The 68,678-nt window shown below is 36.7% G+C and overlaps 8 protein-coding genes and 1 pseudogene across 17 annotated transcripts; 6 read left to right on the top strand and 3 right to left on the bottom strand.

Annotated features, from left to right (window-relative positions):
• Nucleotides 1–3,665: 3,665 nt before the first annotated feature.
• On the top strand, nucleotides 3,666–11,010 carry LOC103985162 (V-type proton ATPase subunit F). Of its 2 annotated transcripts, none has more exons than XM_009402793.3 (5): nucleotides 3,666–3,823; nucleotides 4,527–4,622; nucleotides 5,943–6,024; nucleotides 8,950–9,032; nucleotides 10,572–11,010. In XM_009402793.3, the coding sequence occupies exons 2-5, from the start codon at nucleotides 4,560–4,562 to the stop codon at nucleotides 10,734–10,736; spliced, it is 393 nt and encodes a 130-aa protein (XP_009401068.1). In that variant the 5' UTR covers nucleotides 3,666–3,823; nucleotides 4,527–4,559; the 3' UTR covers nucleotides 10,737–11,010. The 2 variants fall into 2 exon arrangements, with proteins under 2 accessions (XP_009401068.1, XP_018677487.1); XM_018821942.2 differs by having other exon boundaries at nucleotides 3,682–3,823; nucleotides 4,533–4,622.
• A 1,818-nt stretch (nucleotides 11,011–12,828) lies between these two features.
• LOC103985172 (uncharacterized) lies at nucleotides 12,829–20,268 on the top strand. 4 transcript variants are annotated; one of them, XR_010481573.1, is made up of 19 exons: nucleotides 12,829–13,142; nucleotides 13,632–13,751; nucleotides 13,868–13,990; nucleotides 14,064–14,126; nucleotides 15,699–15,806; nucleotides 16,346–16,423; nucleotides 16,636–16,728; nucleotides 16,897–16,983; nucleotides 17,780–17,881; nucleotides 17,972–18,091; nucleotides 18,209–18,271; nucleotides 18,443–18,579; nucleotides 18,654–18,735; nucleotides 18,851–18,909; nucleotides 18,987–19,026; nucleotides 19,143–19,234; nucleotides 19,322–19,391; nucleotides 19,501–19,622; nucleotides 19,896–20,268. XR_010481573.1 is itself a non-coding variant. In XM_018822576.2 (18 exons), exons 1-18 carry the CDS (start codon nucleotides 12,888–12,890, stop codon nucleotides 19,567–19,569), a joined length of 1,761 nt encoding a protein of 586 aa, XP_018678121.2. In that variant the 5' UTR covers nucleotides 12,829–12,887; the 3' UTR covers nucleotides 19,570–19,827. The 4 variants fall into 4 exon arrangements, 1 of the variants encoding a protein (XP_018678121.2); XR_010481572.1 differs by having other exon boundaries at nucleotides 19,829–20,268; XR_001976897.2 differs by lacking the exon at nucleotides 19,896–20,268 and adding an exon at nucleotides 19,683–19,827.
• A 418-nt stretch (nucleotides 20,269–20,686) lies between these two features.
• On the top strand, nucleotides 20,687–22,273 carry LOC135598490 (uncharacterized; annotated as a pseudogene).
• Nucleotides 22,274–22,645: 372 nt separating this feature from the next.
• Nucleotides 22,646–28,921, bottom strand: LOC135587045 (dihydroorotate dehydrogenase (quinone), mitochondrial-like). Its single transcript, XM_065092341.1, has 8 exons — nucleotides 28,738–28,921; nucleotides 26,842–26,922; nucleotides 26,607–26,714; nucleotides 26,499–26,528; nucleotides 25,383–25,525; nucleotides 25,197–25,234; nucleotides 25,008–25,107; nucleotides 22,646–23,282 (listed from the first exon to the last, which is right to left on the bottom strand). The coding sequence occupies exons 1-6, from the start codon at nucleotides 28,852–28,854 to the stop codon at nucleotides 25,216–25,218; spliced, it is 498 nt and encodes a 165-aa protein (XP_064948413.1). The 5' UTR covers nucleotides 28,855–28,921; the 3' UTR covers nucleotides 22,646–23,282; nucleotides 25,008–25,107; nucleotides 25,197–25,215.
• A 4,919-nt stretch (nucleotides 28,922–33,840) lies between these two features.
• On the top strand, nucleotides 33,841–42,216 carry LOC135598488 (E3 ubiquitin-protein ligase RING1-like). The gene is made up of 2 exons (XM_065092339.1): nucleotides 33,841–35,224; nucleotides 41,962–42,216. The coding sequence occupies exon 1, from the start codon at nucleotides 33,877–33,879 to the stop codon at nucleotides 35,191–35,193; it is 1,317 nt and encodes a 438-aa protein (XP_064948411.1). The 5' UTR covers nucleotides 33,841–33,876; the 3' UTR covers nucleotides 35,194–35,224; nucleotides 41,962–42,216.
• A 618-nt stretch (nucleotides 42,217–42,834) lies between these two features.
• LOC103985195 (pentatricopeptide repeat-containing protein At5g48730, chloroplastic) lies at nucleotides 42,835–46,640 on the top strand. The gene is made up of 3 exons (XM_009402831.3): nucleotides 42,835–43,298; nucleotides 45,008–45,414; nucleotides 45,882–46,640. Exons 1-3 carry the CDS (start codon nucleotides 42,918–42,920, stop codon nucleotides 46,567–46,569), a joined length of 1,476 nt encoding a protein of 491 aa, XP_009401106.2. The 5' UTR covers nucleotides 42,835–42,917; the 3' UTR covers nucleotides 46,570–46,640.
• Nucleotides 46,641–47,510: 870 nt separating this feature from the next.
• Nucleotides 47,511–56,185, top strand: LOC103985207 (plastid division protein CDP1, chloroplastic). Of its 2 annotated transcripts, XM_009402851.3 has the most exons (13): nucleotides 47,511–48,176; nucleotides 49,944–50,057; nucleotides 50,120–50,257; nucleotides 51,035–51,139; nucleotides 51,226–51,348; nucleotides 51,422–51,790; nucleotides 51,868–51,963; nucleotides 52,030–52,155; nucleotides 54,365–54,430; nucleotides 54,513–55,301; nucleotides 55,467–55,657; nucleotides 55,744–55,861; nucleotides 55,940–56,185. In XM_009402851.3, the coding sequence occupies exons 1-12, from the start codon at nucleotides 47,898–47,900 to the stop codon at nucleotides 55,826–55,828; spliced, it is 2,481 nt and encodes an 826-aa protein (XP_009401126.2). In that variant the 5' UTR covers nucleotides 47,511–47,897; the 3' UTR covers nucleotides 55,829–55,861; nucleotides 55,940–56,185. The 2 variants fall into 2 exon arrangements, with proteins under 2 accessions (XP_009401126.2, XP_009401118.2); XM_009402843.3 differs by having other exon boundaries at nucleotides 55,744–56,185.
• A 1,647-nt stretch (nucleotides 56,186–57,832) lies between these two features.
• LOC103985224 (glutamine synthetase nodule isozyme) lies at nucleotides 57,833–62,050 on the bottom strand. Its single transcript, XM_009402864.3, has 13 exons — nucleotides 61,587–62,050; nucleotides 61,468–61,507; nucleotides 61,276–61,379; nucleotides 61,108–61,156; nucleotides 60,922–61,028; nucleotides 60,358–60,445; nucleotides 59,817–59,945; nucleotides 59,580–59,654; nucleotides 59,404–59,457; nucleotides 59,213–59,250; nucleotides 58,984–59,143; nucleotides 58,261–58,321; nucleotides 57,833–58,135 (listed from the first exon to the last, which is right to left on the bottom strand). The coding sequence occupies exons 1-13, from the start codon at nucleotides 61,658–61,660 to the stop codon at nucleotides 58,044–58,046; spliced, it is 1,071 nt and encodes a 356-aa protein (XP_009401139.2). The 5' UTR covers nucleotides 61,661–62,050; the 3' UTR covers nucleotides 57,833–58,043.
• A 428-nt stretch (nucleotides 62,051–62,478) lies between these two features.
• LOC135585654 (4-hydroxybenzoate polyprenyltransferase, mitochondrial-like) lies at nucleotides 62,479–68,459 on the bottom strand. 5 transcript variants are annotated; one of them, XR_010481571.1, is made up of 10 exons: nucleotides 67,974–68,459; nucleotides 67,076–67,211; nucleotides 66,542–66,663; nucleotides 64,154–64,223; nucleotides 63,919–64,068; nucleotides 63,663–63,798; nucleotides 63,480–63,581; nucleotides 62,984–63,086; nucleotides 62,854–62,912; nucleotides 62,479–62,773 (listed from the first exon to the last, which is right to left on the bottom strand). XR_010481571.1 is itself a non-coding variant. In XM_065092338.1 (10 exons), the coding sequence occupies exons 1-8, from the start codon at nucleotides 68,384–68,386 to the stop codon at nucleotides 62,986–62,988; spliced, it is 1,194 nt and encodes a 397-aa protein (XP_064948410.1). In that variant the 5' UTR covers nucleotides 68,387–68,458; the 3' UTR covers nucleotides 62,479–62,773; nucleotides 62,868–62,912; nucleotides 62,984–62,985. The 5 variants fall into 5 exon arrangements, 1 of the variants encoding a protein (XP_064948410.1); XR_010481570.1 differs by having other exon boundaries at nucleotides 62,984–63,055; XR_010481569.1 differs by having other exon boundaries at nucleotides 63,480–63,576.
• Between the last annotated feature and the right edge of the window lie 219 nt (nucleotides 68,460–68,678).

The following is a 68,678-nucleotide window of genomic DNA, read 5'->3' as shown; positions in this document are numbered from 1 at the left end:
ATCACAAGTTATTAAGGCGATGGGTGGACCCAACCCTAGTTGTTGGCCACAATCAATGGAGGAGCGCCGACCAAAATGATCCGGCAAAAGTTGGCCAGGCCGTGTGCCCTCCCTCCGTGTTGGCCTCACTGATTCCAAGGGACTCGGGCAAGCAAGTTATGCAAAGATGACATTTTTGCTCCGTGGTGGAATATGAGGAGCATTCTTATCCTTCTCTAATGATTGATTGTCCAGTGTTTAGTTCACTTTTGTCATAGAACTTGTAGCAACATGATGCGGTGCTAATTCTGTTTATTGTCACAGTATCTTTCTTTCCATGTCTGGTCTGCCTCTAAGGAATCAAGTCATTGATGTCTTGTGCATCCATCCATGGCTGTAGAATCATGTTGCGTGGACAACTAGTCTTATGGTTCTATTGGACTCTTGGGACAAACTTTTGTTAGTGATGGAGTTAATTTAGGAAGATGTTTCTTTTTGGTTTGACTGAGTCAATCGTAAAATATTTCAGGATGATATTTTATGTTATCACAATGTGTTGATCTCTGAAAGGCTTTATTTTTTCTTGATCATAGTTCTTTGAGAGTTATGGGAAACATACACACACGTACAAGTAATTTGTGATTCATTGGCATGATAGATTAGTTTTAATTTCCCATATCAATCCAAATCACGCTTATACTTTTTCTTATAATTAAAGTAAGCCACATCGTTGTTCATGGACAATTTTTTTTAATGTAGCTTATGTATCCCTTTAATATATGTTATTGTCATTAATATTCATCCAAATTGAATCTTTATTAGTTACTATCAATTACGGATAACATAATTAAATTTATAATATATTTCTAAAATTAATATATTTCAAATCAAGTCCAATAAATATATGTTTTTAAAATATAAATTATTTATTAAATTAAAAATGCCGTACATTATACCGACATAAACCTAAAATCAAGACTTATCACTTATGACATAAACGTGGGTTTCAAACCTCATTCAATATATTTTTTAAAATTAATTAGCTAACAAAATTAGTAAAAACCTTATAGTTTATCGTATCGTATCGTACCGTGCTCGAATCCCACCTTCAGTATATATTTGGAAAAAAGTTTTGAATAAATATATAATTATGAAATGATTTAAGTGTTTGACAAGAAATAGATGAAAATATATTTTAAATACACATTAAAACAAATATTATTTAATAAAATTATATTTTAACATATTATTAAATTTGATACAATTATCCTTTAAATATTTTAATTATTTTATTCAAAAATAAATAAATAAATAAATAAATGTACCCTAAAAATTTTGTATAGTCTAGATCTATAATAAATGAAAAAAAAATCATACAAATAAATAATTTCACCTTATATAAATCATATTGATTTTTCACTAAGTCATGTTGATAATTTTATGAGTTTAGATAATATCATTTGATACTTCAAAAAAAAAAACATTAGCATCCTAGAAATTAAAAAAATATATTTATTAAATATCCTTGTTACATTATCTTTTCTTGCGGAAAAAAAAGGTCAACACATCATTTACCACAGTGACGTTTCCTTCATTCACGGGTAATTTAATTCAGTCATAAATTACACGATACATATCAATTCAAGAACAACATACAATATCTTATCCATTACGATTAGAGTCTAGAAGAAGAGGCTCTCATGCTCCATGGACTTCGGCAAACGTGAGCCAATCAAATTTAGATATCCATTTATATGGTCATGACAAAGAGAGATAGAGAGATAGAGAGAAAACAAAGGAATGTGATGTCTCACTCGTTCATGTTGTTATATCTTATTTCTTTATATGATATTAAGCTTTTATATTTAGAGCTTTGACTCCAAATTTAGGCATATCATCCATCAATGTTGGAGATACCAATTTCATCGTAGAACACAGAAAAAAGAAATGTTCTTGCCTACCATTTAATACATCAAAACCGAGAGGCAAGTTAGGTGTCACAATATCCAAAATTTAATTAATTTTTTTAATTTAAAATTGAAAAAATATACATAATACTAATAACAATAATAATAATAATTTATTACGAAGAAAAAAAAATATATAAAGTTAATGATATTTCAATTGATATTAATATCGTTTTGGGTTTTTAGCTAACAGCATCAAAGGATACGAAGAATAAGAGTCTCTTAGTTATTTTTAAATTTATATATTTATTAAAATTAAAATCATCCATAATTATTATTACTAAAAATGGACTTTGTTATAGTAGTCATGAGAGATTGAGATTCAAATCTTAGAAATAGTTTCTCTAAATAAGAATATTGTATATATTGATACTCTCACACCATGTATTTGATTAAATTTCACATATACTTTCACAAACTATTTTTAGATGCTTTTTTAGGATGTTAGTATGATAAGTTTTATAAGTTTTTCTTCTTTTTTTAGTGGATTTTCAATCAATTAGACTCCACACCATGTTATGATATGAGCACTAGCAAAGAATATTGTCTCATTAAACCTATATTATAATATTAATACTTTAAAACAATCTCTACCCTCTACATATATTTCTTAAGTTCAAGATAAATAAATAAATACTATAGTATTAAAATATTTTAATGAAGTATATATATGGGTTCTTTAAGTGTTTTAGGCCACATATGTCTCATAGGTTACAACTATTTTTCAATAACATTAAATTACTTTTAAAAATTATATAAAATCACAGCATGCAGTACAAATATAAAAACATTGGATTTTTCATTGATAGCTTTTTAATATAATATTATTTTTGATACACTTCCAATTATCTTTTTGGCATATTTATAGGTTCAAGTATTTAAAGTGAATATTAATTCTTAAAATGAATAAATATTATTATCTTAAAACCTAAATAAGTTGTATATATTGATTGTTCTTAATTTTCAAGTCAAATGTGTATATCTTTTTACAAATTCTTCTTTAATATAAAGATGATTTTCCTAAAAATACTCACATTTTGAGTATTTCTCAATTAGTACCCCCATTTTATTTTTTCAAATATTATCACTAATTTAAAACTTCACAAATTGTCATTTAAAATTTTTTCTGTATGTTATAATGTTTTTGATCTTTTATAGTATTATAGTCACTAAAAATATTATAAATAAATCAAATAAAATCAAAGTATACTAAAATTTATTTGATATATCATATTATTACTCAAATATGTATTTATAATAATTTAGAATTAACATCACCTAAATAAAAATAAAAAATTAACTTATTACTTCATTTTTTATCATCATAATAAAAACATTATAAGATATACTCGAAAATACTGTAAATAATCTAAATAAATTTTTAGCCTTAACCAAATCAACTACATGCTTAAAAATATGGTATCTAAAAAAAAAGTTATTTACAGTATTTTTAATATCTTAATAAAATACTATAAATATTATTAAAAAAATACTATAAATGTGCCAAATAAAAACACTATGGTAATTTAAAACTAGAAAAAAAAATGAATGATATAATTTGATGGAAAAAATTTTGAGATAAATTATACATACTATTTGAAAAAAAGGTACATTTGGGAAATACCCAAAATATAAGTATTCTATAAGAAAATCAATTAAAATTTATTTTAAAATATTTTCGGGAAACAAAAATCTTGGACACGTGCGACGAAAACGTGGGCTCCTCTCTCTCTCCATCCCTTCACTAACATCTTGGCCTCAATCGTCATCCCTCGAAGCGCCGACGAACGGCGAGCAAGAGAGGCAGCGACCAAATAGCAGTAACCGAGCAGTAGCTCCCGGTGAGCGGCGCGGCAGCGGTAGCGGCAGCAGCGAGGGTGAGTTATCCTATCTTCTTCTTCCTCCGAGCTTGCTTTCGCCGAAGGAAACCGAGTGGATTTTCCGTTTCTAATTACCGGCCGATCTCAGCGAATCTCCGGTGATTCTATGTTCCTTGATGGAAATCAGAGTTGGATCGCGGTGATTCCGAACCGGATCTGTAAGAAGCGGGGATAGATCCCTCCCGCTGAACCCTGGATAACATACTAGTAATGTTTGACTAGTTTGTCGATAAAATCTTGTTTTTTGCTTCCATTTTTAAGAATACTGTAGGTTGATGTAGATTCGCTGCTTCGGGTTGTTGGGTTAGTTTTGCTTTGCATCAATCCTCTACCCATCATAATTGATAGGTATGATATTATTAATGACATGATTAAGACGGTTTAATGTCTTTGTGAAAAGACCCCGAAATTTTAACGTGGATACGATTTAAATCTCTCCAAGGTCTATGTTTTTCTCTTTCTTTTTGCTGTTTATGATATATAATGAACTGGTTGGGGTTGTTCTTCGCGTCTTACTTCGATTTTGAAAGTCTGACGTAGTTTAGTCGATCAACATATTCAATGTCTATCTAGTTTTTAGATCAACATATGTTTTAACGGCTTGTTAATTGTTGGCTATCAGTTTTAGGACTCTTTATTATTAGTTCAGGAAACCCTTTGATTCCTGACGTTTTCCCTATTTTTTTACTTCTGCTTTTAGTACCAGGCGGCTGTCGTTGGGAGTTTCTTGCAAATGGCTGGGAGAGGTCAGATCCGGACGAATAACTCTGCCCTTATAGCTATGATTGCAGATGAGGTACACATTTTTGTTGTTTGGTGAATATATGATATGTGAGAAACTGCTATTTTCTGTATACTTTTTGTGTTTCTAGATGAGAAAGGCTATTTCTTATCATAGTAATTTAAAAATTGAATTCATTAGCACCTGATCATGAACATGTTTGATTGCAATTCATCACTATGAGTATCATAGGTTTCTTGTTTTGTATTACAAAGTTGGTTGAATTGTTCTTTTATTTAGGTTCCATGATGAGTAGAGATCTTATAAATGTTCTATCACATAACATATGCATAATATCTAGAGTTCTTTCCTCTCATAATGTTTTAGTGTGTATCATTTGGAAAAGAGTATTCTCAGTGAATGACATTTTGGGACTTATTTCAGGTGAATGGATTAAAGACTAGTTATTCTCAGTAAATATATGAGGTTCTATTGTATGATAGTGAACTTGAGATCATATATTTGAACATTCAAACTGATGTCTAAGTGATCTATATAGTTCACTTTCTAATGTTTAAAAGCTTTTTAATACTTGTAACCCTGTGTAGGTAATTTATAGCTAAGATCGTATTAAATTATTGCTATCTTACTATGCTTGCTATGTCAATGTATAAACCATAAAGCATATTGAGTTCTTAGGAGAAGTGCTTTTGACATTTTTTATCATGGCTGTCGTGCAGTTGTCTAATGTCTATTTTATGAAAAGCTAGTGTATATTTCAGCACACATGCTACACCGATGCATCTCTGCTATTTGTTGGGTTTAATGGTACAATGCTAGTTGCCTTGGAATGAGGCATCTATTTGCATCATATTAGGGTGTTTGAATTTGCCAAGTTGTTCTCTACATGCACTAAATATTTCCATGGCTAGATGTCATGAGAAAACTGGCACCAACTCGACAATTAAATGTGGTATCAGTTAAACTACTTCTTTGACCTAAAAGTTCTTAAGATGTTGGACCAATTATACTCATGTTCATGTGCTTCTAATGCAAGTTCACTCTTGTAATAAACGTAGTGGATGCTGGAATTAATGTACATCTTATGGGTTTCTCAATGTGGTATTATACCGATGATCTTTAATGTTATTAAACCTGAGTAAGTCAAACTTCACAAGATCTAGCTTTTGTTATTTGCCATCATCTGCACAATTCAGAGAGTTGCATCTGTTGCAAATTTACCATCTCTCTTGGCAATTCCTTTTTTTTTTCCCGTTCAAGTCTGAACTTCGGGATCCTGCCAAAAGGACAACTAGTTGCTTCATGGTACTTTTATTCATATATACATCTGCAAATTCATAGCTATTCTGATGTTATTTGATGCTGTGTTGCTAGGACACTGTTACTGGATTTTTGATGGCTGGAGTTGGCAATGTTGATCTACGGAGAAAGACAAATTACCTTATTGTGGACTCAAGTAAGTTTATGACTTCAGTAGATTAAGCTTTTTCCAAGTCATCTCTCTCTTAGTGACATTACGGGAACACTGTAATGCTAGGATATCTACTTTTGCTTACTCTGTTGTGATAGTTATGTTAATCATTATTTGTAAATTGAGAATCTTTGTGATGCAATTTATGAATAATTAAATATAGCTAGTTGGGGTTTTGGTCACATGGTAAAAGAGTCTAATGCATTGATCGTACTAGGGGAAAAATCTTACAGAAAATAAAATAAAAAAATATGCAAGACAAACCTAACTTAACGGTTTGTTCTCTTTTATTTATTTTCAGGGCAGATGACTGAATTTTAACTTTATTATAATAGTTCAAATAGGTGTTGAATGGTGGATCAATATCACTATCAGTTTTACACTGAAGTGTTTGCTTTGGCTCTACAGAAAAATAATTGGAAAAACTATATTTACAGTAGTGCTAGCTTTTTAATTTAATCCAAAATTAAATGATTGGATAAGAAGGATTTTTGTATTCAAGAAATCATACAAGTTGGTGCTGCGTATCATGACATGAACCTCTCTTTAGACATTTATGGGTTATGAGAAAGTGTAGCAGGGATAGCGATGGAATCATGCTTGGGCTTGAAAGGCCTATGGTTTTGGTGCTTAGGCCTGAGCCAATCCCAGTTCAAGCTTTCTAAAGTTTCTTATTTTTTGCATGAACGGGTTTAGGTTTGTGAATATATCAAAGTAACTGCTTTTGTTATGGCCTTGCCAGGTCCGACTGCCTAAAAGTTTGAATTAGAGCCCCGATGTTGGGTTTGATTTGGTTCAAGTTTCATATTTGAATGGCTCATTGCACCTTTAGTCTGATGAAGTCTATCCAATCTTGAAGTAGGGGGTGGCAACTTGAGAGGTTGCCTGACTGATTTAATTGTCTTTCTTTGTTTGGAAGTGAAATTGGTTCAGTACGAGACCACTTGACAACTGATAGTGCCTACACATCAAAGTTCTCTTAACAAATTGGGGTCGTGCTGCATTTCTTATAATACCAAGTTAGATGCCCTATGCTTCTATTGGCATAAGTGGAACGCCATAGGGTGACCCAGTCCAGTCCTCTAGTACTATGGTTGAACAATTCAGAGCAATATTTAGATATTAGTGACATATTATGAAATATTATTTTATATGGGATAATTTATGGTGGAGTATGTGAAATGGTGATAGTTTTGAGTTGACAATACTTGCAAATTTAATTGACATATATTATGAGAAAGGAATACAACTTCACCCCAACAGGCATGTCCAATATTTACTGGCCCCGATGGGAACCATTTGGGGTGGTCCACTTTGGCTCTTTTTTTTGAAACGCATAGGATGGAAGTCTCGCTTAGTGCTGTTCTACGCACTGGCATGTTTGCTGGTAAGCTGGTATGAACTGTACCCACGTTGGTCTCATACCTGAAAATGCAACCCTTGGTTATCTGGAAATGTATGGAAGAGCTTTTACAAGAAGATATATGAATGATCAATCATTGTTTTTTAGACTGAAGCCTATTTGTCTGTGGACCTGTGTCTCTTTTTACTTGTCACAGAACAAATTGAGATATTTGCAAGAGTACTTGACAGAAGTTCAACTCTACATGTTTAATTTGATATCATAATGCAGATCCTCACTAGTTTGTATTCTGGGGAATAACTGGATGGCATTGTATTAATTAGTTGAATGCAGATTTAGTTGAAAGAATGTCACTAGTGCTGGAACAAGCCTCATTCTTGACTGATTAGGGATAGATATAAACTTTTCTGATCAGGAGATTGAGATAAGGTGTCATGTGTGTAACAGATGGATCCGATATGTGAGTTTTAATGCACAGAACCTACCAATTAAAAGGCTGCAAGGGAAGGAGATGGATTGGAAGTTATCAACACTGAGATGGATGGGACAAAAATAAGCATTATAAAAAATTATTGTAAACAGGTGGCAGCTGTAACAATAAGAACAAAATCGTGGAGAATTTAGTGAGATCTCTCTTACTGGGAGAGGGAAATATTTGAAAAAGGTTAAGAGTCAGGAAAGAATCAAGGGTCATCTAAAGATGAGCTTAGGGACTAATGTATTTCAGTTGGAACAGCTATACATAATGCCCTCTATAATAAGCTGACAAGTGATTGATAATGTTAATCCCAAGCAGTTGGAAAAGGTTTGTTGGTTGTGTCAATCCCGAACATGTATCATACATTGTAAATGCTATTTAGAACTGTAGTGCATATGACAAAGCTAAACAATGCAATGATCTATCTAACCCGCCTCAAATAATTGGGACTTAAGTAATGTTATTGTACATTTTCTATAAATGGTTATTACATTGTTATTGATGAGTATGTTTTGAGCCTGACTTAAATAATGGTTGACTAAAGTTTTCCCCAACGATCTATCTAACCCACCTCAAATAATTGGGACTTAAGTATTGTTATTGTACATAGAAAATGATTATTACATTGTTATTGATGAGTATGTTTTGAGCCTGACTTAAATAATGGTCGACTAAAGTTTTCCCCAATTTCAGGTTGTCTTTTGATCTAGTATAATGTTTGAATATCTTTGTTTTGACATAGTGTGTTCTTTTGTTTGTTTTCTTCCTTGGAATACTGATGTTAATCTTGAATATCAATTCAATTAGTGATTATTAAGATGAAAATCTTTTTGTTATATCATTTTTTGAGTTATACTCTTTTCAATAATTCAATAGTTATGACTTTTTTTTTCTCTATAGGCTTTTTCTGTTTTTTGCGTTCCATTGTAATTAAGTAAATAGGCATTCTGCTTTTGGCCTCTTATTCTTAGTAGTTAGTAGTACACATCTTTGTTTAATAATTGTCACTGGAAATTTTATTTTGAGTCTTCTTAAATCAATGGTTCTATAATGATTGATAATGATCCAGAAACTACTGTGAAAGCTATAGAAGATGCATTCAAAGAGTTCACCTCAAGGGAGGATATTGCTGTTGTGCTGATTAGCCAATATGTAAGTGTTCTGAATGGTTCATGTATAGGGTTGTCCATGATTTCATCTATGCTCAAGTTTGTACTGTTAGTCGATCAGGTCCTTGGGCAACATGTTTATGTGGTATTATCTCTTGCACATGACTACTACAGTATTTTTTGAAAGGTTTTCTTGTACAGACAGTGAACTTATTTTTCAAGTACAATGCCTAGTGAAATGTGCTGGGTTAATTTCAAAAAATAATGTGCTGGGTTAAAGCAGATATTAGTTGCTTCTTTTCTTGCTTTGATGAAACCAGATGTTTATTTATTTTAGTATAGTATATTGGCGAAAATAAAATTGTAGGATACAATAAAGTCTAAATAATGTCTCCTGTTCCATTTTTGTATCAGTTACATCCTTTTGCTCTGAAACTCTCCATGTCCTTTACTTTTATGATCATTCAGATGTCCTTCAAAAATTTGCCACCATTAGCCTATTATTGAATTATGTAATTTTGTCAAAAAATAAATCTTGTTTACATTTGTTTATTTTGCCATATATGTGAAGTAAAAGCAATTAAATGAATATTTCCTTAGACATGCTTGGATAGTATTTTTAATTCGTTTTTTCTGTTTTATTCTCTTAACCTTTGTCTAGGTAGATGTCTAACATATGTCATTGCTTGTAAAAACAAAATCATTTGCATCTGTTAATAAGTTGTATTTGAGGAGTATAACCAATTAAATGAAATATCTCTTCCTCAAACATGCTCCAAAAGTACCTTCAGTTCTGTTACCTCTTTTAATATTTTCGTTCTATTTGTCTTCATAAATGCCAACACTATGTTTGTGTAATATTGTTGTTTTCTCTCCACTTGCTCCCATAAACAGATACTGTTTGTGTCCATGAACTATAATCCCTTTTCTGAAACTGTAATATGTTGTATCTTGCTAATATGAGTTCATACAGCTGATTTTAACCTCACTAGTTTAAAACCGTGGGAAAATTATTACTCATCCAGTTGTCAATGGTTTCTAGCTGAATGTTTAGCCCACAATTCTTTTTGAAGAATTACAATGTTGTAGGCATGTATTTCATTGTTTATCTTGACAGTCTTTTTTTGTCAGTTGTCAACTGTATAACACAACCCACCTTCCTCTTGGCATTAGGCTTGTCAGAACTCAGAAGCATGTAACAATTTGCACAAACTGAAGTAAGAAGATGCTGCTAGAACTGAATAATTGAGTCCTCTCTCAATCTTGTGAATGTTAATGATGCCATCTGATGCTTCAGATATTCATAAGATAGGCTTTTGTGCAGGCTTGGCCATAATTGATGTACCTCTTTAACTGTTCAGTCACTAGTGGGGCAATTATACTCGATCGATGCCAATGATTACTTCATGTTGGTTTATAGCATATTGGCATTAAGCATTGATCCTTGTCTAGGGCATTAGGAGACCTTTTTGTTTAGTTTGATAAATCTTAAAATGATTCGGCTGGGAAACCAAGTTTCCATCTAAACATCATTCTTACTCTATTTACTTCCTGACATTTGCATTCATTTCCCTCTTTTCAGATTGCAAACATGATACGGTTTCTGGTGGATAGCTACAACAAACCTGTGCCAGCTATCTTGGAGATTCCCTCCAAGGATCATCCATATGACCCTGCACATGATTCGGTTCTTTCTCGAGTGAGGTACCTCTTCTCTGCAGAATCAGTAGCATCAGGACGGCGCTGATTTAAATCTCTCTTTAATGGATGAAATCCGTGCTTCACTATTCGCGGTTGGTTTTTTCTCTCTTAAATTTTAATAAGCTTCCATTCGATTTTGAATGACCAATTCACCTTGATCTGCTGGAAGCATTTCTGAGACCAAATTGTTCCAGAGTTATGATGATGACAGATTACTCATGTATTCTGTTATGCTCCTGTACTTTTATTCTAACAATCTCTGCTATTATTCCAGAATTTAAACGCATAAAATATTTTAATAAATGATCACATTTCATTTATGTATTGCTTTTGATAAGGTACATTTGCATTGATCACTCTTTAAGTGCTTCTAAAGCTCAACTAAGGATTCTTGTGGCTGATGGATCAGGCATGCTGTTACAATGTCAGAATCCTCCTTAATGCAGGGTTTTGCGTGGTATGTTTCCATGGCAAAATACACCTTCTTTCTGAATACTGAAAACATACAAGAAACATGGAAACCTCTAAAAGTTGCACTTATCAACATGTGTTTACTTTAATTATCATCACATAATATCTGTTTTCCATGTGTTTATTCATGTTCATGAGATGGCGCGTTTTCTTATATCTTGTGTTATATTGAGATTAGCCTACCTGTATGCACTGTCAACTATGTTCATTAACAGTTGTAACATCTATTTTCATTTATTATAAACATTAATAACGGTGGTTGAGACATCATACGGTTACAATTTTGTTGAATAAAAAATATTATTAGTTTGAATCTTGAATAACTTTAATTATCGATTTTATTATAGATTTTGAGATTTTATAAAATGATTTGTACAAGAGATTGAGTGATTATGGATGGAAATTAAGATGGTTTTCATATATTTCGAAACAGATGATAATAAAAATTCTTATTTTTCTCATTTAAACGTAAATTTAGATCTATATATCGATATTTATTTATTGTGTGAGAATGACAATTACAATGTTTTTATTGCTGAATTAAAATATTGTATTCGAACATTAGTTAGTTTAAAAATCAATAGATAGTAATTTGAGTAGTTTTGATATATTTCAAACTAAATAAAGGATGATACAAATTTTAATTTGTTTTCAATTTTTTATATTTATATTTATTGAAAAAAAACTTTTAGTATTTATATTCAAACGATATGGAAGAATGACAATAAAAAGGAGCGACTTACAATATTTTTTATTACTAAAGTGTAACATTGTAATTATGTTAAAAAATACTATAATCAACTTAATAGAAACCAGCAATGTCAAATTGGGTTTTGAAGAGAAAAAAATTTATTTTTTATAAAATTATTTTGATGATTTGGAAAAAAAGACAATTTGACTTGTGTGTGGAGTATGGAAATATGAGATACTATTTAGAAATGTCTAAATTTTCATTAATAATGTGATGTATATGAATGATCAGTTTGACTTGGTTTGGATTCATGATCGACCTGTATGAGGACCGATGTCCAATGGGGTTTCAGACAAAATCTCTTTAACCTTCTAGTGAGGTTGTGTGAGTTAATTTTAAGATTAAAAACGATACTTTTGAGTAAACAATAACTAACATTCTTAACATTCATCACTATAACTCGAGTATTCATGGGGTTGAATTATTAATTGGGATCTTTTTCTACTGACTATGTTGCTAGTCGTGATTGGAGATAAATATATCCTCTATTAGAATTGTCCAAAATCAATATAGCATCAAAATTATGGATTGACATAATTATTAATACAAACAATAAATTTACCGTATCGAGTAATTGAAATTGACTCATTAATTTGATATTATATTGGGGGGTCACAAGCCATGTATACTGCCATTTAACATTAATAAATAAAAAAATAACAAATTAAGAGCTGCCAAAAAGGTTATTGGATCGAAGAAAAGGATGAACCAAGCTCATATATCAGGCAGGTTCGGCCTTGCAATTTTGGTCGTGTGTGGACATCTTAAATTGGGTTTCGTTCAAATGGGTCTACGGATCTTGATCGGATCGGACCAGATCCGTGCAGCAAATTGATCCGGTCAATTCACATTTTGGATAGGGGTAATTCTGCCATACAGAAAAGAAGGGTGCTATAAGAGCGCGACGAGTGGCGGAATCATGCGAACCGTCTTCCCCTTGGTCGGTTCTCCTTGATCGGAACCCTGCGCTCGACGATGGCCTTAGGCGAGCTCGTTAGCCGATCCCAGATCCCCGACGGTGGCGTAGCCGGAGATCCACCGATCAATGGCGCCTCCACCGCTGCCTCAGAGAGGAAAAAGGTCCGAGAAAGCGAGCGCCGCCGCCGTAGGCGGAAGCAGAAGAAGAACGACAGTAAATCCTCTGTCTCCTTGGCCGACGACGGCGAGAAGAGGGGAGTAGAGAGAGGGGAAATAGGCGCAGCTGAGGACGAGCGCAATGATTACCCCGAGGTACTATTACCATGTCTTCTGATGGTGTGTCCCACCACTATTAGGGTTTCTCGTGATTTCGGTGCTTAACTATCTTCGTGGTATTATCTGTGAGGGCGATGTTTCTGTTTGATTTCGGTTGATTCAGGTCATTCTAAGTATCCGAGAATAGTTAGGGTTTCTTGTTTCCTCCTCAGTCGATCCAAAACTGTTGTATGATTGACCTTCTTTACTTTTATTATAATTATTCAGGTTATTGCATATATATTCTTTGACTTTTGTTATTTTTATTTCTATTGTTTTGGTTCATTGATTCTAAATCCGCTATGATACTTTTGCAACTATGCCTGTGCTATTATTGATCCATGGCATCCAACAGTATTTGGCAATAATTAGGGTTTCTTGTATGCATCTCAGTGTATACGAATTGTAGAGGTGGTGGTGCTTTTGGTTGATACCTTGTTTTGTTTTGTTTTGTCACTTATCCTATTGTTTGCTGAGCTTCTTTAGGTCAACATGAGTGTGGAAGTGGAGTACATTCCTGAAAAGGCTGATGTAGACGAAAGCATTTTCGAGGAATTCAAGAATGTTATCGAGAAGTTCAACTTCAGAGATCATGCTGGTGTCGAGGTACTAGGAGAATGCCTTTTGAAGTGTACCTTGGACTCGAGGACAAGTTTCTTTTTCTGTTCTTTGCTATTCAGATCTCGTCTTATCTTTTTTCATGGCTGCTGTTCTCCTTGCAGGATAATTCAACAAAGGATGAGACCATGGGCAATGCGGCAGCCAAGAAGGGAGATTCAGATACAGAAGAGGATGAGCAGGAAACTCAGCAGAAGGAAAAAGGACTCTCGAACAAGAAGAAGAAGGTTAGTAATGTTAGACTTCTTACATCTTTCTAGATAGAGTTTCGATGAAGTTATCCATTTGTACATTTTGTAGCTTCAAAAACGAATGAAGATTGCAGAACTGAAGCAAATTTGCTCAAGGCCAGATGTAGTTGAGGTATGCTTAGATTATAATATTTCTAGTGCTAACATAACTTTTCAATCACCATCTGCTTTGTTTTATCTGGTTAGCTTGAACTTTCTACTGCTACCTTGAAATATAACATATACCAGGTTTTTTTTTTTTTTTGAAACTGGAAAAGCTTAATCAAATGATATGTGCCTGATCTTGGTACAATCTATACAATAAGAATTAGTATTTGTTATGATACTGGAGAGATAATAAGGGTTGTTCTATTAGAATACTTCTATTGGTGTAGATCCCGGCATGAATGACTATAAAGAAAGTGATAGTTGTGGTGCTTGGTTTTCATTCCTTCATTTAGCTGAGGATATTCTTCGGAACTCGCAATGGGTAACATATTGACAATATGCTGGAAAAGAATCTTTTCCTCAGTAGTTTTATCAGGGATCTCTCAACTCAAAGTGACATCCATGGACACCCAAAACTTTCTGGATAGTATAATAACACTTGTACCAATTTGATAGTGACTATCCATCCATCTAGAGTCTTGATATGTGGAGAATCAAGTTATAGGGTTAGTCTGTTGTCCTGCGCTTGTTTGGAAGTTTTTTTGTCTCACACTCTTTAGCCACTCTGAAGCAAACCTTTTACATTGCCAATGTGGCCTAAAGCAATGGCAAGGGGAAAAATAATTTTTTTAAACTGGAAAGGTGAAAAAGGAACTGCTATTTTCTGCTTATAATGTTAATGACTAAACTGGTTAAGAGCCAATGTGGCATAAAGCTACGTGAAGGTTAAAAAAAATTCATTGATTTGGGAACATAACAAAAAAACTATTTACTTCTCAAAAATTAATGGCTAAAATGTTTAAGAACCTATGTGGTGTAAAGCAATCTGAAAAAAGTTAATTAAACCAGGATGGTGTTACTTTTTGTAATGTTTAGCAATCTAAATGGTGAAGACTTATTTTGCCTACAAGCAAACAGCCAAATGGTTGCCCCTCTTTTTGTTGGTTTATGGGCCATGCTATTAATGGTGGCTAGTGTCCAAGATTAGATGTTTTCTTTTGCTTTATGCTTTTATGCATGCCTTTCCTGCTGAGCAAAAATGTGTTGTATAATTATTGTATGGCAACATTAATTATTATTAGGATGCTTAAAATAAGAAATGCTTCTTTTGTTACACCACCAAACATTTCTTTACTCAGTAACCTGGAAACTCGTGAAGTTATAAGTCTGGTTCCCATCGTTTTTGTCCTAATTATTAGGTCTTGATCAGGAACGACCAAGCTTGCCTGTGGTTCTTGATGATTGTGTTCATATGTTTGAGGTTTGTAGGAATCATAGAGCAAGGGTTTTCTGTATGAGATTGTACCTAAGAGATCATGATCCAATTGATGTTTTCTAGTCTCTTTTTTTGCTATATCAACTTTTTCCATTTAGTTCCCTTTGTTTACTGCAGCAAACTTTCAAGGATTTGACTGTTGATTGCAATTTACAATCAGCATTTGTTCCTTCTATTGGCATATGTTAATTTTTCAGATTCTAGGTTGTTCTTTTGGACTATTTTATATCTCTGAACTCTTTCTTGTTAATTTCTTTTCAGGTTTGGGATGCAACCGCAGCAGATCCAAAGCTACTTGTATTTCTTAAGTCGTATCGAAATACTGTGCCTGTTCCAAGGCACTGGTGCCAAAAGCGGAAGTTTTTACAGGTGAGACATAGCATCTGACATGAATTTGATGAAGAATGTATGTGCATTTTTAATGATGGTGTATGTGCATTTTTTAATTATGTTGTCAGTGGTGAGGGCAAATGGTGTCGATAACCCTCTTATACATATGCATAATTTCTTGCAGGGAACAGCTGTAACATTGTCTGAGCCTGGACATGATGGTAATTGCGAGAGGACATCTGATGGTTTTTTTTTAACACAATGATAGATTGGTGGGGTCTAGATAGATGCATATGATTACACTAGATTCTATGCTTTACGCAACTGTGTGATGCTAAATTGCTGACGTCCTAATAACAGTGATGAAACATGCATATTTGTGTTACTTGAAGTAAAAAAAAAAGGTTATTTATCGGACTTAAACTGAGTTATCTTGTTTTTGGTATTGCAGATATTTTGAGATGTCAAACCTCCTTCAGATTTCAATTGCATTTTGGGCTTTTTAAAATATGCCACAATTTATGATTTGTACATTTTGATGTATCTGGGTTTTATATTTGTCTTCTGATAATTGGCAGGGAAAACGAGGTATTGAAAAACAACCTTTTCACCTTCCTGACTTCATTGCTGCAACTGGAATAGAGAAAATAAGACAGGTACCAAGTAACTCATGATATTGAAATTCTAGGTTCTTGGTTTCAAGTGAAAGATCATTTTATTTAATTTTGCTATGCAATAGTAGTTATTTGATAGTTATGTGTTTTTTCAATTAAATTGTCTAGAAATATGGGTGATTCTGAATGGTCATTTGAATGAACTCCCGTATTCTGGATTTGTTTTTTCATCTATTTATTTTTTATTTTTCCAGGCATACATTGAGAAAGAGGATAGCAAGAAGCTAAAACAGAAACAGCGTGAGCGCATGCAACCAAAGATGGGAAAGATGGATATTGATTATCAGGTTTGATCTAAAATTGATTGCTCTTGTGATTTTTCTTCCATATCCCTCTGTCATCCCACTCCCTCCCTTGCTTTCCATCTCTTTCACTCTCTCTAGCTTGCTTGCTCTTGGTGCAGAGAATGGGGAGGTGTGAATAATATATTAAATCCTAATTGTATTTGATTGCAGGTCCTTCATGATGCATTTTTCAAGTATCAGACCAAACCAAAGCTGACAACACATGGAGATCTATACTATGAAGGAAAGGAATTTGAGGTACTATTACTTACACATATATTGATTTATATCCGATTGGAATACCTTGTTTTGAGATGTTCACTTATGTGCATTCTGCCAAAAACACGCTGCAGCCTTGATTGTGACAACTTTTTTCTTGAAACACAAGAAAAGACCATCGCTTGATAGATTGGCACATTCTTTTATGGATAGCATCGTTTTTCTGACAATTTATACAAGTGAAAATTATTTCCTTCATTCTTTATGAGTGTTGTATTGACAGAATGCTGAGTATATTTTTTTAATGTATTGTTTTATTTCTTTTAGTATGTTTCAAAAGATCTCCTTGAAAATTCATGATGTCTACACGATCTTCTCTTTGCCGTCGATGAACTATGTTATTTGACTTGTGCTATTACATCATCATGCCAGTCCACAGCTCTCATAAACTTTCCATGATAAGGGCTCACTCTGTTCCTATTTTGTCCACATGATTTACCGTGTTGCTTTATGTTTATGTTTTGACATGTCTTCAAGCATCGAAGCTTACTTGTGCTGATTAATGTTATCCTGTTTTGATATGTCCTTAAGTATATGCAATCTTATGGTAATGATTAAGGATTTGGATGGTGCCTTAATTTGGTTAGAGTCTCTTGACTGCTAGAGTATAAACTTATTACTTCTTTTGAGCATATCTTCTGTTATTATGAACTTTAGTTTGATAAAGATTGTGGGAAGCTTTGAAATGTTCTTCTGTTGCAGTTGGAATGGTTGTTTAGTCTATTTTGGTTGAAACATCCAGCATAAAATAATGGTCTCGTTTGTTCCTGGACAGTTCAAACTTAGGGAAATGAAGCCAGGAATGTTGTCAAGGGAACTCAAAGAAGCACTAGGGATGCCTGATGGTGCACCGCCTCCATGGCTTATTAATATGCAGGTCAATTGCTTAATTCGTTTATTAGCTTCGCCATTTTCTTCTATTGTTTTTTGTACTTTAATGACACTAATAGCAACTATTTTGTGTCAGAGGTATGGCCCACCTCCATCCTACCCTCACTTGAAGATACCTGGGCTAAATGCTCCCATCCCTCCTGGAGCCAGCTTTGGTTATCATCCTGGAGGTTGGGGTAAACCTCCAGTTGATGAAGTAAGCATCTCCTCGATCTTCAGGACTATTTACTTCACATAATTGCATTGCGTTGCTGCTTTTTTGTTCCCTCTCCGAGGTGATCTTTTTTAAAAAATTTTATTTTATGGTGATCAGTATGGACGCCCATTATATGGCGATGTTTTTGGGGTACTGCAGCAGGAGCAACTTAATTATGAGGTAACTTTGCAGACATGTTCTACTCCTTTTTCCATTGGATATGAAGGTTGAACGGAGATCAATAAATAATTAACTAGCTCATTTGTTATTTAGCTAGAAGGATAGAGACTTGCTGCTTAACTTACAAATTGGTCGTCTGTTATCTTTTAATTTTTGTTTTTCAAATTTTAGGAAGAACCGGTTGATCGGAGCAAACACTGGGGAGATTTGGAGGAAGAAGAGGAAGAAGAGGAGGAAGAGGAAGAGGAGGAAGAGATGGAAGAAGAGGAATTGGAGGCTGGCATTCAGTCTGTTGACAGCCTTTCAAGGTGCTTCATAGTCTTTCTTATGTTTTGTATTGTTATATATGCACATTATCTAATGTCATTGTTTCGCTATTCAGCACTCCCACCGGTGTAGAAACACCTGATGTGATTGACTTGAGGAAGCAACAGAGGAAGGAGCCTGAGAAACCACTTTATCAAGTAAATAAGTTTCGGTTCTTGTTCTTTGCATAGACGTATGGTGCAGATATAGTGTTTAGTGTTCTCTTTGACCTTGACCTGTGATATTTCTCACACGCCACTATGTTTTTCGAAGGTACTTGAAGAGAAGGAAGAAAGGATTGTTCCTGGGACTTTGCTGGGAACAACCCACACGTAAGTGTCTGCCTTAGTCGTGCCGACTCATGCCAATGTCAAAATGTGCTGATATATTTTTTATTTTTTCGATACAGGTATGTGCTTGGGGCACAAGATAAAACAGCTGCAAAAAGGGTGAGCTTTCTAATATGTTTTTTCACTTTCTTTTCTCAGTACATGTATCAATTTTGGTTACAATACATGTGTTCATTCCTTTAAGTATTGAAGATTGTTTACATTTTAACCCTCAGGTTGATCTTTTACGGGGTCAAAAATCAGACAAGGTGGATGTCACCATACAACCAGAAGAGCTGGAAGTTATGGACGATGTTTTGGCAGCCAAGTAAGGGGAATCACTCAAAATGCTTATAAAAAACTGTTACTGTTTGCTTGGAAAATTCTCCTAATTAGTTCTGCTTTCATGTGATAGGTATGAAGAAGCACGAGAGGAAGAGAAGGTACGGAACCAGAAGGAGGACTTCAGCGATATGGTTGCAGAGGTCTGCTTCTGGCTCTCTACGCTTTTTCTCTTCTTTTTTCCTTGTACTTCTTCTCTCTTGCTGTGGTGGGTGTCAGACTGATTTCTCTATGATGACTTGTTAACCGCAGCAAGCGGCAAACAAAAGGAAGCGCAAGGAGAAGGAAGGGAAATCGAAGAAGAAAGATTTCAAGTTCTAGACCATGTGGCCTGGTCTTTTGCCTAAAGCTTACCCTTAGCGTTCAGCATATAGGTATTTTTTTCGACATATCTAGATGTGTCATTTTAAGGTGCACTTCATCTTATGTTCCAGGTCACTCACTCTTGCTGTGAATGGAGTGTCGGGGAACAATGTTTGTTTATCTGCCACAAGCTGCTATGTCATGTTCTTATAAAATGTGTCTTTGTAGAATAGCTAATGAACTACATTTATAGATCATCAAGATGATTTGCTTGCAGATTTCGAAGTCCAAAATTAAGGCCTCATTCTTTGCCTTACCGTGTTTCAACCCGCAACATGTTTTAGGAACCAACGGAGAGCCTATACGATCTGTAGTTGTGGTAATCTTGTCGCTCTCTGTTCTTGAAGCAACGGATGCAGCGTAATGGCTGGGTGCTTTATTGGTTCCTTCTACGGCAAGAAGGTCAAGTCTATAGTTTGATCACGTGGCAAGTAGGTCCCTCATCAATGTCTGAGTTGGGCCTTCTTAAATGCTGTATGGAAGGAATTAAGTGTTTCGGAAAAGAGTGCATAATAATGTTTGTTATCTTTGGTCAGCAATATAGATACTGTCGTTTTAATGATGTTAATAATAAGACAAGATTACTACGATGATAAATATTACAAGTATAAAAAAAATGAACAACATGAGCCTAAGGTCGTGTATTGAGGCAGGTAAGTTTCTATTTATTTAGATTTTGTTTTTAGAATTTGTGAATTTTTCTATATGTTTTGGCTTGTTTTAGTTACAAGAAAAATAAGCAATTGTTGGGTTTCCAAAATTATGAATCTATTCTTTTGTGAATTAGAGATCCTGGAAAACGTGAGCGGCTGTTTGGCCACGGGCGGATGTTTGGGTCTAACATTTCGGAATGGAGGTTTCACAAAATTTGTTTGTAAATATTGTATTTATATAATCCCTTTAGAATTTTAAATTCAAATATTTAAATCTTTCATACATGGTATGAAAGATTTGTTGAAAATCGCCAGTAGCCATTTATTACTTATACTAGTTGTTGGACCCTTATGCTTGCCAATATTATACATTATTATATATATATATATATATATATAATCATGACTATTATTATTACTATCAATATCATCATCATTATCACTTTATCCGTTAAGGCTCTCCTTCCCACCGCTATACAAGTCTACCCGGCCAAAACCTTCGTCGCCACGCTTCGCACATCCATACCTACATCGACCCAAGACTGAGTATGCCTTCCTACAACTCTTCGTCTCCTTCCACCGTCCCTCACACGAGAGACTTACCGGCGCTCCTCGAGGCCGCGCGACCGTTCCTCCGAGAGGAGCTGGACAAGGTAGATCCCGATCTGCCCTCCCTCGTCATCGTCCTCCGTTCCGCCGGCGCCGGCGAGTGCTACCACAAGCACGGCAGCTTCCTCGCCCACCTCACCGATGTCTACCGCATCCTCAAGCTGTGGTGAGCCCCCGATGCCGTCGCCCGCTGCGGCCTCTACCACTCCGCCTACTACAACTCCTACGTCAACCTCGCCATCTTCGACCCCAGCACCGGCCGCGACCGCGTCCGCGGCATCATTGGCGGCCCGGCGGAGCGCCTCGTGCACCTCTTCTGCGTCGTGCCGCGCCAGACCCTCATCCACGACGACCTCCTCTTCCGCTACTCCGACGACGAGCTCGTCGAGCACCTCGAGCGCTCGGAGGCTTCGCTCCGAGCCGCGAAGGAGAGGGGCGCGTTCGACGAGTCGGAGCCGTGGCGGAGTAAGCTGCGGTCGCTGGTCCCGGCGGAGGGGATGATCGTGAAACACATCAGGACGGGCGAGGACACTGTGGTGCCGAGAAGGGTGGTGGCGACCTTTCTGCTGATGACCATCGCCGACTTCAGCGACCAGTATATGGATTTCCAGGACAAGCTGTTCGAGAACGAGAACGGGCGGCTGGAGCTCAACGGCAACGCGTGGATGGCGCTGTGGCCGGGAACAGGGAAGCCGGGCCTGTATATGAACTCGCTGTCGAGGATGGGGGCACTCTACACGCTGATAGCGAGGGAGGAGGAGATATACCTGGAGGAGAGGAAGAGGATGAGCAGGGACGAGGGGTTGCCGATGCCCGGAAGGGAAGAGGAGATGGAGCTGATGATCCCGCCAGTGTTCGACAACTGCACCAAAGTGTTGGAAGCAAAGGATCAAACAGTCGGTAGGGATTACTACTGGGAGGCGATATGTGGGGACTGGGAGAAGGAAGGGGAGAAGGGGTGGGAGAGGGTGGAGGGGCTGTTGGGGGAGAGCATAAGGAGGAATCCCTTCGTGGGGGAGCCGCATCTGGTGTTAGGGCAGGTGTACATGAACCAGGGTAAGTACGAGGAGGCGGAGGCGGCGGCGGGGAAGGGGCTGAGGCTGATGCTGGAGTGGGGGAGCAGCTGGGACAAGAGGATGAGTTGGGAGGGATGGGTGGCGTGGGGGAGGGTGTTGTCGGCCAAGGCGAAGGAGAAGACATGGCCCCACTCGTCGTGGGGCATCGTCAACCTTGGACTGGTGAGGTGAAGGCTGTCCCGTCATGTCCTGTCCTGTCCTGTCATGTCAAATAAACCCAGGAAGGGGAAGGAAGAGGCGCTGTATTTAGTTTTTGCTCATCAATAAATGTTGTAAATAGTTTTTCGCATAACTAAAATCGTGTGATTCTCTTGCCATAACTGCCCTTTTGTAAATAAACAAATAAATAAATAAATTTTCGTTAGAAAATTAGTAAGTGATGAAGATGAACCTTTCTTTGGATGACCAAGACCTTCAAGAAACAGTCTTCTCGTAATCTCATGTAGCTCCACAAATCCGGATCTGCACAAACAAACAAACAGAAAAAAAACACAGACATATATTTCGGAGCGTGAAGTCCTGCATTTGGAAGGCAACAGCACTGAAATGCTTCCTGAGGTTAAGCCATACCTTCTTCAGCAGGTCCGCCATCAAAGCTTAGCTTAGGAAGGCGCGACATGTAAATATAAACTGCTGACCGAGAATCATCTAGAACAAACTCAAGAGAACTACAGGTATATGTTGTGAGCAGCAAAGTAAAAAATGACTGAAAATGTTGCCTTTCTCCGCGACAAAACTGCAAATATTCAAAGGCCATGAAATATTTCCCCTCGTTTAGAAGTCTGTATTGTAAAACTAACCAGTGATAAGAACATTACAAAATTTGAAATCACCAGTAATGCAATTTTGAGTTAACTCGACTCAACAAGACTCAGGGCTAAAGGGAGTACGGGCAAGAACAAGTGATGGAGTTTCAGGAGGAGGAGGAGCCGGATCTGTTGTTGTATGCCAGCTCCTGCTCCGGTGAACAAAGACATTTAGTATCAATATCTTCTGCAATATATCAGCCAAAGTTTCATACCTGGTTCGGAGAGGTGAAAGAACCATGTTCCGAGAGGTTTGGAACCCAAAGCTGATCAATTGTCAATATTAAAAAAATACAAGTGAAACCACCAAATCTTATTCAGTGTAAATTGTACTTATTGAACTCGTTCAGATGACTTGGGGACTGATGGCTTGTAGGATCAATGGTCGGATGGTGCTTGCAACCAGCCAGAACATTCACTGGGCAATTGATAATCCAGGAACTATGCAATGCTTATTTACAATCTGCACCAACTGCTTCTTGAACAGATTTGAAACCATCTCGTTCCAAGCACTCCGCCAGTTCAGCCTGGTAAAAAGCATCAGGATTCCATTTTGCCGATTCAGAATAGCAGCAACAAAACATATTTACATTTTAGGATAATTGAAAGCAAAGCACAACTAAAGAGTTACTATAATAGAATTCATCATATTTGTATGTGTCCACATTTTCATATTGATATAAGATGATTCCTCAACTTTACCACCTTCAAATATGACTTGGCCAGTTAAGTTATGCAATCAGGTTTATTCGCAGGTTTTGAAGTTTGACACAAGCAAATTATGGGTCTTGATTGGTTCCCCTAGTCTGGATCTATAATTTATTATAAATGTTTCTATACAATTTCATTATATGCTCTGTTGCTGTGCAAGGGTCAAATATATCATGGGAAGCTTCTGTATTGGCCTACACCACGGGTTCTTGTACAGCTGTTGACTAGATTATTTATATGAAATGCTACACATTTAGAAATAAGAACTCACAGAGAAAGAGAACTGATGGATTTAGGTAGATATGATTAGGTTTAGGCATAGGTTAGTTTGGCCAACATAACAGGTCCACTATCGGGATCCTATTTAGTTTGGCTATGGATTTTCAATTTTTCATAATTATATAGAATTTGAGAAAGCTCTCTGTTGTCAGCCTTTTCACTTCTTATGCTTCCAAACATATAGAGGATACCATTTTCAGCTTGTTGTTTACATTTTCTGGTTTTTGCAAAGGGTAAATGGTACCTGCAATCAAGCTCAAAGCCTTCAGCAACTAAGTCGACGTATAGCTTCAATAGATTGGATGAGGTTTGAACACTCGACCATCTGTTAAATGAGTCTTGTACACCATATCATTGTTTTAGGTATATACATAATGTTCCTCATTCTTGTAATGGATTAATTTGCAACCTCATAATGTTTTGTGGATAGCTACTGACTGAGAATCTCAAGAAATTTGTTGAAAATTACTGAGATTCGTTCACAATAAATTATCATAGTATTAGCAGTATATCTAAAGGATTTACCAAAAGAGTTGTATGGATGGGTAAAATGTGATAACAGACTAAAATATCATGACATATTTAAAACTAATTTAGAATAATTTTCATCATTTTCAATAAGAGAAAACACATGATGAAAGAGACTAATTAAACAGAATAGTATCTATATCATTTTTAATAAGAGAAAACACATTTCGAGAGAGCTAACCAGATTAGTTAATTAAACAGGCATAACAAACAATTTGCAATTTTATCTTTGTAGCAAATATTTATCTATCTGTGAGAGCTACAATGTGTGTATAAACCCAAAAACCCATAAAACTCTTGTCATCTTCATATTTGCAAGGCCCAATAGATCCATGTTTTTGCATCCTAACATTAAATCTTATTTATGCCACCTCTCAGCAAAGACATCAAGCGTCAATTAGGTTAGTTTGTCATTTGTCTCACCAAGGATGGCAACTTGGGACAAAAAAGGTACAATGAATAATCCATGGGTATGCACCAGAAAATAAAGCAGACTGAAAAATGAAGCAAAAAATAAAAACACAAGTCGGCATAGTTTCATAGAAAGGTGAGTCGCAAGTTTTCTCCTTCAAGGAGATAGAATAATAGTATTATCTGACCTAAAACTAAGAAGATGAAACATATATTTGACAACCAAATTTGCTCGATAATATGTTATAAAACCAAGTTGGACTTTCATGTACTTGTTAATAATAAGTTAAATGACCAAAAACTTCATCAGTATTAGTGCAAACCTTTATTTGTGGAATTAATGAAGGTCCATCATAAGCAAAAGCTGTATACAATTGGACAAGTGTTGCTCCAGCTCGAATCTTCTTGTATGCATCTTCACCACTGCATTTCGACAAACACTTATACATAGTTTAAAAGAGATTTTGTTCAAGCAACCAGCGAATTTAAAATTAAATATAATGTCATATTACTTGCTTACACTCCCACAGCCTATAAGTGGAATCTTCCCCTGTAAAAATTAACAGAAATTGGCACCATCAATTAAGATTGAAAGATAGAAATTGGTCATGTCATAGGCAAGAAACAACGCGTGGACAAATAAATTCAGGGTGAAGGGCAGTTTCCCAGTTAAATAAATTAAGAATGTGGAGAAGTACCTGAGTGAGAATAGAATATACATCTCCTTGAGAATGCTAGTGGACATATCAAAGAGTGGCTTTCCACTTAAACCACCAGATTCTCCAGCTAATGGGTGACTAGTTACAGGATCTGGTCTTGAAATAGTTGTATTTGATATAATCTGCAGAGAAATTGCTCATGATTATGCTAGCCAAGTTAGTTGCTGTAACTACTAGTAGTTGGAACAAACAAAAGAATAAACTAAGCTGAAGAAAAAGACACTAGCCAAGTTAATTGCCATACTTACTGCTAGCCAGCATAAAGGAAAAACAAGGTAAGGCTGAAGAATGAGGAACTTCAGAATCTTTGTGAACTACAGTCCTTTATGATCATGCTTCAAACTTTCCGCTTCAAGAAATTACAAATCTAAGCAAAATTCCTGTAGTTGATTACTTTCATACTTGAAAATTTTCATATAAAAACAACTGCTTTGACAAAGGTAAAGAAGGCCTTCTATGAATTATTGCAACTGTTGGTGATGGTTTATAGCTAAAATTGAGAAGATGTAACTACACAAGAATGTTCATAATTCTATAACTCTGCAATGGAAATAATGCTGCCTTAGAAATGCAGAGAAACAAGTAATTTTGTGTTATTTTTGCTCTTTTTTTTTAAAATTTATTCAGGAGGCAATTGAGAAAATGGGACCCTCCATGAAATATTTGCTATCCAAGACTAAAAGGATCCTCAAGGACATCACACGAGATCAAAAAGAAATAAGTGAAATAAGAGCATAATGAATAATCACTCCATGGCATCAAAAAGAAATACTTGATGGTATCAAGTATGTCTAAACCGAGGATTTAAACGTCAGTCCAATACTGGTCTCCTTAACCTAATAACAAGTATGGCACTGGTATACCAAGCAATATGCTTAAAATGGTAAATAATAAAAAATGAACGGTGTGGTAACAGTTGAGGTATGTGTTCCAATACCGGTACTCAGTCGGACTGGTAAAGACCAGTCCATATCAGATTAGTTACACTGTAATTAGTCCCAATACAAACGGAATCCAACACGTGTAGTTAGCTACACTGTCTATCAAATTTCAAGTACAAAAAAATAATGCTTCAAGAAGATCAGAGAAGCTTACCAATCCATCCAAATGGAGAGCAAGAGCAACCTAAAAGTCAACAAAATGAAATGATAAAGAGTATGTACTATTTATGATAGGGCAAAAGAGGATCATCTTACAGCTTACAGCTGCTATGTCCTCAATATCCTCTTTAGACAAGTCGGGAGCAATTTTCACAACCAAGGGCAGTGGGCCCTCTTCTGCCCATTGCATCTCATCACGAGCAGCTTGCACCTATATACAACAACAACAAAACTATAAATTTTAACTATTTGGGGTCGGTTAGCTTGCACCTATACGCCAATCATAATAATCAAAGAGAAGAACTGTAAAAGGATACATAGATTTTCAACTTTCTAACCTTTTTGACAAGTTCTTCCAGTTGTTTTCTTCCTTGAAGTTTGCAAAGGCCAGGAGTATTCAGTGAAGAAATGTTTATCACCTGAAATGGTATTTGATGTTATGCTACAAATACTTACAAGAATGATTCAAGATAATTTTAGCATTAAACACCATTAGCTAGATCTAATTAAAAAGATAGCATAACTAGATAAGCAGAATAGTCATGAAAACTGGTAACCTCCAAGTGAACTTGAATTTTATAGGAGAGTGTTGGTGTAGAAAATGGAATATGTTCTTATCATATAATTGATTATATTTTAAAATGCAATTTAGGAGATCTCATCACAAATAATGTTAACATATATATGAAGAGTGTATTCAAGATAAGAGTCTTTTTTGCAGACCATGCATTAAAAAAAAATTAGGTTCATATTTGCGGAGTTCAATAGGATAACAAATTAACTTCAATTACATCCATGCATGGAAAACCCCTGATAATGGATTTTTCAACTTAAAGCAATCATACACAGCAAATAGGAAAAGAAAAAACATTATCTAATGATTTCGGCAGTCAGGCTTAAAGTAGTAGAAGTCCAACATCATCTCTCTTGATTGATTGTCAGCAACATGGTTATAAGGAAGTCGAAAAACCAGAATATTTCCTCCAAAAATGGCCATAGCTTCCTACTCCTGTTTATAGGAGAGAAGTGGGTGTTAGGTTTGGTGGTTACAGGTAGTTCCAAGAAAAGAAGTGATAACACTTCACCTTATGTTGGTGCAGGTCTTATCAAAGTGGTTAACACATGATGGTTAACAGAATGCATGAATATAACTTGTCAAGATGTGATAAAATTCTTGAATAAATTGTCAAATATTGTACAAGAGACATCAAGAAGCCACAATGACTTGTTGTGGGAGTTCAAGTCTTAGGTGAAGAAAGTCAGTTGAAGATGCTATGATGATAATGCTGTATGTGTTGGAACCATTTCCAGGGCTCCAGATTTGCTGACAAATGAGACTTTCATCCAACAAGTATCGACTGAAAAATTCTATATCAATGGAAACTAAAAAAACTACATATGACCTTCTATTTGAATTAGATGATTTAACTGTTAGATAATCCACGTAGCTTAAAGTGATAATTGTAAAGCAAAAAATGCAAACAATACACATGAATGCAGTAATAGAAAAAGCTTAAAGTTAAAAGATCATAAATAAAGAATTGTTAAACAACATAAAACAAGACTTCACCTAAATGTAAAATGGTGCATGATTGAAACTCACTGGCTAAAACATACAAAGAAAGTAATTAATCCAGTGTCAGAACAATCTGAACATGAACAAGAAAAATACCAAGTAATCAGCATATTGTGATAAAGTATGAACCCCTTTAACATAATCTGAAACTGCATCTTCAGTTGTTTTGTTATTGTCAATATTGACTCCCAAAATGCCAGAACCTGCTTTCCCTCCATGCATAACTTCCCCAGTCAATGATGGTGAAGTACTTGAAATTTCTTCCATTTTCCTCTTACCACGCTGAGCTCCAAGACGCTTTGCAACTACCACAATACCTTCACTATTGAACCCACAGCGGTTTATAACAGCACAATACCTTCACTATTGGAGAGCATACCCCAAGATCTCCACCAATTAATCATAAAACAATCAATCATCAATTTCAAGTACGCCATAGTTTCGGCGATACACATTACAAACGTTCATTCACTGTGTTCCGCACATGAGGTCAAGAACCAACCAAAACCCAACATTCTTAATGAGCATAACACCACGTAACGTCAATCAATTCTAGAAATGTAGATGAGACCTAAGAAGCCGACGATATTAAAAAAAACGTGACAAACCAACGACCACCTGTTTGACGAAATGCTCAAGGAAGCCAAAAGCTTGTTACCTTCTTGGACGAGTCTTCCGAAGCCGTGCTGTAACGCCTCGGCCCGACGCCACATCTCAGCTCGACCTTATTGAACGACGCATCCTTCAGGTAGCCCCTCAAAACCCCGGCCGCCATCGTCGAGCGGAACGCGTTCTCTCTCCTCTCTCGAAGGCGGTTTCAAGCGGTGTGGGTTGTGGCGAAGAGCGAGCGACACCATTTTATTCTGTTGTACTGATGAGATGTCGAGTTATAATTTGACAAAACGATGATTGATAATTAATAATTAATACGATCAATTTTAATTATCAATTTGATTTTAGAAAATTAATTAGAAATGAAAAATATTTATATTTTATATTTTATTCATGTTTGAAAATAAAAGATATTTGTATCTCATAAATCCCTGTAACATGTAAAGCATGTCACTATTCATTTAGTCAGACATATACGATAAGCATATAATGAGAATAAATATGATAAGCATATATGGTGTGCCTAATATATTCTCTCTCAAAATTAACGTGGCATGTTTGGTAATTTCTTTATTTTTAAGTTTTATTATTTTATATTTTAATTATTTGATAATTTAAGAGTTTCATTCGACTTAAATCAAATGTTTAAGCTCACTTATGTGAGGATTCGATGGATGATTTTACAAAATATATATTGAGGATATACCTTTTTGATGTTTAAGTTAATGGCACATAAGGATTTGAGAGATCTAAAAAAAATATAAATATTCTCGTATAGTTAAAGGATTTACATGAGAGCCTTTTATAGTAAATTCCATAATTAAAATGAAGAGTTAATCCATGACATACTTATGCACGATTTGTCATGCTAACATTAATGATTCGATATGGGTGCATCCTCGTTGGCATTAATTGACATCTGATTACCCATGTATCGTTTATTTTTATCATTTTTACATGATATATTTTGTTCTAATAATATCCATAATATTTTGTTCATATTCAATTTTTTTGCTAATCATTTTTCTTTCTGTGCGAGTCTTATATAATTGAGGTGACAAGAGAGGCTAATTCTAAACTAATTAGTCTTTGACGAATGATATCAACCTAATATAACTACATGAGCTTTCAGCATCCGCAACTGTAAGTAACTGTACTGGGAATTTTTAATTTGAAATAACGTAATCTGTCTTACTCAGATGAAAAAGAAAGTGAATTATAATCGATGGGGAAATCCATTGAGCTACATTGGCATCAACGATGAAATTTTGAAAGAATATTTCATTTATACTACATAATATTTATTTTTATTAAATTAATTATAAAAATCCATCAGAACTAACCTAAGCATCGGATTAATCATGTTGAGGACCCTATCTAATCTTGATTGTAGATTGATATTCGATTGAATACCGTCATATAGGTTGGTATTCGATCAAACATCTATGACGTTCTTGACCCCTCTTAAGTTTATTGTGCATGTCAGCTCAAACAAAGTTAGATTAGTCCAAATATTATCGACATCCTTCACATCAATAATTAATAGTCATATATGCATATATATATATATATATATATATATATATATATATATATATATATATATATATATATATATATATATATATATATATACATATATATATATATATACATATATATATATACATATATGTATATACATATATATGTATATACATATATATGTATATACATATATATGTATATATATATATACATATATATGTATATACATATATATGTATATACATATATATGTATATACATATATATATATATATATGTATATACATATATATATATATAAATATATATGTATATATATATATATATCCCCTATATATATATATATATACATATATATACAAAAGTGGTCTCAAGGTCGGCCACATTTGTCTTGAGTTTTGTTGTTGTTTGTAGGTTGATCATTTTTGTCTTTGACTCAACACTTTGGCTCGAAGCATATCTACCTCTTTCGTCATCTATAAACGTTTACTCTCAATTTCCTTAGTCAACCAGTCTCATCAAGTAGTAATTGTTTTGCATTAGAATACATAACATCTTCCATGTTATTTGAGAGCTCCATCCAACTCTATGCCACTCGGGGGGTTCTAGAGCACTAAGATAGCTAATGTTTTACATTACTCGTCGCGATTCTCGCAACATACGAAAACAATTCAAAAATAAGCTAAAACAGGCTATTTTTAGTCGTACGAGCAAAGCAAGAGGCAACACCTTCCCTATTATCCAAGAGCCTTGACAATAGATACCCAAACTATAACAAACCGAGGAGCAACTTATGAAAATTAAGATAACTTATCAATATGGCTCATTTTACCACTGCATCGATAAGAATATCAAAAGGCATCGTCTTGGCTAATGAGGGATCAATGTCCTCTTGAGCTACTTCATAATCTATTGACCATCCTTTCAAGTCACTTTAGATGCTTTCACCCCTCTTATATTGGCATGAGGGGCTCCCATTTCGTTGAGTAAGAAGCTTCAACATCCGGATGGTCGAGATGAGGATCGATTAATGGTTGCATAAGTCTAGGTGAGGCATCGTGACTTACTACAGATTGCCTAATGACTCGAGGCTTTCTCCTTTTAAACCACTCATCGCTTTTAGAAGGGTGCTTCGATAGCAGGTGCATCGGTGGATGGTTCTTGAGCATGCGCTTAGGGGTTGAAGGCATTGAAGTTCCAAGTATTATCTTTCGTCTGATAGAGGCGATGGAAGCATAGGAGCCCATTATAGCTGAGGTAAAGGGGGTCGGACCACTCAAAGTGAATGTCATTGATTTTCTCTTATGTAATGACTTGAGATTCATGCCTGTAAAACAAAGAAATGTATTAAGTATTGTATCAGGAATAGAATAAAGAAAGGAATGATGATATATACCCAAGGTGTTGGGCTTAGGCTGATGTCGATTAGTTAATTTTCATCCATACGTCTGATGGCTTAGGAAAAAATATAAGAACTCTCCTAATTAAAGTATGTGACCCTTCTCCTAGGTAGTAAGGAAGGGACGGGTGTTAGTGATTGTATTTGCTAAACAAGTCATATCGAAGCCTCACTCCAAATTGGTTTTAGATAAAGTACTATCTTTTTCAACCCTTATTAGAAGTTGGAACCCCTTCATCTCAAACCCAACTTGAGTAGGATGATAGCCATTGAGCCTCTTGCAGACTTAGAAGTAGGAATAAAATATGTCCAAAATTGGAGTGATGTCAACATAGCATCATTCATCGATAAAGGCCAGAACATGAGCCTAACCTTTAGCATATTGATGTTAAAGCAAAGAGACCTATACATCTGAACATACAAACACTATCTAGCTTGTGATAACAAGACAACCTTGATCAAGATAGAGTACATGAGGTGCAAGTGCACCTTGATCAAGATAGAGTACATGAGGTGCAAGTGCTTTAGATACTCAAGAGTTAGAGTGGAATCCTAATTAGAGGCATCCTCCATAATTTGAGATTCTAAATGATTGATTTTTGGGTCCACTTATTATATCCTTAGAGAAGGAGGAGGGCAGACTCTTTTCACTTTTGGACTTTCTGATAACAAGACTTTCACCCCCTCAATCACATGTTGGTCGAGGGGATGAAATTCAAACAATAAAGATAGAGAAATCTTTCTTGACACAAACGAGGGGTGAGGGATAGTGCTTCGGAGGTTCGGAAGGTTAGACGTGGGGATAAAAAGTTCAAATACACAATGGAGGACTCATATCACAGAATGAGCTATGTTGCTATAGAGAACCCACTTGTAGGCCCCAAGCACCACTTAAACTCCCAAGTGTCCCATCAAAGTTTTTCTACTAGCATTGGCCAACACAAGCATTGATCATTGGAGGTAGTTTAGAAAATATGCTTAATGCATCATTTTTTGAGCTAAGCATCAAAATACGTTTAATATGTTTTTATTAGGTTAAGCATTAAAAGGTATCTAATGCACCTTTCTTTGGTTAAGAATCAAAGATTGCTTGATACTTCTTTAAGGTTAAATATCATAAGTTATCTGATATGTTATTACTTAATGTTTCTTTCTTAGACAAAATAACGATGGTTATTTGATACATTAACTGTCAATATGCTGAGCCAATACATGACTACACTTTCATATCTTTTAGAGAACTCAGAAAGTACAACTTCATACGTGAGGGTCTAATGATAAGAAAAATATTCATTTTGATTGTGACTACAATCAAATCAAAAAGGTTAAGAATCCAATCAACAATTGAGTCATATAGGCATTAACCTAAATTAAAATTTTAAATAAATATTTTGCTCATATCAAAAAATATTTGTTTCTACTAAACCAACGAGTTCATTATACCATAATAATTGAGGTTAATTATTATGTTGTTATCTTACTCGAAATTCTTACTTTTTATTAGTTTGAACGTTAAAAAGATCATATTAGGAATTCCATTCAACCTAGATTTTTATCCATATCGATGTTCCATTGAGCATCCAATTGACCCAACCTAAGTTTCTTGTGCATTTTGGTTTGAACGAAATGGAACTGATCCAATACGACATCTCTCATAATAATAATAATATATATTATACATGTCTATTTGTTCATGTTATGAGATATATATATATATGTATGTATATATATATATATATGTATGTATATATATATATATTATTTTCTTTAATACGTACGTGTATACTGACTCCACAACAAAGAGAATGAGTTGGCAGGGTTGTCCGCCATGAAATCCTCTGCGGTAGGCGTGACTAGGATCCCGCAAATGAGCCGACCTGGTCGCGATTCACGGCGCTATTGGCAGCACGAAAGAGGTGGGCCAGACGCGATCCCGCGCTCCCATTGGCGGTTGTGTCAGCCTGACGGAGTTCGCGGAGCTTTATATCACCTCAATGCCTGAGCCGTGTGGGGCCCGGTGGGGATCAGCTACCCTGTGGGGCTCCACAAACTCCACCTCGCCTGTCTCGGCTCGAACAGGATCGGGAAAATGAGCCGACCTGGCAGCTTCTCACGGGGTTGTTGGCAGCACGAGCGCGGTGGCCCAACGGGGGCGCCACATAAGCTCCCGATGCCGCCACGTCATTGTCGCCCTTGGCGTCGTTCGAGCGGTTGTTCGGGGAGCGGAGCCTTGCGCTTCCAGAATCATCCTCCGACGTCATGTGGGGACCACGGCACGGCGGGGTTATCGAACACCGTCGGAATTCATCGAGATCTGTGCAGTTGACGCATTCGCTGTTCCCTGCGCGCCGTCAAATAGCTCTGCGTCGTCTCTCCCCTTCATTCTCCTCTCCGAAGTCGCCTGATCGTCTGCTCCTCGATCCTTCCTCCCCTTCCTCCTCATCTACTGCCGCGGTCGCGACGCCGATGTCCTTCGTCGGTGCCCACGGCGGCAGCGCCGCCCGCCAGCACTACTACTGCCACCAGTGCGACCGCACCGTAGCCCTTGTACCCAACGCCGCGGAGATCTCTTGCCCCATCTGCCACGGCGGCTTCCTTGAAGAGGTCGAGCCTCCTAATCCGAACCCTAACCCTAATCCTAATCCGTTCTTCCCCTTCGCCCCCTCCTCCGATGCCTTTTTCCTCTCTCCCTCTCTCCCATTCTTCTTATCCTCTTCCTCCTCATCTTCCCCCGCCGCCACTAGCTTCGACCTCCGGAACCCTGGAGATCTCGCCGGCCTCCTCGGTCCTGACCTCGTCGTTACCCGCTCGGGCCCTGTCGCCCCCTCAGCGGCCCACGGCGCCGCTCCTTTCAATCCGATGGTCTTCCTACAAGATTACTTCCAACAGTTGCTCTCTGGCGGTGCCAACATCCAGGTCGTAATCGAGGGTGGCCCTTCTGGTGGCATAGGCAACCTTGGCGATTACTTCATCGGCCCCGGCCTTGAGCAGCTCATCCAGCAGCTTGCTGAGAACGATCCCAATCGCTATGGCACCCCACCGGCGGCAAAATCTGCCATCACTGGCCTTCCGGACATTAAGATAAGCGTTGAATTGCTTGCTTCTGATGAAGCACAGTGCTCTGTTTGTATGGAGACTTTCAAGTTGGGGGATGAGGCTAAGCAGATGCCTTGCAAACATATCTTTCACAAGGATTGCATCTTACCATGGCTTGAATTGCATAATTCCTGTCCAGTTTGCCGCCATGAGCTGCCAACTGATGATCCCGACTATGAGCAACGTAGAGGGGCACCAGCTGCCCTTTCAGTGCGTCCAACAGCTGGAATAAGGGATCCTGGTAGCGTTGGTGGGTCAGCTGGAGCTTTTGCTGAGGGGGGTGCTCCTAGCCCAAGAACGGTTGAGAGGAGGTTTAGGATTTCACTACCATGGCCATTTAGGATTTTTGGGGCACAAGCTGAAGGTAGCGATGCTGCTGCTGGTGGGAATGATGGTAATGCTGGAGGCAATGGCACTGATGCAAATTCTGGCCGGCAAGGAGATGGGCGGTCAGAAACTCGGCAAGAAGATTTGGATTGAGAGAAATCAGAATCACAGTTTCTTGTTATTGGTATGCTGTCATTTACTTTTGTTCCTCTCTTCAGTTTTGCTGCAAGTTTTGGATCTATGGCAATTTAATTACATTGGATGATGAAGAGGTAAGTTGGTGAATATATCTGCATTACAGTTGTTGGCAATATGCTATTCATACACGAGCTTAGTTGTGCCTAGTTGCTTAAAAGTATCCATTCAACTGGCTTCTTACATTTCATACTTCTTGTTTTCTTCCCTTGTTCTTATTGGGAGTTGGCTATATGTATCTTTTTTCTGCCATTGAGTTCTCTACAAACCAAAAACTCTAGTTAAATCAAGTGCATTCAAACTCTTGTTTATCACTTCTAATAAAGGTTTCTTGGGTCTTCCTCTATCTTTCCTCACATCACTAGTATCAGTTGAGTCACGTCATTTAACCACAACATCTATAGGCCTCCTTTGAGCATCTACATATTATCTTATATGATTATTCCTCAGTTTCTATTCTAAGTACTTTGCTACATTGCATTTTATGTGGGGTACAACCTTATATATTGTTCTTGCTGCAATAGGTGTATGGTAGGTACTTCATTGCTCTATGATTGCTAGCATTATTAAAGTGTGTTAACCATTTGAACTTCAAATAATGCCAATCGAAAAATTTGTGATGTGCAGTTTTGGTTTTATCTTTGTTACAATGAACTTGAGGAACTTTAGAATATCTTTGTTACAATGTTTTTGTTATAACTTTAGGATATCTCACCCTTTTGTTGGCCAACGCAAGCCAAAAATTACAGAGCCATGTGTCAGTACCTCCGATGTTGATTAGCTGACGTGCAAATTCTTTTTTGATGTGATACATTTTGATCCCTTACCAGCCAATGTCGAGATTTAAGATCGAGACCATGCTATTCTGTAGTATATTCAAAGGCTGAAATAACTTAAGTGTCATATAGTTAATTTGTAGAGTTGTTATGTGACAGATACAAAGACTTCTCTAGATATTGGAGAAATTTGTGTGAGATGATCCTATGTTGAATCGTGAGAATATTAGGATATCATGGTTGGCAAGTTGAAGTTGTAGTAGCCTTGATCCAGAGTAGGAGGATTTGAAATATTCAGTGCGATGTTGAGGCATGTAAGATGTTAAGATCTAGTCTTGATTAATCTCACATTGCAGATTTACTCTAATTTGATGAATTCTAAGATATACTTATCTTTTCTAGTGTTCACATCTGGATTAATATAGAATGAAATATTGATTCATTTGTGTCTGTCTTAGATGATTGGGGCAGGCAATATTCAAGTACTTCATCGCAAGTTTTGAGTTGACCTAGTGACTGAGATCTTGGCCTAGCTAAATCATGGGCATGTGAAAAGTAGCTCCACATTGTTAAGCTCAGTTATACGTATGAACAAGTTTAGTTTTGGATCCAATTTAGCATGTGCAATGATATTGTTCTCTTGATTCTTCACCATGGATTTAAAAATTGGTTTTTTACATGTGAATCAAGTGTTGGTATGGGTTGTACCAATTGACTAATCCCATTTCCAAATGAATATAAACATCTAAATATTGACTAAATAATTAATAATAATTTAAAACTTTGGCTGAATATATACTAAATAACAAAATAAAACATGTTTTTAACATGTATTCCAAACCATGTATGAAGGAAAAAAATATAGATGTATGTAACAGTTATAAGTATGGCACGATATATGTATTAAAATCACATAAGTGAGAATCAAATGTCATACTTTATAATTGGCTCACCACGACCAAAATGGCTGCGGCCTATGCAAAGTAGTTTAGAGTCCTCAACATTGGTTGTATATCAAGATTTTAATTATAAGTAAGTCATCCATGGAACTACTCCCACGATATTTGATATCGGTTTATTATGTTTTGTTGACAAAACAAAGTAGTAGCAATAATGGAGTTATCATCATTAATTACTTGTGTGGTAGTAGGTTGCTCAGTTAAGTATGACCTGTACAAGTACAGTGGCAGCAGTTGTAGCACAATATAAATTGTGATTTTATCATTAATTAAAGTGTCATATTTTGAGTAGTCAACTATCACCATGATAATGCTGCCGATGAGATTCAGTTGAAGAACCCATCGAGTCTTGTTGAAAACCAATAGGGTGAATTTACAGATGTTGTGATCATCATCTTGGTTGCAACGTGTTAAAATAGTGTTCAGCGGTCTATGTTTCAGCTCTATGTTTGAATTGTAGGAACATAAGACCTCTGGATCTGGCCATCATCATTGGTAGACATGCAAATATCCATCTCACTGTAATCTCCACAGATCTAATGGATAGTATATTTGATTGAGAAGATGTCTTGTTGTGCAAATTGACTTGTAGTTTATTGATGGCATCCACTAGTTTCCACCTCTATATCATCATCATCATCATCATCTTGTGTTATGTTACTATGATTTAGATTACACTGACATGAAATGACAGTGTTTTTGCTGAATGTGCCAAAAACCTTTCAAAATAGATGTCCCAAAGTGACTGACCACTATAAGTACTTGTTCATGTCTTATTATGAACAACAGTCTAATCAACTAATTATTGTACCTCACTAACTGCATCGATTGCACTCGAGATGTCCAGTTCTTATGTTGTGATGACATAATGAAGAGCCAGTAAGAAGTTGTTATTGGTGATAAGATTTATTGATACTAATACATAGTGTTACTCTTATTCATGATGCTAATATATTGATCATTCCAAATGTAGAAAGTTCACAAATCATGAATTTAAAATATTCTTCAACATGCCATTTGTAGTTCTCTGGAGTATTCAATATCCTAGCAATCATACAATCTCTGTGCAACATATGCCTTCATAATATTCTCCTTAGTAATATATACATGGCCTACTCAATGTAGGATGATGTACAGTGGCTTAACAAACTACAATGGTATAGTCATTGTATCTTAGAATCTAGAGGATAATATGTTCTTCTCATGATTTTCTTATCTAACAAGGCAGTATAAAAGAGGTAACATCCTCTTGAGTTTGGTCTTTTGCTGTTAGATGGACTTTAAGGATATGAAATTTGATGTTAGTCATGTACTACTCAACTGTAAGAGCTTCTTGTAATGAATTCACTCAATCTACCAGAATCTATATCAGAGCTTGAAAGTTTCGTGCATCTGAATATGATTTGATGACTTATGAAAGGTGATCTTTACATTGCAACAGATCAGAAAGTTTATATTTTGGTTGGGCCGAATCAGTTGTCAAACATAAGGATCAGGCCATATAGGTCACATCACCTTTTAAGTGATGAGCTAATTTTGGATTTTCTCAGCCTCCTCCTCAAGTTATTTGTAGACAAATTCAATAGGTTGGGAGCTTGTATACTGGGACTATGTTTCTCAATAGTAAATCCCATATTTCTGTAGTAAGGTCCTCAAGCTATATGTTCAAGGATATGATTTAAGTTAAATCATTTTGCTATTGCTTTTACTATGTATCTTCTTTCTAGTATTAGCATCATCGATCCTGGTCTATTATGCACTCTGAGCTGGGAATGCCTTGATATCTGAACCGGTAACATCAAAATCTGACATGCCAAATGAACTAAAGAATTCCCATATTTCCTCTCAGGGCCTCCTTGTACAGGTAGCCTGGTTCAGCTGATGTGCAATATTGGTTATGTTATCCTGGCATTCCTGCCTAGCCCCTTTGAACTACTATCATTGGGCTGCCTTATATTCGAAGATCAACTCCTTGAGAAGGTCCAACACCATTTCGCTGCCCTGTCATGTTCATATTGGGATGAAGTACCATATCCATACTAGTGTCATATGGTCTCCTCATCCATGTTTGATTCTTCAATGATGCACAAATCTTGGGTCCTCATCAATATGATCTACGAGATCATCAAATTCATCACATATGGGCAACTCAAATGCCAACCTATTGAGGTTCGCCCTTTGGTTTTCCTGTTGTAGCCTTAAGGATCCCTTTTGGGGTATCCTTGCACATTGGCCATGTCTAAAGTATCCACTGGTCATCTCCATTCGGGTTATATTCCTCCAACTTGACCAGTGTATTTGGAGCAGATCCATTGCTAAAGATGGCGTTTGACGGCCATACTATCATATCGGATCACTATTTTGCTAGTAAAATATTAGTTTCTATAATCATTATTAAGCTCATTGAGGCTTACAATATTAAAATTTATGCTTAGATATTTGAAATACAACTTACATCTAACTTAGATCTAACCTAGGCTAGTTCTATGTAAAATCTAGACCTTTGCAAATCTAAGTTGGATCCTCATGAATCTCGGCTAGATCCATATGGATCTTGGTTGGATCTGCATGCATCTAGTTTTGATGCACATGGATTGAGTCTGGATTTATGTGGATTTAGTTCAGATCAAATTTGTCTCAAGGGTATGCAAGAGAATCCTAGTTGAATCTAAGTGAATCCCAGCTGGTTTGAGTGAATCTTGGTCGGACTGGAGCGGATCTGACTTAGAATGAGATAGATCTGTACTAGATATTCATTGATTTGATCTCTTTTGAACAAGAAATTAGGAAAGGGAAATATAGATGTTGAACTAAAGCTTTTAGTCTAAGCATGAAACCATGATCACATGACAAAAATGTAAAAATGAAGTTTCAATCAACAAAAACTGACCTATAACTTGGAATTTGAGTTTCAGATTTACCTTGGTTCAAAGAAAAACGATGATGCATTCTTGGCTTTGAACCTTGATTTGCAAGAAGATAGTGATCTGGGAGAGAAATTGTGGGAGTTTTGAGAGACACCAAGTGAAAGAGGGGGGCTTGGATGGGGAAGGTCAGGTGATTGGGCAATACACTTATGATGTGATATATAATTATATACCAACTAATTCCTGATTGGTATGCATGGTTCAGTATGAATATTTGGCAGGACAGTCCATATTAGACCAAAGTGGGCAAAATCGTCCATTTTGGTTTGCACAGTTAAAGTCCATATTGTTATGGACAAAACTGTAAAAAGGGTGTTCGATGTAATGCTCATATATATCCGTGTCTCTCGGTTTTGTTCATGCTTTGTATAACATGTAGAGGGCTTGCAGTAGGCTTAGTAGCCATATTTAATTGGCTTTTATGGTTGTTTCAGGTTTTTAAATACAAGTTGTGTGCAGTCATCGTGCAGAGCCAAAATTGCCCCAAAACAAGACATCCAGGTTATCATTTTGGAATTTTCTAATTGGAGTGGGGCCAAAATTGCCCCACTCCGCAGAGTGGTGCAGACTGTCAACCAGCACAGCACCCACCCAAGAGCTACTCGGGTGGCATATAGTTAGATGAGCCTTTAGGGTATTGTCTAGGATTGGTTTGTTGCTTTGTTCCACATCAGTGTCATGTAGGCACTTGTGGGGACTTTTGGCCGTGGCGGACCATCTTGGACCCTTTTGTCGTGTGCCCGTTTAGAGCTTGTGAAGTTTATGTTTGTAATTTGTATTGTCTATCAAGTGTTTACCGAAATGACTGCTTATGGATCCCGAGTTAAACATTTTCTCTAGCTCGTCTTCTCTTTTGTATGTCCTTAAGGGATCATAAGAGGTTTCGGGGAGGCTGACTCTTTGCGGACGGACACGTGAGGATATCGCACGACTTAGGCAAAACTAATTAAGTCTGTGACAATATAGTGGTTGTTGGACTAGTAAATACTACTGGTCTGCACCAGCTTAAAAGTTGGTGTTTGAATCCATGGTTTCCACTTAAAAATTTTGGTCTGAGTCCTTGCTGAATCTTGTTACTTGAACCTAATAGACAGGCCTAACTAACTGTTACTACTTTGTTTGTGGCATGGTTAATGTCCATTGTCTTCATCAAGAGGGAGCAACATATAGTTATTTTATTTGTGCATGAAATGTGTGATTTGGGATGTTCTTTTTGGTTTTTTTCCCTTTCTTGGTTGTAGGATGGAGGCATTTTCATTTTGTACAAGGTTATTTTGATGATGAAAAATAAGAAAATCACCCACCTGCCCACCCATACAAACACACTAATATACCTTAAAGTAGCATCCTTCCAGAACATAATGCATACAACAAGCTGCACAAAATTGCAAAAACACAGTAAAAATAATTGTTTGCTTTGTTCACTGAAGTTCGACCGTGGAGATAGTAGTCATGTCAGGTTGTTCTTTATCCGTGAACTAGAGATCTTCTAGATCAAGTACTCCCTTGTCTTCCCTCTTTTCTGTTTCTGTAGCCCATAACCTGCAAAGTGGAGCTCCATATGTCAGATAACTTTCTGTGAAACAATAAAAAGAAAAGGATTCGGGTTTTGCCCTACAGGTTATCATCATTCAGATTTTGGTCATTTCTTTCAACTCTCCCATTCTTTGTTCTATCCACCCAGTCATCCTCACCTGGTCAAGCCAAGAAAACATGTATGTGGCCTTTCCCCTTCCAATCATATTGTATCTGAGAAATTGCTTTAGTTTGTCCGCTATTCATGTAGCGATGGATCCAAGTATATTTTACTTCTACTGATTTTGTAGGATGTCACCTGTTTTTGGTTGGGGATAACTTTGTTTATGTGAAATTTTGTATTTGAACAAATTAATTTATATACTATAAGCAAGAAATTCATACGGATGATGATTCTTAGTTGTGTTCTTGTATACACCAACTGATATCAAGGGCGAAAGACAGCCCGCAATCTTGGATGATGATGATGATGATAATGATTTTGAGTTGTTTGCTCATATTAACTCGTTTCTATTTCTCTTCTTGTAGGAGGAACTTCCAAGCCACATTCTCCAAGATACAGTTGAATACCCACATGTTCGAAAATTTCCAGTCTACTGTAACAGATTTTAGATATTGAGACTTTGTTTAGAATAATCACTTGTCATTTGGTTCATTTTGTTGTGTGGATGATGCTGTAAGCAGTTGGGGGATTGATTTGTATGCTCCAATGACCCAGACATGGGGTCAAAAGACGTGAGTCATGCATAATCACTCAGAATGATCCATGTTCTTTTGTGGTCAGATCTCATACCTTACTGGATTTATTTGTGTCCATATTTCGTCATATTGCATTTAAAATAGTGTATGATCTTCAAAATCCTGATATCTAATGTTCTAGACTTGCATTCTTGCTTTGTTCTTATCTATCATAATGCAGGTTTTACCACTGCTGCAGTTTCTGATAGTAGTGGATTTTGGTTATTGAACATTGAATCGTCTTTAAAGGAGCCCATTGAAAAGATTGATGCTTTTCTAATTTCGATTCATGCGTGAGTAGCAGTTCTGATTAGATTTCAACAAATCTTCAGTATCCATCAAATGTTTCCATATACGCATTCTGGCAGAAAGATTCCTTTTTGTATAATAAAATATTATTATATTAGTTTTTTTAAAAAATTATAAATAGTAAAATGGTTGTGAATAGTAAAAGGGTGTCTAAATAGTAAGCCAAGACTTCTTGTTCTCCATCATAACTCAGCCAAAATCTTCAAAATACCCCTAGCCCAAAAAGTCCAAGCATAATAATACAGCTACTATTCCTTTGTTGTGTATAGGAAGGTATACTGATGCCCGATGGGAAAAATTCATTTTTTCCGAAAATTGCCCATGAATAAATATTAAAATTACTTACGGCCTTCATCCGGCTAAGGCTCGACTCGACCCTCTCTCTCTCTCTCTCTCCCACCGCGAACACACACTGCCAATCTCCTCTTCCCAGATTGATGGCAGCTGCGTCTGCTCGTTCCCCGCTTTCCGCTTCCCATCCTCGCGACGATCTCAAGAAGAAGAATCTAAACAAGAATAGTACAGTGGCCGTGGCGGCAGCAGTGCAGTCGCAGCCAGACAGACGCAGCTCCGGGAGAAGCGAAAGGGAGAAGGAGAAGGTGAGGAAGGAGAGGGAGGAGGAGAGGGAGAAGAAAGAGGTGGTCAACCGTAGGATCGCTTCCAAGAAAGCCATATCCATCATATTGAGGCGGGAGGCCACCAAGGCCGTCATCGAGAAGAAGCGCGGCCGCACTAACTCGAGGAAACTCCTCCCCCGTACCGTTCTCGAGGCCCTCCACGAGAGGATCACTGCCCTTCGGTGGGAGTCTGCTCTCAAGGTCTTTCCTTCTCCCTTTTCCCCTTCGCTCCCTTCAGCTTTTTGCGTAAGAATGATGAATTCTGTGCTTAATTTCTTGCCAAGAAGCTAATATACTCCTTTATTGTGTGTGCTTATTCGTCCATGAATTGCATGCTGGGCTAAATGTTCTTTTTGGAGATCAAGTCAGTTACGTGTTTGTAGATTTGCCTGTTTAAGCTATATCGACTGTTGCTTGTGTATTAAGCACAAAAAAAAGGACAAAACTTGATGCCTCCACACACTTATGGTTTATTATCCGGATTCCAACTTTCTACTACTGTCAGCTTATCCTATATCTTCCGTGCATGCATGAATATTTTCCTACAGAGGCACACTACCATGTACCTACCGTACCATGTATACCTTGCATTCAACGATTCCAAAGGAAAAAATAATTATTATTCGACATACCAATTACCAAGTGCTTGATTGAACTGAGTTTAGGCAAAAGGAAAGACTAATGTTGAAAATCAATAATTATTATTTGACATAGCAAGTGCTTGATTGAACTGAGTTTAGGCAAATGGAAATAGTAATGTTGAAACTCAAGAGCTCCTGACATTAATGGCCATCGTTGAAACTTGGGAGCTCTTGACAGCTCAGGTTATCTTTCTGGTTGTCAATATTCTGCCCATGCTATTGTAGAGCAGGCATGTGAAGATTGTCAACCTTGCATAGGAAAGGGAGAAACAGGATAGAAGTTAAATTCTTGCAGTATTCTTATGTTGATTTCTTAGTCATATAAAATTTGACCTTTTTGTACTCTGTCCTTTTTTAGTAAGGCTTCTTTCAGCTTTTGCAACAAGTGGCTTCATCAATAATCATAATTTGTGACTTCTATGAGTCTCAATTCATTCATCATTTTGCTATTGAAATCTAATATTCTACTAGATGGTATCTTAGACCTTTATGCTCCCGGGAACCTGCATTGTGTCGTCTTCTGCACTATGCCAGAATTACATAAACAATGTACTCCAAGTGGTTAACTTTTTGTAGTTGCAAATGCGGTCGAGAGTATAGGTTCATACAGTTGGTATGGGGTACATGAGGTTAAACAGTTGCAAAAGAGATGGTTACCATTGTCTCTAGTAATTTCAGATATATAAAAAGGCATGCTTTAAGGCTGAGATCCAGTTTCATACCTTTTTTAACACTGAAGCCATGCATATTCGACCTAGTTTCGAAGGGATCAGATGTTAGCTATTTTGATATTGGCTAGTTTTTATGTACATTGTGTCATCATCTATTTTTTTTTGCATTTATCTATGTGAGAGTTGTGGTTGTTGAGTCCTTTCTTTTCCCTTTTTCTCCCTCTAGTTGAATTATCTTTACTTAATTGTTGACTTCTGTGGTAAAATGTTGTCTTCCAATCATGTAAAGAAGATTATTGACACAATCACTATATGTGTGAAGTTTTGATATAGTTGGATTGTGATGCATAGGTTTCATTAAACTAAATGATTGTGTTTACTACTTAGGAACCACTTGTTTTTTGTTCTGCTTCATTCTCCTATTCCATTGCATGTATCATGTTCCAGTACTGACAATTAAACCAAACTAGAAACTTGATAACCCAGATGTGTTCTTCAAAATCTTTTCTTTGTGGTCATATACATTTGCCATTTTGTTTTCCTATCTCTTCTGTTTGTGCAACATTTCTTAGCCTAGCTTCACTGTCATTTGGTTCAGGTGTTCGAACTTCTTCGTGAGCAGTTATGGTACAGGCCAAATTCTGGCATATACATAAAACTTCTTGTCATGCTTGGGAAATGTAAGCAGCCTGAAAGAGCCCAAGCTCTTTTCCAGGCTATGGTTGATGAAGGTTGCATCATAACCCATGAGTCATACACTGCTCTTGTCTCAGCATATAGTAGAAGTGGTCTCCTTGATCAAGCATTTTCCTTGCTGAACAAGATGAAGACTATTGATGGCTGCCAGCCTGATGTTCATACCTATTCCATTCTCATCAAATCCTGTGTGCAAGTCTTTGCATTTGACAAAGTTCAGATTTTACTATCTGATATGGAGAGCCAGGGTATAAAGCCAACCATCATTACATACAACACTCTAGTTGATGCTTATGGTAAAGCAGGAAGGTAAATGCTGCTTCTTGTCTATTTCCTGTATCCTTTTTTATGATAGTTTATAACTCATCATGCCACTGTCTACAAGCTTGAAAAGCTTATGCTTTTTACATGAATTGATTGTATTAAGGTAGTATTGGTCATCATTATTTTCTTCCATGTTAGTATAACTTGAAGATCAAAGATTATTCACTTGTGGTCTTGTTTATTACTCTTTGGAGTAATTTAGACCTGTTGATATTCACCTTTTGGTTTCCTCGTCAACTTTTTCAAATACAACTTTCTGTTACCAACAATTGAAGACATTTAACTATAGAGCATTTCAGCTCATACATGCTTGAAATGGGGTAGAAATAATGTAGCTTGGATAAAAATTAAAGCAAACATTATACATGCAACAAGCTTAGTTGATAGCCTTTTCGTAATGTCTATTAATCTATGAGCAGAAATTCATCTCTATGGTTTTGTTTGCTTAAAAGGTTTGCAGAGATGGAGTCTACACTTATGGAAATGCTCTCTAACCATGACTGCAAGCCTGATGTTTGGACAATGAATGCAACACTCCGAGCCTTTGGTGGCAGTGGGCAGATCGAAATGATGGAGAAGTGCTATGACAAGTTTCAGAGCTCTGGCATCTCTCCGGATATTAAAACATTCAACATACTTCTTGATTCCTATGGCAAGGCCAAAAGATACGAGAAGATGGGTGCTGTAATGGAGTACATGCAGAAGTACTACTTTTCATGGACAGTGGTGACTTACAATGTCGTTATTGATGCATTTGGGAGGGCGGGAGATCTGAAACAAATGGAGTACATCTTTAGATTAATGAAGTCCGAAGGGATCAAGCCAAATTGTGTCACACTCTGCTCACTTGTCAGAGCATATGGAAGGACGGGATCGGTGGATAAAATAAAGGCTGTAGTGAGATTCATCGGGAACTCTGATGTGATGTTAGATGTAGTCTTCTTCAACTGCTTGGTGGATGCATATGGCCGAGCAGGATGCTTGGTCGAGATGAGGGAAGTGCTAGAGATGATGAAGGCTCGAGGGTGTACGCCCGACAAGGTAACCTATAGCACCATGATCAAGGCTTATCTCAGTAGAGGAATCGATGGTGATCATGTTCAAGGCCTTCGAGATTTCTATAGAGAAAAGATTGCTTAACCAATGAGTTTTGTTGTTGAGTTATAATTGTTCTTTAACAATGAAAAATAATAGAAAGCTTTGTTTGTCTATGCCTGGAATTAATAAACGTTATTCTTTTTCCTTGTTCCACAGGGATTATATTATGTCTCAATTTAACATGATCACAAAGTTTAAGAATATTTCTTTATGTAACCAAGGAAAATCTTCTATGGCCGCTTGGCCAGAAACAATTTTGTTAAGAAGATGAGAACATCTTAATATCTTCACTTGTATATGTTGCTAAATATAGGGTGAGAGATGTTTGAGTCTGCTTGTATGTTCTTTTTTTTTTTCTTCCTATTTTCATTCTTCATGAATGTTTAGTGTTTATTATGTCATTCTTTCTGTTTGGGTCCATCGACGACATTCTTTCAAACTTAACAGTATCATTTTGTTATCTAATAAAACTCTAATATGTGTTTATGTTACTTGATCATTCTATATTTGAGTTTATAATCTCCTCGGTTAAGGATTGATTTAATTGGTTACTCAAGCAAATCATAACCCGTATATCTATTCACATTTATGATATTTTTAGCGATGTACATATTATTACTTGAGATGCGAAGCTGAGAGTTTCTTGGTAATTTTAATTGCTTGTATATATTTTGGCAAAATTTGTATATTTTCAATTTTTTATCTTTTAATTGGAGTTTGTGTGTGTGTATATATATATATATATATATATATATATATATATATATATATATATATATATATATATATATATATATATATATATATATATAAAAGAAATAATAATAAAAAAATTTCTGGAGAATTTGCTCCAATTAATATATGTTCCAATCATTCTTGTAATATTTATGGGAATACATATTTAGAAGGGTAATTATGTAATTTCAGTACAAATAAGTATATATGTACAGTTGCCCCTTCCTCACTCCTCGTGGTCTCTTTATTTCGTCCGTCGCCGGCACAGTGGCTCTTTCGTCCCTTTCCCTTCCCTTCCGTTTCGATGCCCTCAAATGGAGCTCGGTGAAACCCTAATTCGAGACATCGCTCTCTTCCCCGCGGTCCTTCAGCCATCTTCTTTGCTCGATCGCGAGTTTCCATGAACTAGGAGACGGATCTGGTCGCTTAGCGTTAGGTTTTGGCCATGGCATTGAACAGTGACCCTTTCGTCCCTTTCCCTTCCCTTCCGTTTCGATGCCCTCGAATGGAGCTTTGCGAAATTCTAATTTGAGACCTCGCTCTCTCCCCCGCGGTTCTTCAGCCATCTTCTTTGCTCGATCGCGGGTTTCCATGGATTAGAAGGCGGATCGTCCGCTTAGCGTTAGGTTTTGGCCATGGCATTGTCTCACACGGTGTTCGGGCTGCCGCTTCGGTGCGGGAGCGTCGGGAATGCAACTTTCGAGGAGAGACGGAGGTCCTTGGCTTTGACCGGCGTCGCATCTCTTGCTTGCGGCAGGGAAAGAAGGGTCCTCAGTGAGCCGTCTCCGGAGGCCAAGTCTCGTACTAGCCGCATGGAGATCTCTGGTCAGGCAAAGATGAAGGTGTTGGAGGCCCCGGCCATAGAGAATGGGCAGGTTCGAGACAGGGTGGAGATTCCTGTGACTTGTTTTCAGGTTGGGAAGTTATGCAAAAAAATTCCACACGTTTATTAGCATTATGCCTTAAGATCTTCCATTATTACTTCATTGATTTGTTTGCAAGAGAAATTTGATTGCCTTGTGCTTTGTAGAATTCAAATATGTGAAAACGACATACACTATTCAAAAGAATGCATATATTAATATGTCAAGGACTTCCATGAAACTCGTTAATCCTTATATACTGATAAGTTTGTGGCACAGATATTTGTACATCAGAATGCAAGATACGCAATTTGAGTTCTGGAAAGGATCAGTATGATAACATCTTCTTTAGGCTTTGCTTTTAAGATAGATATTTTAGATTGTCTTCTCACCTAGGCCCAGTGTGTGCTGATATTACCTATAAGTTCTTGTTTGTTTGTTTTATGACATTGTATATGTTGTAATGTTCTTGGTTTTACCTGTGTGCATAGTCAACAAGAGAGTCTAGGTTGATGAGAAGGTGAGGTAAGTGTCCCTATACATCAGACAGCATACAAGCAATAAAAAAGGAGACATTCATGAGCTTCACAAATTAGATGATGGATGGAACACGTGGATGTTCTTACAATGTGTTTCATATAGGGGATAGGACTTATCTGCTCTCTTTCGCTCATTCTTTTTTATGCAAATGCCTTAACAGGTCTTGGTTGTCACATGTCCACATAATTCTGGCTAGAGAGGAGTTAGATTTCTGAGAGAATTTGTATGATTTAGGAAGGTTATTTTGTTTTGATATTTAACTTCAATGATGTAGAAAGTGGCATATAAGAGAGGACGAAAAATAGTTGATCAAGCTAGCAGTTAAAATCATTCATATAACTTATTTGAGGTTAATGAACTACAAAAACTTGATTCTTCAGTATTTTTTTTATATATAGTAAGGAGACTATAACATATTAAGTAGATGTTTGGTTATATCAAATAAAATGCTGCTTCTCTGATTATCAATATTTCTTGATAAAGTGATCTTTAGATACATTCATAGTGCTTACTTATCTGCAAATAATTTACTTCTAAGGACAAATAAGATGTGGACGAGTGACATTTCTCTTGAAGATTGTATAATGATTCTGATGAAGAAACATTTTCATATAACAAATTTGATCATTCATGATAATTTTATTGGACTTACCAAATGCCACCTATACGACCTAGACTGCCAATTCTGGCTGATAGTCATCCTAGTAAATCATTGAACTGTAATTACCATAGCTAAAACTTCTGATGTGCCATCGAAGGTGGCAAGTCTAACAAAATGATCTGTTTGTTCTATCCATTAATCTATATCATTGTGAAAAATGTACAATCTTCCAAGTGCAGAATTATGTAGATTATTACAATCAAGTATAACATCTGGACCTTTTCACAAATGCCAAACTTTAAAGCCATCTATGTTGGATTTGTGTATGCTAAACACTACAATGGTGTCCTGGATGTCACTAGTTTTGCAGCAAGGTTAATGGATATAGGAGTTTGTATCAACATCAATCGTAATTTCCTCTTGAAAGCTAACATATGAAAAAAATGAGTTAGTTGGAGAGAGATGCATACTACATTCATGGAACTGTTGCAATGATAAGAGAATCATATCCTACAATTTATATGTTCTTAGGACTTCTTTTTGCTTCTTGATGATTAGTTATGGAAAAATTCTTTGGTTCAAGTTGAAGTCACGTCCATAATCATTTTTTAATGGATAATAAAGCAGAGTCTCAAGGATATATATATCCCTGATTATTAGATTCAACAAATTTGCAGCTCTTAGGTGTTACGGTGCAAGCTGAAAAGGATGAGATTGTCAAAGCAGTAATGGAGCTGAAAAATTCAACAATTGAGGATGGATACACTGCAGAAACAATTGTTTCTCGGAAGGTACAAGATAGTGTTCTTCACTATATGTATTATTGTGTGATATCTGAATGTTGTATTTGCAGGATCTCTTGATGGATGTAAGGGATAAACTTCTATTTGAACCAGAATATGCTGGCAATATAAAAGAGAAAGTACCGCCAAAATCTTCTCTTCGAATTCCTTGGTCTTGGTTGCCTGTTGCTCTATGCCTTTTGCAAGAGGTAAAAATTTTCTATTTTATAACCTATTACGTTTAGTAAACACATTCGCTGGGAGCTTAATTACAAAAAGACTATTTTGACCATGAACAGCCATTGTCATAATCTGAGAATGTGCTAAATTCAAATGTTTTATAAACTTGACACTCCTGCAGTATTGTACTTCTACATTTGATGACATGGGTTTGTATTTATTTGCTACAAATAAGTGAGCCATTTAGAATTTCTTGTACTTTTTCCTGATATCCTGGACTTGTAAGATGTATTGCATTTTTATATGTGTGCTCATGTATAAATAGTTATTTAGTAAGTTGCCCCAAGTGCATTCATATTATGCTGTATGAGTATGTCATTCATTATGGGGTTACTATGCAATATCCTATCAAGACAGATTGAAGCATGACAGACTGTAGTAGACATATCAAGATTCCACGTGGCTTGAGAAATCTAAGTTGACATTATAAAGTTTATAACTTTCACAATTTTAAATAGGTCAATCCTTGGAGGTGTCTCTTGATTCCTGCCCCAAAAGTTGTTGTTTGTTAGTTAAACACTGACTCTGAAGTGCAGCCCCAATCTCTTCTTCCACTCTCCTCCTCCTAAAACACTAAAAATATAGAAATTCTCTTTTTCTCTTCTGCTTCCTCACTTCTGAGAAAGAACAGTACTCTGTTGTTGTTTTTGTACCCTAACTGTTGATTGCATATATCTCTTTATCAACTCTGCTGTCCTTGGTTTTCTTGTTGAAGATTGTGACAGGAAATTGATACTTAAATGCAGGTTGGAGAAGTAAAGTTGGTTCTGGAAATCGGCCGAGCAGCTTTGCAACTTCCTGATGCTAAGCCATATAGTCATGATTTGCTTCTCTCTATGGCTCTAGCTGAAGTAAGATACATCAGCAAATATGTTATTATTTAATTGTTTGCTGTACTGTGTATATTTCATTTGATTTTTCGGTATCTCTTCTGCAGTGCTCAATTGCAAAGGTTGGTTTTGAGAAAAACAAGGTATCTGAAGGTTTTGAAGCTCTTGCACGGGCCCAGTATCTTCTAAAGAGCAACGTCTCTTTAGCGAAAATGCCATTGCTATCACAGGTATGTATCTTCTTGTCTGATTCAGTTTATGGTATCGATATGAAAATGACTGATCATTTGGAGCACTTCTTAGGTAGAAGAATCTTTGGAGGACCTTGCACCTGCTTGCACGTTGGAACTTCTGGGGTTGCCTCTTATTCCTGATAGTGCTGAACGTAGACGTGGGGCATTAGCAGCATTGCAAGAACTGATTAGACAGGGCCTAGATGTTGAATCTTCCTGTAGAGTTCAAGATTGGCCTTCTTTCTTGATTCAAGCTATGAATAGGCTAATGGCTACTGAAATAGTAGATCTTCTTCCTTGGGATACTTTGGCTGTTACTCGCAAGAACAAAAAATCAATCGAGTCTCAGAGTCAAAGAGTTGTACTCGACCTTAATTGCTTTTATTTGGCCATGGTCGCTCATATTGCTCTTGGGTTTTCGATGAGACAGAATGAGATGGTATTGCCTCTTTGCTGGTGACAATGATCTCTTCTTGGCATAGGCAGTGATGTATTTCTGGTTATGTTCTCATGCAGATCACTAGAGCAAAAGCCATTTGTGAGTGTTTAATTATATCAGATGGAGCAGACTTGAAGTTTGAGGAAGCATTTTGTTCTTTTCTTCTTGGGCAGGTAATTACATGGATCCTTTTTTTATCTTTCCTATATGTGTTTATTTAAGTGGGTCTATCTATGCAGACTGGGGGCATGGAGACTGTTGAAAAGCTTCTGCAGCTTGAAACAATAAGGAGTTGTACTTCACAGAATTCACGACCTGGTATGAGTGGAACATACAAGGACAAGGGCACTGTGAACCAGACATTGGTAGGTACTTCATTGTCTGTTACCTTCTATGTAAATGTAACTGAAAGAGCACTGTGATTCAGTTCTACGAATGATGTTAACTTCGATAATTAACAAAAGTTGCTAAATTTTCAAGATTTTGTGTTGATTACTACCAGCCTTCAGCATTTTTCTGTATGATAATATAGTCGATAAAAGTGATGATTATCATTTGTCTGACTCTATTCTTGATTTGGATGTTTCCTGAGTAATATTGATAATTAATTGTGAATATTTTGCAGGAGTAAATCAAACAGAGAGTTCATGAACTTACATTTTCAAAAGACTTGGTCCCTTATTAGGACTTAAAGTTGTTATGGGCAGATTTGCTTCTTTTTTTTCAAGTAATGAAGATATACCTGGCCATGTTTTCACATGTTTCTTGGGCATTTAACTTGGTGGTTCTTCGTCAGCTTAAGATTAGTTCCAGAATCATTTATATGCTATGACAAAAGACTTAATTTTTCCTTATGCGCTAAGTTAAATTTATGGAGTCAGTTTAGGTTATCATGATCAAATAGCCTGTTCTAGCTCAATTACTAGAACAGAACAAACCTTACCCATGTGGGTGTCCATGTCACGTCTTCAATCTTGTTCAGGTTTCTGGAAAGAAGTGTCATAGATAACCTTAAAAAATTGTCATTTTAGGACAATGTATACTCCTATTTCAATCTTACTTATCATAAATACTTCAGGATAAAAAAATAAAGGCATCTGTTTTTTGGGCACCAACTTGGTCTTATTTGGCAATTATTTTATGGTACTAGTTTGCCCAGACATAATCATGCACTCTTTTGATTTCTAGCTTTTATAGATATATGTATTATCAAACTCTGCTCCTTTTTGTCTCTTTGCCACTTGATCTTGACTTCTGTATTATGATTGAGGACTATGTGGGTTTTCTGACTTCTGTCATAATCTTGTGGGTTACTATCTCTTTGATAGAAATGCTGATGCAATTTATTTTTTTATATATGCTTTTAAATATTGAACATTTAAATGCACTTGACAAGAACTTAAATTCTTGCTGATACAAGGTGCTTATCATGCCTTTGATGTTTTTCCCTACTAAGGCTCTAGGTTACTGAATTATAGCCAGAATATTCAATGATTGCAAACTTTATATGATTTATTAGGGATTATGATGGACATCTCAGCGTTCATTTGGGGAAGAAAACCCACTGGTTTTCCAGGGGCATTTGTGTTGGCATCCAATTGCGTTATACGAAATCAAACCAGCTTCAATGTGCTAATGCATATGATATCCACCTACGTTTTGTACAGAAATAGGAAAATGAAGGGAGAGTAATATAGATGAATGACGTAGATCGAAAGTTCAAAATAAATAAATTGGTTGATATTGCTGTTTTAGATTTTTCTTGTTTTACCTTATGCCTGAAATATTTTGTTTTTAACATAGTAGTTCCACCAACTAGTATTGACACAAAACGCAAAGTTATGACTAGTTGATGGTGTACCCTTCTGTTGCTATTTGGTTTTTAAAATATGATTATTTTGGTTGGTTATACTTGTGCATAACCTCATAATTTCCTCATCCTTGCATTCACTTTGTGCATGTTTAGGTATATTTATAGGTCCAGTTTAAAAATTGGCACCCATAGAATTATCATTGTATCCATTGTTGAATTGCCTTCTTGTATCATCCATTACTACTTGGTACATAATGCATGGCTGATGCTATTCTTAGGCACCGAAGCACTTTCTATTTTTAAGGATCGCTTGCATGTGCCAATGCTCCAATGATTGTATTGTTATCTGTATATATATAAGTTAATCTGCCGTAGAGGTTTCTCCAATGATCTATTCTCGAGGTTTTTAATGATTACTGGCTAATTGTTGGAATCCATGAATGTTTTCATCTTTATGGTTGGACTTGTACTACAAATTGTGTCAGTACCAAGAGAAGTGGGGTTTGATTGTTTGTAGAATCTTCTACATACTCTAATTCATTAGTCTTTTCATGGTAATCATGATGACGGGTAATTTTTCATGCATTGAAGTTTTACCTGAAAGTCAACTGGAAACAATGGGCAATCTAGAGTTCCTTTTTATCACACCTTAAGCTAAGCCACAATTTCATAAGCTATGTATGAGCATATAGTAGCTGATTGTAGAGCTTGCATTAAGGTTGAAATTGTCTTATGTCAGAAGAACTGCTGAAATTTACCAGGAAACTTGGCTGAAAGACGCTGTTCTATCTCTCTTTCCGGATACACGAGATTGCTCTCCTTCTTTGGTGAGTCTTGGAGTGGATTGATGTCTGATAGTGCGAGGTCCTTTATGTTGGCAAGATTCTAATTTTTACAGATACAACATAGGCCAACTTTTTCGGGAGCCCAAAGCGAATTCTTAGCAGTGGCAACCAGAAGAAAATAGGGACCATGAAGACACTTCCTTCAGCCGGACACTATGTATCATCTTTTGGTCTTTTAGTAGACCATCGAACTTCTGGTGCACAATCTGCAAAGGTTAATTCAACCAATAATTTGGGAGAAGCTGTCAAGCAACTTGCACCAGTTAATTTGCAGAGCCAAATGGCAGTTGGTAAGACTAATGGTAATGCTAGCTCGCTATCTTCTCAGCTGAAAAGAAATCTTGATTTGCATCATCAAGGTTTCTGGGAAAGCTGGCTTAATAAAGGAGATATAACAGGAAAGGCTGCCTATATGACGCTTGCCGGATGCATATTATTTGGTGCATTTAAGCTGCTTGCTATGCAATTTGGTCATCTGAAAATGCCACATGAATTGAAATCAATTAACCATTGCATTACTAGTGAAGCTGCTGCTTTGAGTCATTTTGCTGGTGGAGATAGCACATCTGCTTTTAGAGGTAGGGATATAATGTGGCAGTTACGGAAGCTTTGGTCAATGTTCAGCCAACGCCTTGAGCATAAAATTAGTGTTGGAAGCATGCAGAATGGGTGGCCCACCGATCTCTCACCTTTGTCTACTTCTGCTGGTTTTATGATACATAAACGGCACATGGCTCTTGAAGAAGCAGAAGCACTGGTCCATCAGTGGCAAGATATAAAAGCTGAGGCATTAGGTCCCAGTCATCAAATTCAATTGCTGTGCAATATTCTTTCCGAAGCAATGCTTTCAAAGGTAAGTTTTGAGAGGACATCAGATTATTATTATTATTGTTGTTATTATTATTATCATCATCATTATTATTATTATTACTACTACTACTACTATTATATTATTATTTATATGTGCCATCATATATATTTTTTCTTTGATTCGGATTCTGGTGTATGTCATTGTCAGTGGCAAGATCTGGCGAATTCGGCAAAAGCCAAATCCTGTTTTTGGCGATTTGTTTTAATACAAGCCTCTATTCTGCGTGCTGAGATAGTATCAGATGGAGGTGATGATGAGTTTGCTGAAATCGAGGCTGTGATTGAGGAAGCTGCTGAACTTGTAGATGAATCTGAGCCAAAAAAACCGAGTTATTACAGGTTCTTCACAAGACCAGTATATCTAAAGTCCAATATGTATTATCCTTAAGAACTGCTCATTTGTTTATCTACCACTCTATTCGCAGTACATACAAGGTTCATTACATCCTGAGAAGGCAAGAAGATGGTTCATGGAGAATTTGTAGAGGTGATATCCAGAATCAAACATGATCTACTCCCATGATAAATCAGCTTATCGGTCAGGTATCTTACAAAATCATCCTTCTTGCGATTGATTTAGGCACCATGAAGAGGGTGGTTTAACATTATCCAACTGTACAGGAATAATGAATCTTATGGTCTCATTTTCCTTCAGATGTCTCAGCTGGCTAGGGTTTGTGTATAATGTTGCATACATGTAGGTTGACTGATCATACTCATGAACTGACGACATGTCTTTGACCACATTTATGCCTTCACATCTCTCTATTGATTCCCTTTCCTACTACTTTTTATATGTGTATGTTTGTCTTAAACTGGATGCATTCATTATACTACTGGATATATGCATTGCCATTCTTTGTGTCATTCACAGTATTGCACTTTTCAATGTGCTCTTGTTTTCATTGAATTGGATTGGAAGAGGTAGGGGTGTTCAAGTTGAATTGGATTGTTGAACTGAATTGAAGTCGAACATAAATTGAATCGGTTTAAAATCGATTTAAAATTGGTTTGGTCTGGTTCGGGTTTTGGAGACTATAAAGGGTCTTTAAATTGAACATAAATTGAATCGATTTAAAATCGGTTTGGTCCGGTTCGGTTTTTGAAGACTAAAGGGTTTTGATTAAGGAGTATATATCTTTTTGATTCGGTTAATCAATTTGAATTGATCTTAATTAAAAGATATCGGATTGAATTTATTATTCTAAGCTTTTAATTGGTTTAAATTGATTAATTAAATTGATCTAAAGGTCTAATCTTAAAAATGACATGGATTTAATTTTTAAAATTTTATCATGTTAGAACGTTCGATTCGATCAAAGATTTTAATTCCATTCAATTGAATTGAATCAGTTTATTTTAAATACATATTTTTTAAAATTATAAATTGATTAATCGAATCAAATTAATCAATTTGGATTATCTTACTTTAACCATATTAAATCGAAAATACGGTTTGGCCTCAATGGTTCAGTTCGAATCGATTTGAATACCCTTAGGAAGAGGCGCCGAGACATGGCTTCCCATGTCGGTAACGGGTAACGATACCCCTCTGTGGGTCTTCCTCGTTCGGGTGCGGGTGCTACATCATCTTTTTAGTATACACCACCCCACCCCACCCCACTCATCCTCATCCACTGTCCACCTCTTCATCGTGTTCCGCTCATCCACGAGTTCGACCGCTACTTCAATCATCACATTGTCGAGCCACCCTCTCGTCGTCCCTTTCCACGGCTTCTTCGGTGAATTCTAAAACAGGTTAGACTTCGCAAGCTTATAATTAATTCTGATGTATGGTTTTGGTGGTGTTTTGCTGGTGACGGATCCAACCTCAGATTTCTTTTTAATTATGCTTGCACATAATGTTTTTCAAGAACATGAATCCATTTTTCTTATTATTGATCCAATAATAATATTTTTATTATTGGACTCATAATAAAAAGAAAAAAAATGTGAATTAATAATGATTTCTAATAATGCATGGAATACATTATAATATGCGTACAATTCAGTTGTATGTATGTGATTACGACAAGCCATATTCGTGATGCAATCATCGTCCTATAAGATCAAAAACAAGGTTCAATTTATCTGCATGTTCGTTCATCACTGATTCTTTTTCTATACATGCAAGTTTTTTATCGGATTGCACATCATGCAATCTAAGCAAAACCAATGAATTCGATTCGTGACAAAGGTTACATGGACGTATGCGCCAGAAATGCTCATCATTAACAATATTCAAGTTGATCATCTCATCCTAATTCATGGTTACATGACGATCACGCGAGAGTCCATTTCCCATTTGCATACATGTTTGTCGAATTTGTATTTCGTTTCGACATTTACATGAACATAGTTTTCTTTCTAAATTAGGTGCTAAAATAACTTTAATTAACTAAAACAAGAATTTGGTTTACAGAATTATTAAGTAACCATTAATCACATGCCCACATGCTTTCAATAATGTAACAGTAGATCATAATTATTGCAGTATACACACGAAAGGCAACATCCCAAAGAGGGTGTAGTTCCACTAAGCTTAGATTATTGGAAAACTCAAGTGCTTGAGGAACAAATATCCATGTTTTTGAGGACTACAAGAAATCAATCAACTGAAGACCAGAATAACACCATAAAACCATATAAAAGCAGGATACATATCAATAGTTCCTAGATTTGACTGGAGGTTATACCATAAGAAAATGCCCATCACATGTTATCTTTAAGGCTTCCAAAGAATGGTGGTTTCAGCAATCATGGAGGTCACAACATAAGGATCCATGTTGGAAGCTGGTCTTCTGTCCTCAAAGTATCCTGGTAACAACACAGCTCAGTAAAATAGGGCAGGCAAAAAGACTCGAGCAAATAACAGAAGAGTCAAACACCTGATTCAGAATAGATTTTAGAAGGAAATAATTGATCGATGGAAATCTATATACCTTTGCCATCTTTTTCTGTTTCGCGTCCCACACGAACCGACGCTCCACGGTTTGCAACTCCCTGCAAGTCAGTATATAGTGATCTTTTAATGGAATGTCATTATAAAGACCAACATTCACATAACCAATACTAAGCTTCCATGCATTATGAAATCCGCAAGGTTTCAAATTAATTGAGCATTCTGTAACTAGAGATAGATTAAACTTTGGATGTACAAGTTTTACTATGTTCCTCATTTGTCCATGGGACTGGAAACAATAAGGCAGAAATGTAGATTCCAACAAGTACTTTATCATGAGTGGATAATTGGAATAATAATTTGATTCAAAAAGGAAGCAATATGACTTTAAGTTGCATCGTTGATGAAAGAACAGAAAATAGATTTGGTTCAATGCACTGTGTATTACACTGTAGAACCATAAAGCTAGTAGATAAGACAAAGCCCATTGGTGGTGGTGACTAAAAATCAGCATCTTCAACTGCTTATCATGCAATGGAACACATGAAATGAGTTTAATGTTGTTGGAATATTCATTTACAATTTTCTTTATTAATAAATGGATCAAATTAAGCTTCCTTCTTAAAGAACCAACCCTGATACTACAGGAATGTCTTTACCTATCATTGCTCTAAACAATAATAATTTGCTACCCATAAGCTTCTTACATGTCATGTATATTTCTAATTTGTTCTTAATACAAAATAGAAGAAATGTTCCTTACCCATGAAAAAGAGCTGATGTCAGCAGTTTCATGACGACCAGTTAATCTCCTGTCATTGCCCTCACCATATGCAGCAATATGTTCCTTGTGCTTCTTGCTAAGTTTCTCAATTGCCTTCTTAATCACTTCTATTCCACCATCATTTCTCATAGACTTGGTGCTGTTAAGATGTGAACCATGTGAATTTTATGCAGATGAAAACTCAGAATACAAAACCAAGCGAGATGACCTGTAGTTCGTATGAGCACCAGCACCATTCCAGTCTCCCTGGTATCACAACACAGAAATGAAGAGAGACAAGAAAGCTCTTTGTTTTTAGGAACTTAGAGGTGAACTCAAATTTTCAATTATACTTATGATAGTGTCTAAAACCATAAACCAATTAAAGCACAAAGACAAAGGTGAAAGTTATATAATGACCTGCATGGGTTTGGGGTCAAAGGACAGAACAGCTCCTGCAATTTCAGTAATCCTCTGCATAGATCAGCACAAGTAGGAAGATTCACTAAGTTGATAGAAATATAGAAACCAATGGCATACATAATTAGGTGTTTGAGTCACACGATATGTACAGCATCTATATGTACAACATCTACCTCAAGGATGTAGCGGGCTACCCACAACTGATCACCAGCAGTAATTCCAACGGCAGGTCCTACTTGAAATTCCCACTGTTCAATCAAACAAATAAATATAATCAGGGAAGTAACCGAAAAAAAAAAACACAACACTAGAGGAATCGACAGAGGTCATAAGATACCAATCTGATCATTTCAAATGAATAAAACATTGAGCTGAAACTAAAGCATCTCTATGAAACTCGAAAGGATTACCTGACCAGGCATCACTTCTCCATTGATTCCACTAATGTTGATTCCAGCATACAGGCATGCCTTGTAATGAGAGTTGACAATGTCACGACCAAATGCCTTATCAGCTCCAGTACCACAATAGTAAGGGCCCTAAGTAAGGATGCAAAAGAAGTCTCAACTTCAAACTAAAGTAAGAAGAGTCAAACCAAAATCTAAAGCGTTATCAGGGGTTAATTTCCTAGATACCATTGACCATTATTTTCCTTTACCTATAGGCACGATTGTAGCAGGTTACCTCTTTTTGCTGGATAGGATAAAAGTTTTTATATCATAACAATTAGTAGTTCTGTTTTTGAAACCAAAAAAATCCAAATTGGTAGTACTAAAGACTCAAGGATGGAGCTCAAAATACTCTGACTGAAGCTACAACAGAACTCGGAAGCTTTGACTCACTAGTCATTTACAAGTTCAATAAACTGATATTTATATGTAAGAGCAAACTCAGATTGCAAAAAACTTATGAGGAAAAACATTATACTTAGTAACAACATTAGGGTCTAACCTGAGGACCAGGGAAGCCACCAACTGGCCATCCAAGGGGCCAGGGAACATCCCTCTGAAACAGAGTGTACTCTTGCTCAATGCCATACCTTCAACAATGATGAATGCAGTTAGGACATTATACATCATAAATGGGTAAAACTTAGAGAAATCAACAAGATCTTAAATCATCAAAGTAACACGAATCACTGTCTTTGACAATTTGGATTATATAATGGTTAGCTGAGACTCATTTCATCCGATAATTTCAGTATCGGTAAATAATGTTTTAATGATGGCACAATATTATATGTAGAGAAATATAGGCTAATTAAGTAATAAATAACCAGATCAATCTAAACTGATGAAAGAAATTTTTTTAGTTTAAGGAATTCACAAGGATGGCTAACATTACACTAAAAACCAACCCACAATCTCCATCTAAATCATCTAGTGGAATCACACAGAAAAATAAAAATATATCATTCTTTTCATCTATCTCAAATTTAAAGCCCATGAAGCCTAGCAATTTATAGAATCAAATTCTGAAACCATTTTTGGGAGAACACCACTCTAAAAAGATTACCAGGGCTCCTCGGCTATCACATCAGGGTGGCTAAAGATCTTCTGCGCGTTGAACCTTTTGTTGGTAGGGATCGGATCCCCTGCTGGTGTATACGCATCACACATCACCTAATATGCATATATCTATCCCATCATTCCTCACATACATCAAAACAAAATTTTAATTGTGCTTTAAAGAGATAATTACCAAAATATTGTTTCCCCTCCTGAATGGATCCTTGAATATTGCCTGAGGACTAACCACAGCACGAACAAGGAAGCATAAAAGAAATAGAACATGATTAGGTATCCAATAAAACAGGAAACCAAAGATAGATTTTGCATTATGCTACATAACAGAAGACATTGCACTCACTGTACGATGACTTCACTGTTATCCCCTGGAGCCTGACCCGTACTGGATCCGTCGTAGTTCCACTTGGGAAGCTTGCTCGGATCCGACACCGGCCCCGGTAGAGTCTAAGTTACCCATATTACAAACCATATGTTAGATCTTATGATGAAAGATAATGACCAAACGAAGAGGAAAAACGAAGTGCAAACAAACCCTGGCTTTGCTCCTCATGTCCATGCCCGATCCGCCGATCCTGGAAGCACATACAATGATCGATCAGGACCTATCAGTGGAAAGTAGCTGAAGTTTGAAGAGGGGATGGTTCGGATTACCATATGTACTCGGCTATGATCTTCTCGGTGGTCTCGGTGAGGTTGAGGTCGAGGAGCTCTCGGAGTAGAGACATGATTCCACAAACAAGGAGGGAAGGATGGCTGCAGAAGGCGGAGATGCGGCCTATTTAAGGTGGTATCCATCGGATCTGCATGGATTCTCGATAGATGGCATTATGATAGCTGAGATGGATAAGATTGGGACCGGATATGCCGGGGGACCGCATCCTCGGGGCCGCCCACCAGGTGCTCGGCGAAATGAGGCGAGTCCTGCGACACGGGGGGGCTGTGAAGAGGTTGACGTGACACCTCTCGCGCGAGGAGGTGGTATTCGGCGGACGCGTCCAAGGAAACGGCGGATGCCGTGCGGGACGAGGGCGCGATCTCGATTTGACCGGGCTCGGGCCTTGGACCGAGCTTTGCGGAGCGGGTGTCGCCTTATCGGATCCTGATCGAGAGCTAAAACGGTGAGCAATCTTCTTCATGTGAATCCTGCAATAGGGATTGCAAATATGCATGTAAAATTTCTGATAGAAAATTGCTATCACATAATGGAAATTATTTTATTATTTATTCAACTCCTTATCAATGTATTTAGGTTTAAAACCACCGAGATTAGATGTCTCCTCCGAAATCTTATCATGATTGTTATGCAAGATGTTTTGTGATGTGATCAAAACCAAAAGAAAGTAAAAGGATATATAGTTTCTTAAAAAATAAGAGATTTTTGTATAATATTTTGATTTTTTTATCGAAAGGAATCAATAAGTTGTTAAAAATCCAACTTTATAATTAATGAAGAAAAAATTATTTTTCAATTAAAAAAATTTTGACATTCGCAATTGAATTTGAATCTAACACTTGTATAACAATACACTAACTCGCAATCAAATTATAATAAGAATTTAATTTCAAATGTGACATTATGAGTTAAAACAATACACGAAAGCATTGTAAAAGTATAATTACAAAGTTTAAATTTTAATGATTGAATGAAAACGGACGACTATTACGATACAATTTGCTGAACCTAACATATTTTAGTACCCTCATAAAATAGTTGAACATTAAGGTAATATACAAAATTTGGGATGCAAAACTGTCTACCAACTCGAATTGGGATTGAGATCAGGAGGCATTGAACAGCCATCTTCTCCCATGTTATGAAGCCTTGAACCCACATTGCCCTTCGAAAAATGTCTGGATTAGTGTCAATTGACATATTGATGATTCAATCAGAAGCTATTAAAGTAAACATGATAGATACCATATAGTACTCACATAACGATTGCTAACTTCAGCCAGCAGTACCAGTCCATTAGAAACCTGCACATCAGAAGATCCAACAAAGTCTTCCTTGCACCCGGAATAAATCGTACAGCCAATTAAAGGATTACCTTCATGAAGCTAGACGACCGAATAAGATTCCGCTGAATACAAGAGCTCCGAACCACTTGTTTGAAACAAATCTATCGCCAAGGAATTTGTGCTGTCGTCAAACTTCAATGCAACTTGACATTTAGAATGCATAAAAATTTTTAGGAAGAACATCAGTCCACACACGTTCAAGATTCAAGATCAAGAACTTCCTCTTGGACTTTTCTTTCTTGAGGTTTGGGTTACATCGGTTCTAATGGCTTTCTTGTTCTCTTGAGATGAAGATTACTTTTGATAGCAAAGCTTGTCATTCTTCCTCGTGGTCTTTTGGATTTCTGAGTTATTCACTTGTTTCATGAGCATAAATTATTACCAAAAAAATAGATTTTGTATTTAAGGTTTTCCTGCTAACTTTGGACATCCTGAACCAAAGTTAATCAAAATTGTTATAAAATGGCCATGATACAATCTGCACAATTGTATCATGTTAGAAACTATGACCTACTAAATACTTACTTTCTGTTACAATCTGCACGATTAGACAAGTCAACAGTCAATATCTGCCATCCTAATTGCCCAGCAGCAGCTACGAGAAATGGATAAAATGGCCATGCTGCCCTAGGAAACGTAACCATGCAATCAGTAGAGTCCACAAAAGTATCATATATGAAAGAAAGGAAGAGCAAAATCAGGATATACCAAGCTCTGCATTATATCCGCTGAGAGCTAGATTACTTATGCATGCAATTCCAAATCCTGTAATCCAGTACTTCGTGAAACTTCCAAACCTCAATGCCGTTGATTTAACACCCACCTTTTGGTCATCTTCCTTATCCTGAAATTAAACTTTTGATTACATCAGTATTACTAAGTAATAGCAATGGTTCTGGATTTGTGGAGAACAAAAGCATACTCAAAAGTAAGCTCACATGAACAGCCAATGCTGCCCATATACCTGATGTGCATATATCGTATCATATACAAGTGTCCAACAGACACCAGCACCATACATTGGCAGGACAATTGCAGGATCTAAGCTTCCTTTGACAGCAGCCCATCCTAACAAAGCTCCCCAATTGAAGGTCAAACCTAAGTATGCTTGAGGCTGTTACAGTGTAGCAAAAAAAAGTAACATCAACTTCACCTACTCATATGACAACACAGTTGCAAACTACTTTCTCTATACATACCCAAAATGTCAGTCTCTTCATAAGAGGATACGAGAAAACCAGCAACAGAGATGATGCACCAAGAATACGGCTACATTAGAAAAGGGAAACAAAATTACGACTGTAGAGTACCACAAAATAAATAGAAGTTTCATATTTTATAGGAAAAAGTTCTGGCAAAATGCATACCAAAGCCTCCAAAAGAAAATTCATCATAATCACAAATCGTACACAACTATTTTTGAGAATATAAATAATATTGTAGAAAGCTGCACTTTGGTCCAAGATAAGGGAACCAAAATTATCATACAGCAGGACTATAGGAGTCATTAGAACCCCAAGTCTAATTTTCTGATGTAACAAGATCCATAAGATCCTTGATATTCATGGATGGCAGGTTTGGAAGTATCGTCCACATCCTTCATCCAAAACCAGAATAATAGCTCGTGAAATGGCAACATCTGAACATCAATGATCAGCAGAACAAGTTCCTTATTTGTGGTCGCCACTCTACATCAAGGAATGTAATTATAAGTACCAAGTTTGGTCCATGCTGATGTCCCGACACATGGGGAAAGGGGGAAATAAGAAGAGAGAAGAAGGAAGAAAATTGAAGAATAAGAGAGGAGGAGGGGGTAGAGGAGGCAGAGGAGAGGAGAGAAAAATATCAGAGATGAGGAGCAAGCGACAATATACATGTGACAAAGAGGGGGTGGCAGAAGTCAGGCGACAAAGCGGAGATGGAGAACAGGCTCATGACTCCTCACAAGCCCTAAAAGCATCCGGTTTGACGGTTTAGAACCTTCTAAAAAAGAAAAACAGCCTATCATCTTTAAAATGAAAAAGACAAAACCGGACCCCACCACCCAAAATGGAGTGGTTCACTTCTCAGTTCACACTGGAGCGTTAAATACCGGCAGTCCAGACCGGATTGTGCAAATTAGGAATTTCTAGATGCAACAGAAAGATTAAGGTTCTCCGCCTTACACGTTGCTTACTAGCTTCCACGTAAAACTGATTTAACAAATCTCTTCATGAAATTGGAAAAACTCCGCAGCACAGGGCATACGAACTTGACATATTTTACTTATCATTAGTTAGATAAGTATACGCAGAATCCATTGCAGAAAAGTCCACATGTCAAGAGCTCAGAAGGTTATACTGTGTATTGTTGTTATTGACAGAATCGTTGAGGATAATGAAATAGCATCATTATGAATATCAAATAATGTAGACATGAATATCATCATGAAATCCTGCCCCAAACTTCTCGACATAACCCCACCGCCCTCTCTCTCTCTCTTTCTCTCACATACACACACCCCAACAGCCAATCATCAAAACCAAAGAGAATGAAAATGATAAACTTTCCTTTCTCCTTGTCTTTATCCACAACACTAAACCTGAATCAAAAACCAACCATATCCTCCCCTTGCAAATGGTTCTTTGGCCAATTGATATGTTGTAAAGTTTTCTACTTGTTAACTGTTCTTTGACATTTTACTTGCTAGTCTTAATTTGAATGTTGGGATAAGTCTGACACTAATCTCATTATACAACAATAACAATAACAACAAAGTCTCAACTATTTGGGGCTGGCTACATAAATCTTTTGCCATCATTAAGATTAATCATATATTTAGTTAAGTTTAAGAGTGTTTGAATCTTTATTTATAATTTTTATTAAATTTGATCTCCCTCTGCCTTCCCTCATACCACAGATCTCATTATCATTCATGTAAAATATCTAGTTGCAAAAAAAAAAGTTTAAGTTATGACACCCTTGAAAGGGTTTCATTTTTAAATGTTTTATGCAATTTATAATTAAAATTTGACCATTTCAGTGAAACCGGATTTAGTTTTAATCTTTCAGAATCTACAAAGCAATATAAATGAAAATCTACAAAACAATTTTATTTTCTTTTTTTTCCAATTGGCTAAATCAATCATTTTGTTCTCTTGAATTAGCCACCCTCAAATCAAATTTGTACTATGAGGCAGATTTGAGTTAAGACAAACAAAAAACATGGTCAAAGCTGACATAAAAGTTATATTGACAAGATCTTCCATGGAGTACAAGACCTGGTTTTTTTAACTATTAGATAGGAATATCTAACTATTTCAAATTTAATCATCTGGATCTCACTAAACAGCTGATAAATACATTGAAACTAAATAAGAAAAAAACTTAACCATGATAAAACTCAGAAGCAACAACATCTAACTGTTTTTGGAAAGGGAAGGTTTGGTATGAACAGACACAAAAGAAAATTGGATTTCTTGTAAAGATAAAAGATAGATTGCAGAAGTAAAAAAGAAACCTCCAAGTCCCTGTCAAGGTTTATTGTTATCTGAAAAAAATAACTCGACTGGCAGTTAACTTACAGGGAAATCGAAGATCTAAGTTACCTGTAATTATTGAGTTGTAGCAAAATTCCTAAACCCAATAGAAGTTGAAAACCAAGAAAGCAAAGACCTCGAAATGGTGTCAAAACACCACATGCAATTGGCCTATATTTTGTTCTTTCAACCTGCAGCATGAAGGAAAACTCGTATAAGTTTTAGCATAGAATTGTGAGCAAGCATATATAAAGTTAAGAAACACGGTCGTTTACTTAAAATTATAGTGTGGTCACTAGCCATGGTTATATGGCAACTAATGCATAACTTAGTGTCATTAACCATATAAGTTAAAATCAAAAGAAATAATATAAGAAAAGTGCTATATTTATAAGCAAATATATTGCACTAATCAAAAAATTCTACCAAGCTGATGATCTATATGTTGAGGTACCTGTACCTGCTACAGGAAGAGCTTATGAAAGTTCAGTAACCTTAAGTAGATAAGAGAACAAATCTTCCCTTTCTCTTAGTTTCATTTATCGTTTTTTTTATATTTTTTCAACATGAAAATTTATGGAGAAAAACAATAGAAGAATTTACCTTAATATCAATGTCACGGTCAAGGAGGTCATTCACAGTGCAACCAGCACCTCTTAGAAGCACAGCTCCACAACCGAACAAAGCCAGCATCTTAATGTCAGGGAGGTTTCCAGGGGTTGCTGCCAGAGTAATTGACCTAGATGTAGTTGCAGTTAAAAGCCTTTTAGGGCTAACTTAACCAGATTCTAGATTCTGAATATTCATTTATACACACATATATATAAATAATACATGTATATGATATAAAGATTTTAACTAAACAATGGAAGTTTTTGCATAAGTTCTCAAAATTATATGAAGAAAAAAGTATAATGAGACATAAGAAAAGAAGCTTCACTTAACAAGACTCTTTCTACTCTTGATACCACAGTTTAAGGTATATATGTCTGTTTGACATCTGCATCATTAAAAAATGATCCAAATTTAGTCAATTTCAGGCTACATGGCCATAGAATTGGTTGGAATTGGCTCCGGAGCAAAGTGAAATCACGGGTTTTGGTCAATTCTAGGTGATTCCACTGTTTCAAAACAAGAAAAGAAAAAAGGGCGGAGGAGAGGAGTAGAAGGAAAGAAAGAAGACAAAAAAAAAAGAAAGGTGAAGCCTAAGGCAGTACGATTACGACTGTAACAAAGAAGACAATGCTCTACTACGACTATGACTAGTAGGACGATCAACGTATTCCCCTTAATGCGAATATGAACTTAACGTCGTCAATCACACTGTAAAGTAACCTAATTAAAAGATCAATGGCTTCAACAAAACCGACAGCAGCTAATTCACAAAGCCCTCAACGAAGGGAAACATTGTGCAAGAACATATTCACATAAATATCAACGGATCAATCACGAAAATTTGTGACTGGAATTGTATAAAGAAGGGGGAAGAAACAAACAATACCATCCGCAGGGCCAGGCCAGCAGCCAAGTCCCGATAGGCTTATCTAGCCGCGCGAGGAGAGCATACGGACGCACCGACACCGGCAAGTACGCATCGACCCACGACGGCGAGGCCGCCGTTCCGGCTTCCCCGTCAGGCGACCGGGGCCCACCATTCTCCGGGGTGCTCCCGGAGGCTCCGTATATCGAAGCGAGTGACAGAGAACGGGGGAGTCCATCGAGGAGCGTCGGCGGCCGCGGCGGCCACGAGCGGGGGTGCCTACGCGGCGGGATCGGAGCTCCGAGCTCACGGGGGCCGGTGAAGGGCTTGTTGGGGTTCTGACGCGGAGAGGAGAAGGGGAAGAGGGAGGAGAGGTCGGCGGGCGGTGGCCACCGGTGGCGCTTCCGAGCGGCGCGCAAGAGCCACAGCGCCATGCCCCTCTAGTCGTCGACGCCCCGGCGCTGACCAAATTAAGGCGGGCCAAAGATGGAAATGGGCCGGATCCAAAATTAGAGCTACTTAAGACCCGATCGCTAGTGCCGCAAGAGACGAGATCACCTGTTGGAGCCCAAAGCAAGATTCAGGGTTCTGCTGCAACTAAACTCGGTGGAACCCACGGCATGCGAATCTTATGCACTTTCACTTCCTTGATCCTCGAAGGTACGGACGAATCTCATTTATTTTAATATCATCGATTTTACTGACGAAAAATATAATACGTGACAA

The sequence above is a fragment of the Musa acuminata genome, chromosome BXJ2-1 (assembly GCF_036884655.1).
Source record: "Musa acuminata AAA Group cultivar baxijiao chromosome BXJ2-1, Cavendish_Baxijiao_AAA, whole genome shotgun sequence".
Taxonomy (NCBI): Eukaryota; Viridiplantae; Streptophyta; class Magnoliopsida; order Zingiberales; family Musaceae; genus Musa; species Musa acuminata.
Note: the sequence above shows the minus strand (reverse complement) of the source record. Positions and strands in the feature narration are given on the sequence as shown.

What these genes read in the sequence shown, in the direction of transcription:
- LOC135585654 (XM_065092338.1), bottom strand. Translation starts at nt 68,386, where the DNA reads ATGGCGCTGTGGCTCTTGCGCGCCGCTCGGAAGCGCCACCGGTGGCCA. An exon ending in ATACGATATATGCACATCAG is followed by an intron (nt 63,799 to 63,918) that starts GTATATGGGCAG and finishes GTTTAATTTCAG; the next exon opens with GATAAGGAAGATGACCAAAA. An exon ending in CGTGCAGATTGTAACAGAAA is followed by an intron (nt 63,056 to 63,479) that starts GTAAGTATTTAG and finishes CCTTGGCGATAG; the next exon opens with ATTTGTTTCAAACAAGTGGT.
- LOC103985195 (XM_009402831.3), top strand. Translation starts at nt 42,918, where the DNA reads ATGGCAGCTGCGTCTGCTCGTTCCCCGCTTTCCGCTTCCCATCCTCGC. An exon ending in GGTGGGAGTCTGCTCTCAAG is followed by an intron (nt 43,299 to 45,007) that starts GTCTTTCCTTCT and finishes CATTTGGTTCAG; the next exon opens with GTGTTCGAACTTCTTCGTGA. An exon ending in GCTTATGGTAAAGCAGGAAG is followed by an intron (nt 45,415 to 45,881) that starts GTAAATGCTGCT and finishes TTTGCTTAAAAG; the next exon opens with GTTTGCAGAGATGGAGTCTA.
- LOC103985172 (XM_018822576.2), top strand. Translation starts at nt 12,888, where the DNA reads ATGGCCTTAGGCGAGCTCGTTAGCCGATCCCAGATCCCCGACGGTGGC. An exon ending in TTGCTGGGAACAACCCACAC is followed by an intron (nt 18,910 to 18,986) that starts GTAAGTGTCTGC and finishes TTTTCGATACAG; the next exon opens with GTATGTGCTTGGGGCACAAG. An exon ending in TCAGCGATATGGTTGCAGAG is followed by an intron (nt 19,392 to 19,500) that starts GTCTGCTTCTGG and finishes TGTTAACCGCAG; the next exon opens with CAAGCGGCAAACAAAAGGAA.
- LOC103985207 (XM_009402851.3), top strand. Translation starts at nt 47,898, where the DNA reads ATGGCATTGTCTCACACGGTGTTCGGGCTGCCGCTTCGGTGCGGGAGC. An exon ending in GTTCTTTTCTTCTTGGGCAG is followed by an intron (nt 51,964 to 52,029) that starts GTAATTACATGG and finishes CTATCTATGCAG; the next exon opens with ACTGGGGGCATGGAGACTGT. An exon ending in AAAAAACCGAGTTATTACAG is followed by an intron (nt 55,658 to 55,743) that starts GTTCTTCACAAG and finishes CTCTATTCGCAG; the next exon opens with TACATACAAGGTTCATTACA.
- LOC135587045 (XM_065092341.1), bottom strand. Translation starts at nt 28,854, where the DNA reads ATGGCGGCCGGGGTTTTGAGGGGCTACCTGAAGGATGCGTCGTTCAAT. An exon ending in CGGAAGACTCGTCCAAGAAG is followed by an intron (nt 26,923 to 28,737) that starts GTAACAAGCTTT and finishes ATACCATTTCAG; the next exon opens with GTGATAAACATTTCTTCACT. An exon ending in TGGAAGAACTTGTCAAAAAG is followed by an intron (nt 26,715 to 26,841) that starts GTTAGAAAGTTG and finishes TGTTGTATATAG; the next exon opens with GTGCAAGCTGCTCGTGATGA.
- LOC103985162 (XM_009402793.3), top strand. Translation starts at nt 4,560, where the DNA reads ATGGCTGGGAGAGGTCAGATCCGGACGAATAACTCTGCCCTTATAGCT. An exon ending in TAGCTATGATTGCAGATGAG is followed by an intron (nt 4,623 to 5,942) that starts GTACACATTTTT and finishes CTGTGTTGCTAG; the next exon opens with GACACTGTTACTGGATTTTT. An exon ending in TTACCTTATTGTGGACTCAA is followed by an intron (nt 6,025 to 8,949) that starts GTAAGTTTATGA and finishes ATAATGATCCAG; the next exon opens with AAACTACTGTGAAAGCTATA.
- LOC103985224 (XM_009402864.3), bottom strand. Translation starts at nt 61,660, where the DNA reads ATGTCTCTACTCCGAGAGCTCCTCGACCTCAACCTCACCGAGACCACC. An exon ending in TTGACCCCAAACCCATGCAG is followed by an intron (nt 59,251 to 59,403) that starts GTCATTATATAA and finishes TTGTGATACCAG; the next exon opens with GGAGACTGGAATGGTGCTGG. An exon ending in GGTGCTCATACGAACTACAG is followed by an intron (nt 59,144 to 59,212) that starts GTCATCTCGCTT and finishes ACATCTTAACAG; the next exon opens with CACCAAGTCTATGAGAAATG.
- LOC135598488 (XM_065092339.1), top strand. Translation starts at nt 33,877, where the DNA reads ATGTGGGGACCACGGCACGGCGGGGTTATCGAACACCGTCGGAATTCA.